At 37.4% G+C, this 59814-nt stretch overlaps 2 protein-coding genes across 2 annotated transcripts; both read left to right on the top strand.

The window, feature by feature from the left end:
- The first annotated feature begins 25755 nt into the window (after positions 1 to 25755).
- LOC145798295 (uncharacterized) lies at positions 25756 to 27109 on the top strand. The gene is made up of 4 exons (XM_082885804.1): positions 25756 to 25780; positions 25864 to 25914; positions 26035 to 26254; positions 26545 to 27109. Exons 1-4 carry the CDS (start codon positions 25756 to 25758, stop codon positions 27107 to 27109), a joined length of 861 nt encoding a protein of 286 aa, XP_082741930.1.
- A 12910-nt stretch (positions 27110 to 40019) lies between these two features.
- Positions 40020 to 43480, top strand: LOC145798294 (uncharacterized). Its single transcript, XM_082885803.1, has 6 exons — positions 40020 to 40083; positions 40192 to 40506; positions 40724 to 40838; positions 41014 to 41301; positions 42798 to 42908; positions 43426 to 43480. Exons 1-6 carry the CDS (start codon positions 40020 to 40022, stop codon positions 43478 to 43480), a joined length of 948 nt encoding a protein of 315 aa, XP_082741929.1.
- Positions 43481 to 59814: the final 16334 nt, after the last annotated feature.

The raw sequence follows: 59814 nt of genomic DNA, 5'->3' as shown, positions 1-59814 counted from the left end.
TTATGCCGAGGTCATCTCGGTTAGGCCGAGGTTATCTCTGAAAACATCGAAATCCGAGATAAGCGGATAAGGGATAAGGGACAAGAGTCCTAGAATAAAGAGGAGACTTAGCCCAGATAAGGATAAAGCTCTTAGAAAGTTGATCTTTATCTCTTGAGGAGTCCAAAGTAAGTACTGAACAGGAATCCATAGAAGTCAGGCTTCTATTGAGATTAGGATTGAGGTAACTATAAAAGAGAGGCACCCCCATAGGTCTAAGGTACGCAATTTATATTCTGTCTAGTGAGTTAAACACTATTGATTATCTTTGAGAGATATACTGACTTGATCGTCGGAGTGCCCCCGGGTGGACGAACCACCGCCGGAATCTTCTCTTTCTATTACAGGTTAGCCATGTGTCATCTATTCTGCCGGTGCTCTCTAGCTGGTTACTAAGCGGGCAGTGTAGTCAGAAAATCACCTACACAGAAAACAACATTGGGGATGAGATGAAAAATGAAGCAAAACCCAGATCAAATTGGAGAGAGAGAGAGAGAGAGAGAGAGAGAGAGAATAAAAAAAAAAAACCCTACATTCCAATGTTTGATTTTTTGTAAGAAAAACCCAATTACAAATACGATTCACATAAACAACTCCAAAACAGAGGAAGGCTGAGAGGAGAGGAGGAAAAAAACCTAGATTGGGATTTCTGCAACAGAAGAAGGAAGCAATTTTGTGCATTGTGTTTAATTTTTTGTATTTTGGTTTTGTCCTCATTGGTTCATGGTAGGCATTAGACAAAACATCAAATTAAAAAATTCAAGAAAAAAAGCTTTTTAGTTACCTAATCGCAGACTCTTCACAAGATTGGAGGGTATTTTGATCGATGTCCCAATACCAATTTGATGCCCTCTTGTGCAAATGTGGCGGTGGGCGGTGGTGGTGGCGGCGGCGGCGGCGGTGGCGATGGCGGTGCAGAGGTGGAGCTTCTGGTTGTCGTCTCTCACTCTCGCTCTCTCTCTTTTACATGCTTTTTGATGAACCCTTTTATTTTCCTTTTGATTAGAAGAAGTCAGGAGAGGCTAAAAGTTGTTTTGATATATGTATTTTTTTTAATGCGTTTTGGCATTTGGCGCCTCAATTTTTTTAATTTTGGCGCTATTTTTTTTTTGCCATAGTTTTCACGACAGAAATTGAGTATCGTGTAAAGAAAAATATTTTTAACGACTTACTTTTTGTGCGTCGTAGAAAGTATAATTTTTAACGGTTGACTTTTTATACGCCATAAAATATTTAATATTTTTAACAGCTAGTGTACGCGTATCGTGTATAGTTGATGTATTAACGGCATGCCGTATGCACGTCATAGAAAGTTTTATTATTTACGACTAACATTGCAAGCCGTAAAAAAAATCATTGCTATTAGCATTCATGACTTACGTAACAGACACGTCGTGATTGAGAAATTATTTACGACATGCAAAAAAAATAAGTCGTAAAAGTGAGAAACCACGGCTTGCATTTACTGTATGTCGTTGATGTGAAGCCGTAAAAACCCAATTTTGTTGTATATCTGCTCTTCACTTACATAGCGTTGGTTGATCAGTTAGAGCTCAACTCAGGATAAGTCTTAGAATCTAGGTCCATAGCCTTGCCCACTTCAAAGTGGGGAAAGGGCTAAGGCTTAACCGGTAGCTTGGTCCACTTCAGAGTAGAGAAGGGTGCTAGGGCTAGCCTCATGGCCTTGTCCACTTTGGAGTGAAGCAAGAGCCAAGGCTTAACCCAGGGCTCGGCCCACTTCGAAGTGGGAAAGATTGCTAGGACTTAATCCCTAGCTCGACTCAATTCAGAGTGGGGAAGGGTGCATGGGTTTAGCCCACTTTGGAGTGGAGCAAGGGCCAAGGCTTAAGCTAGAGCTAAGCCCACTTCAGAGTAAGGAAGGGTGCTAGGGCTTAACTCTGAGCTCGAAACCCTTGCTAGGTTAGGTCGTACACAAGTGGGCATGAGTAAATATGTCCTCTTCAGCTCTATTTGGGAATTTAATTATTATTTTAATTGATTTTTTAATTTTTTACGAAAAAAACATATAGAAAAAAAAATGATGTGATAACTTATAATGATTTTTTAACTTTTTAATTGAAAATCAAAGTTATGTGATAACTTATAATGATTTTTTAACTTTTTAATTGAAAATCAAAGTTTGCAAATCTCTCCCTACTCCATTTTCAACCTTTCTCTTCAGTCACCTATTCTTAAAACCATATCACTGCCCATTCACTCATGCACCCACCATTACCACGGCTATTCACCACCGTTCTACTATTCTATCTTTTCCTCTACAGCCCAACAACCAGAAGAATGAAGGACCTAAATTACAAAATCATCAACTAAAGAACAAGAACAATTTTTTATGCTCTCTCTAAAAAATTGACTCCCTCTCTTCTGTGTAAGAGAAAGAACATAATCCAGATCATAAAATATTAAAATTTAGGAATCCAATAAAAAGGAGAATTCAATACTCTGTATTTGTGGTTCAGGTTTCATTCGCTGGAGGGTAAAAATGTCAAATAAATTAAACATGCGTGGCATCATAAAAAACGCTCGTGGCATTAGCGGCCTCCCGATATTATATTGCTATATATTGACGATTGATATAGCTCTCTAAATATTACATTGTCATATATTGATGATTTATACAACATGTATGCAATATATTATTTATAACATATATCTCTTCATCAAAATTTGCAACATTTTTATAGTATATTATTTTTAATTTACAAAAAAATATTACACATTTATATTTATTTTTGATAAAACAAAAATAAAAAACAAATTTAATACATACGTGTTAACGGTTGAAAATAGTAGTCAAAGTTGATTATCAGGCACCTAAACTGATAGGAGGTGGCTGGCGGTGGCTTTTGGTTGAAGATAAGATAATATTTTGGTGGGGGTTCCCAACCTAACACAATCTCTCATGGTGGTCGGAACAGGGGATCTGAAGTCAAAAAAAAATACAAACAAACAAACAAGCAGTAATACTACAAACATCCATAATTTACTTTCACATTAGGTTGTCTTCTTCGTCTCACTTTCTTGCATATACAAGGATATGCATTTACTTTCACATTCTAGATTAGTTTAGATTCACAGTTCATGATTTAATCCTCTTTTTCATTTTTGAGAAGCTCATAATGATTTGATTTTCTTAATTGGGTTGTTTTGTCTTTTAATCGTGCGATTGATTGTAGCTTCAAGGAATGGAATAAGTTGGATGATTAAGTTTCAAGTTTCTGGATCACACACTGTAATCTAGCAACCTTTCAAGTAATCCCCACATGAAGTGATTCTTAAATCAGGTATATATATTCGTGGTTTTAGTAAAAACTCACTGTTTAATTGTTCAACACTGAAACCCCCTTCATTTCTTTCTTCTTCTTCTTTTTTTTTTTTTTTTGATAAATTTCTCATTTAAATTTTCCTCTAGTGATAATAATGGTGATTATGGTAGTGAAAATTTTCTACCATTAACAAATAAATTTAGGGTGGTTCATATTTGAATAGTTCCATAAATTTGCGCATGCTCGGGCAAAATTATTAACATGGTATTAGCATATATGATGTAATGGAATTCATTTATTTATTTGAATAGATATATTGATTACATGAGATATTATAGAAACAACAATATTTCAGACAAGAAAAAAACATAAAAAACTGCTACTGATCCATGACAATTCATCGCTTGTGAAATTTTGTGAATTCACTTCAATTGAGACCGGCCCAAATCAATGTTACCAAAGCCGAGATCATTGAAACAATTGAAGTGAATCCACAAAATCTCACAAGCGATGATTCGTCATGGATCCAGAGCGCACTGAGCGAACCAGTGAACGAGAAGAGGACAGAAACTACGAAACAACGGAAGATTGAAGGGAGGCCTTTGAAGATGATGGTTGGGACTGGGCTTCCGTCGATATACTCACATGGTACTATGATGAAAATTGTTGCAATTGTGAAGGAGATCACCAAAATGGACTCCAAGATTATGGGATGAATTGGTAGCAACAGAAAAGCCTTTAGAGGGTTGCTGTAGAGTCCCCGAAACGATGAGGCGAATGGAAATCTTGCCATTTCTGTAGAAAAACTTGAGGGTGCAATGGTGGCTAAACATTGTCACATCTATATATAGAGAGGGACGGAGGCGAATGCTATTACGGCTTCGTTTGGGAAGAAGGGTTGGGGTTATTTTACCCAAAAAAAAAAAATAAAATATGTTTTTTAGTCTAATCAGATAAAATATTATATTTAATTCATAATCATTACATTTTTTCTCTCACAAAAGTCAAAAAAGTCAAAAAGTGATTTTCAAATGAAATTTTTTAGCCCCAAGCTAAAATAACCAAAAAACTAAAAAGTTAAAAAGTCAATCCGCTTCCCAAATGAACCCTAAAGATTGTCGAGAAAATGAGGTGAATGATATAGATTTAAAATTAGTGAAATGTGATGACCCCTAAAATGATCCTGGTTCATAATGTACTATTTTGTTTTTTGTTGTTTTTTTTGGAGTATGTAGTGTTGTTATATGGGACAAATTGTCTCTAGAAGAGCGTTGTCCATCACGGGTTTCATTTTAATCATTTGATGAACTATTTGTTTTATAGGACCTTCTATGTATATCTTTCCTACGAAAAAAAATTAAGTTAATCCAATAATCATAATATGTTCAATTTATCACATTTGTTTTTGAAAAAATGGATAGTTTATTTTTTAAAACACATTTGTCATACATTTATTTGAACATGTTACAATTATTAAATCGGCTTAATTTTTTCATGAATGATATACAAAAAAAACAAACTTACAAAATTAATGGTTCAAATAATTAAAACAAGATACGTGATGGGCCTCACAGACCTGGACACCACCCAAACTGGAGTGAAAAGAAGCCCAACCCTTCTTATATATATAACCGCTTTAAAGACAAACAAATGAAATTATGTAGTTATAATTATTTGATCACTCTATTATTTATTTATTTTTCTTTTTTTAGGAAGATTTAGAGCTTATTTGGGGTGTGTTATATAAGCATACTTTTTTATTTTTTATTTTTATCTTTTTTGATCATATCACCTCTTTATTTTTCTGTATATTTTTTTATAAAAATTTAAAAAATACATTTATTTATATCATTTAATCAAAAATATGATCAAATAAAATCATGAAAGCAAAAATCCGTGGTGAGTTCACTTTTTCACTATCTTGTAATTTTCTCTTTCTCAAAAAGACAGTAATTTCGAGGTTAAAATCTAATAATAATGAAGAAAGAAATGGGAAGTGAACGGGAAGGAAATTGTACAAGCAATTCTTTGAACCAGAAAAGAGTTTTAGTGCTCAAGTCATGACTAGGGGTGTGCGCGGTGCGGGTCGGTGCGGTTTGAGAGAAAAATAGAAACCGTATGGCGGGTGGCGGATTGATTAAAGTGTCACTAGAATTTGCCATTTTCCTTATCAAAAACCGGCGGTTCGGTTGGCAAATAATGACGGATTTGCCTTGGCGGTTCGGGCGGATTGGCGGTTTATAAAAAATATAATTCAAATTACAAAACTTAAATCAAAGAGTAAAAAAAAGACGAGAGATACCGTGATGTTAAGCATCTTGCGAAGTTTTCTTCTGATGCAGCAAGTGTAGCAACAACATGATAATATCAACGACTATACCATCAGTTCATTACAAGCATCTGTGGAAGCTACAATGATCAAATACAATACATAAAATTCCCCTTGAGCAGTAATGTAATACTATATTCTAAGGTATAGAACAACAAGCAAATTTAAGTAAAAAAGAATTTTTAGAATCTTATAAAACATGATTTAATAGCGGTGCGGGTCGGTGCGGTTTGGAAGAAAAATAGAAACCGGCGGATTGATAAAAGTGTCACTAAAATTTGCCATTTTTCTTACCAAAAACCGGCAGTTCGATTGACAAATAATAACGAATTTGCCTTGGCGGTGCGGTTCGGTGCGATTTTGACGGTTTCAACGGTTTCGGCGGTATTATGCACACCCCTAGTCATGACAATAATTTATTAGGGACTGTTATATATCCCATGCTTTTTTTTTTAATTATATTATTGAGTATATAATATTATATTATTTTTTTCTATGATTGTTTTTCAATAAAGAATCAATCATAAGAATCCACATAAGTAATGACACAAAAAAATAACAAATAAAAATAAAAATAAAAAATAAAAATAAGAGAGGTGATATATAACGTATCTTTACTTTATTAGGATAAAAAAAGTGATTTGAGATCATCCTAGAAGGATATGACTTTGATGCTAATTGAAGGGTTAATTATTGGCAGTGAGTTCCCTCCGATCTCAGATCGGATTGGAGGGTATTGTTTGATTCGTGGAGGTCCACCACAAGTCCCGTATCGATAATCTGAACCGTTTAATGTGTAGAATTCGTCGAGTACTATACATATGTTAAACATCACGTTAATCAGATATCGATAGCTATATCACCGGGTCAGTTTTTTATCAATCGTTTATTTTTTCACCGTATATTTTTTTTATACAAAATTAATTTAATCACATAACTATCGATATCCGATCAATATAATTTATTACAAAAATATAATACTTAACGAGTTCTAACTATTAACGATTCAAATTATTAAAATAAGAGTCATAGTAAATCCCCACAACTCTAACAATACCTTCCAACCTGATCCGGAGGCAAGCCAGACACAATTATGTATTTGTGTAAGTTACTTTCCTTGCAAGCAAAGGGTCAGTGGGGCCGCACAAAATTTTGACTCTAAGGTCAACACGGAGGGGACAGGCTTATTTGGCTCAATATATTAATACATTTTTTAGATTTTGATCGGTTAATGAGTTGGTATACATCGGATTTATTTTAAAAAATTAAAATCATATTTTACTTGTAAACTCAAATTTTATGGAGCAAAATTAAACTTAGGTCAAGTTTGGCATGATTAAAAAAAGATAAAAAGTCAAAAAGTCACTATCTTATTTAAGTCACATCATCTTATTTAAGTCACATCACCTCTCTAACACATCACTTCAAACCTAACCCAAACCCAACTCATATTTCATAAAAAGTCAAAAAGTACACTTATTTAGTCTTCCCAAACTAGGCCTAAATCGGAATATATTTTTTTTTATTAAACTCATGTTATTAAGTTATACACATTTCTTTTTTTTAAAAAAAAAAAAATTCATATGATCAAATTAATTAATACTATGAAAATAATCAAATTAAAGTATAAATTCACCAAATTAATAAATAATGACAATATTATATGTAAAAAGTTGAGAGTTAAGAAGATATCACTGGTCACTATCAAATTCATTTTTAATAAATTATATTTTGTATATTTTTTTTAAGTATAATTTACAAGGATAATAGGAACTGCCAATTTTTTTATTATTATTTATAGATGGAACAGTATTGACTTTAATATATTAAGTAAATTTTGGAAATACTTCTCCTGTCTAGTCAGATCTGTAGGATCCTTGTAATGTCACCTGAAATAAATAGCAAACACTCCAATTTGTAATGCCGGAATTAACACTCCGACGAGCAAGTCAATACTTTTGCTTTTCTCAAGCTCGTTCTTTTCTCCCAAGCTTCTAGTCTTGTTCTTTTCTTACCCCCTTCTTCTGAGTCAACCTCCTCTTTTTACACTGCCTCCCCACCACGTCCTTCTTGTCTCTTCAGGGTCCACTTCCCCATAATTGAACAACTTGGCTTCAATTCGAGTCTCGCCGTTTACTGTAGCTTATTCAGCATCTATTGGGATTGTCACCACTAAAAAAAGTAGTTTTTGTGACTGTTACAAGCCGTCGCAAATAATAAAAATATAGTCTCTAAAGCCCTTTTGCGACGGCAAATGGGGGGCGCGAATGTAAGGATGGCAAATACTTTTTGCAACGGCAAAGCAACGGTCTCAAATTATTTACGACCATCTAAACTACTTATGGCGACCGCTATTACGCCATCACAAAAAACAAAGAAAAATGCTAACATGTTTTTTGGTGACCATCTTGTTACCGTTGCCCCAAAAAAAAAAAAAATGTAACATTGAGCACTCAAAATTGAAGCCATTGCATTTGAGTTTCAAAATTGAAACCATATGTGAAAGTTATTACAACTAGAAATCAAGAAAAAAAATTCTTTTAGACACCATTATTGGCATGTCAAAATTAGGAAAACATAGGAGGCCACATACCACCCCTTCAATATCTAAGATTGTTGTACGTGAATCTATATGCCTTTTTGCAGCAATAGTACAAGCGGGAAACTTAATTGCAAAGCTTTTCTCAAATTCCCTGACATGGTATTTTATATACCGATCTATTGTGGTAACTTGCTTAAGTTTGTTTGGATCAATTTTTCCCAATCTTTCAATATAGATAGGTTTTCCCTCCCTATCTACACCTTGATTACCATGTGGGTAATACTTCAAAACTTTATTCAACTCTTTAAATTCAAAATCTTGATGAAAAAAGTCAGCAAGTAGAGCATAGATTAATTCAAATCCACGGCAGAAAACAATATGAAGAGCCCACACAACAAACCCAAGGCAAAATGTCCAATGTAATTACCTCCATAATAGTGTCAACACCAAAATCTTTTCTCCATTGGGCATTTCAGCCCACATGTGCTTTGCTTTTCCAATATCAAACTTCCTTGCATTCAAAAACCTGCAGTTTGAACTCATTTATGAATATCATAAACCCAAACACAACAATCTAAATTTTCAGATAAAATCTTTCTCAGATAACACAGTTACAAGATACCCCAACAAATTAAAGAAACTAGTGCAGAAAAGGAAACCGAAAGCAAATAGAATTGTGGAGAAACATGCACATATACATATTCATTGTCACCACTAACAAATTTGCATAAGCAATTTTTTTTGTGTGTGTATGTAAACAACACTAAATTTCAGAACAAGAGCAATCCACAGTGTGTGCAAAATGACATTCCATGGGCTTCAATAAAATTTTAGTGGTGATATTGGCTGATGATTAAACTGCAGGCTGGTTGAAGATTTCCAAGCAGATGAGCACATGTAACTTACAAGTGAACGATACCTTCCTTGCTGCCTCTTGTGTGCTTGGACTGTGATTATAGTGGGCACCAGTTGAAAATATTAAATAGGCTTTTTAAAGAGAAGTGCCTAAATCTCCAGCCAAATAGGCTTCATGCTTGAGCACCTGTTAGTGAGGATACTTGGCACAAAGCTTTGCAACTGCTTTCCCTAGAAATAGATGGACTTAATGTGATCGTGGTGGTAGATTAACACACACAAAATAAATAAATAAAGGAACCCAGCAAGGAGAAAGAGACAATATATGTAAATCAAGAGCATAGATAAATCTCAGGTGGAATGCAAACATTTCCTAACAGTAGATAAACAAGCCTCAACTATCATTATTGGGTAGCCAAATAGTTACTCAAGTTATACGAGAAAAATTGTTTCTTTATTGTGACCTAATAAACTTAAGTTTGAAAAGATAAAATTCACTCTTAAGACTGAGTACAACAACCACTAAACAGCAAAGTCGAAATAATTCAAAAGTATTATTGAAGTTTTTTTTGGGTGGGTAAAAAGTATTATTGAAGTAACTAAGCAGTAATATAAACATCAAAAGGTTTCCAACAGACTGAGTACAACAACTACTAAACAACAAAGTTGAAACAATTCAAAAGTATTATTCAAGTACTTAAGCAGTAATATGAACATCAAAAGGTTTTCAACCCTGAACAATATAATGTTTCAACTGAAAAACTCATACACATACACAAAATCTATCATTATTGACTAATATATAGGTCATCTAACCTGAGGACAGAGGTAGTTGCTGAGAATCTCAATTTTTCAACCTACATATTTCAGAAACACTTGCGAATGAATCGCCGTTGGTTTCTTACTATTCTAATTTCTTGATCAAGAGAAATACTTGAGATTAGGTAGGTGAACAATGTATACCCAAAAGAAAAGGGCTAGATAAAATGAATATGTATTCAAGACCAAATAGGTAAACAGGTAACAAAACTAGTTAATTGTTGTTTCCTTTTCCTTAAAAAAATAAATAAAAAGCTAATTAGCTTGTGGGTTAAACAGATTGATTATTTTTTTCTCGACCCAACAAAATTTCTTTGCTACTAAGGAAACTTTACAAATACATCTTCTTTTGAAGCTTGTTGGAACAATTTCATCAATTCAAGTTCTAGAATAGTAAAATACCTATTCATCTTCTTTTGAAGCTTGCTACCCACTAGATGCATCTGACACCTACAATATGTTAGTATAATATATTAATTTCTATATGTATATATACAACTTGGTAAAACGTAAAATTCATCAATTTGAAAGTATTGCACCTCTCTCAAGCTCGTACTCCCAGCTACACCTTGTGACTCTAAGAACAAAACAAGTGCCGTCACGTTCTTGATCGTTGTAGTGAACCTAGACTCAACATCTTATGTCACACGCTGTTGTAGACGTCCCCGAATGCCCTGGGAGGGAGAGTCCCCCCCCCCGGTTCCGTTCGTATTGGGCTCACTACAGTTCGGACTCTCAAATTGTCACGGTTCTAAATCTGAACCAAAGAGTCCAAATCCGGCAAATCGTTTTGAAAAAACAGATTTTTTTTTAAAGAAGTGCCAAACATGGACTGCTTTGCCAGATACAAAGTCGCCACCTAAATGTTTTATTTTGGAAAAATTTAGGAAACCCTGACTCGTTGCCTAAGGCCACGTGTCCGTCATCACCAAAGTTACCTCAGCTCGGGAACTTAGGTACGATTGGGAAAGGTCACTTCGTGAGCACCCCCGCTCGCCCGATCAAAGATCGGCCTCTACTAACCATGATACCTATTTTTGAAAACTTTATGCATTCTTATTCCGGTTATTAGCCTAGATTTACTATGTGATGCGCATAGCATACAAGTATAGACTAGGTCGCCTGAATAGGAACAAAACATTTCATGTTTGTTTATTTGAAAATGGTTTGATGGTGCTACCCGCAAGTAGGCTAAGACGTGGATTTGCCACCCTCGGGTGGGCTTAGAAAAACATGATTTTGCCACTATCTAGCGGGCTTAAAACTCACAGTGAATGAATTGTTCCAATCCAAATAACCCAACCTTCACCCACAGGCATTCAAGCAGTTATATCACATAAGCACATAGCCTCATGGTAAGCATGCTATCATGACAGTCACTCACACACATGCAAGGATGCTAAAGCATAAAACTTACCGAGTACTCCAAGCCAAAACAGAAGCTAATTAGAAATCCATGCATGATCCTAACTATACAGAAATGCCTAATGCAACACATGCAAAAATGCAACTAAGATAGGCTCGGCTATTCTAAACATGGCATATGAAATGCTACAGCTAACATGTATTCAACTTTGGAATTGAAATACAATGCAGTTAATATGATGCGTCGAGCCTGGTGCATGCATGATAGATGAAATGAATGCAAACATGCTATCATACTGTATGCTAATTGAAACATGCCCTAATCTAACCATCATAATCTGGTAAATAAAAGGGAGAAAGACGTGGGGTTGGAAGACATACATCACACACACGCACACTTATTACAACATTGCCCTCGCGCAGAGGGTCTGAATAAATAATATATAGTCCCAAATGAATAATTACAGTCCAAATATGTACAAAACCCTAATTAATTAACAAATTAAATTGGAAAAGCAATAAATTGGCATGCAAACTAGGGACTGCCTCAAATCTGCTCCGGATGATGAATGATGCATGCTCGGGTTGCCTTGTGCGGAGAATCCCTCGCGATGCCCTGGTTTGCCTCTGTTTGCAATTGTTCTTGGAATGCGTGTCAAGCTCCGGAAGGCTGTCAATTTCTGATTTGCTGCAATAAAAAGCAACAAAGGGGCATGGCAAAGTATTTTCACATATGTATGTATGACTACTCTTCAGGGAGTGTAGTCCTCGATCCTCGTGCCACCAATTACGCATCTCGATACATGATGACCGAGGAGTCGAATTGCGTGACTCAATATGAAATGAATGCACACGAAAACACAACAGGGCCTAGACTCCATCATGGATAATCCGGAGTGTCGGCGACCAGGAATTGAGACACGTTCCGTCACTCGGAGTACGAAACGTTCCTCGTTTCCCGTGCTCGGGCTAACTCCTATCCCAAACGCAATGCAATATGCATGACATGCATGAATGCAATTCTAACATGCAACCTAGCATACACAATGCTATAAAATGGCATACACAATGCACGATATACCAAGGCATACACAATGCTCTAACATACAACCTAGCATATGCAATGCTATGAAATGAAATGGCATACACAATGCACAATGGACTTACACCAACATGAGTGGACCTCATCCACACTCACATCAGTAGCCATTAGATGAAAATGAGACTCTCGAAACGCGTGCACGCATGCACGCAAATCGAGGACCGAACCTAAGGCATAGTATGCAACTCTAACAAGGCATGGCAAGGCATGAAATGTGGCATATAAGAATGTAATTCCAGCACTGAAATATGATGCAAAACAGCCACGAAACATGGAAACATGGCACCCGATGCATGGAATGAACCCCGAAACTCGAAACTAGGCACACGGAATGACTTACAGCTATACAAAGCATGCATTATTTGATCATGAAGCATGAAGACAGATGCAAGAAAGTCCAAAAAAATGCATATTTCCATTTTATAACAAGTCTAAAAAATGAACACAAATAGGGCTAATCTATCATGCAAAAATGGCCCTAAAAGAGAGATTAAACATAAAGGGACAGCAGCTGGACCCAAATGGCAAAGAGACCTTCAACAAAGTTGAAGAGGGGCTCAAAACAAGGCACTTTAAAGTTTATATCAAGCCACGAAAATAATCACAAATAAGGCCAAACTATCATGCAAGAAAAGGCCTAAAAGAGGGGTAAAGAGACAAGTGGCAGCTTCTGTTCTCAAACAGAGGAGAGCCCTTCAACAATGTTGAATAGGGGCTCAAAACAAGATATTTCACAGTTTATGAAAAAGTCCAAAACAGCTCACAAATAAGCCTAAAATACTTATGCAAAAATTGGCCTAAAAGAGAGATAAAGAAGCAAGTGATAGTAGGAGACCTCAAACAGAGGAGAGCCCTTCAATAATGTTGAAGAGAGGCTCAAAAAACGTTATTTTACAGTTTATGACCAAGTCCAAAACAACTCACAAATAAGCCTAAAATACTATGCAAAAATTGGCCTAAAAGAGAGATAAAGAAGCAAGTGATAGTAGGAGACCTCAAACAGCAGGAGGTCCTTGATCAAACATGAAAAGGGGCTCAAAATATGACTATTTACAGTTTGGGTCGGAGCCCAAAAAATCTAGCAAGTATGGCTTAGATAGCATGAAAAACAAGGCAAGAAAGAGGGAAAATGGGACTCACCCTTGTAGAACTAAGCTTCAACAACTTTTGGGCCAAGTTTGGGAGCTCTTCACCTCTGGAAAGAAGCCTCAAGTTTCTAAAATGGAGGATGGAGGCCTTGTGCTATGAGGTATAGGGTAAATGGTGTAGAACTTAAGGGGTTTTGGTGCTTGGAGTAGAGAGAGAGAGAGAGAGATTGAATGCAAGAGCTCCAAACAAGTTTTTGTAACCCTCAAACAAGGAGCTGAGGGGCTGGTTTTATAGAGGAGAGGAGAGGAGAAAAGGGGGGAAAATGAAATTCAAATTTCCCCCCCAAAAGACCCCCCCTCGGATACAGGATCTGGGGGGGAAACAGATGGGGCAGCTGTAAGGAACCAGGTGAGAGGGTCATGGCCGGCCAGGTTCAGAAGGTTCAGGGGGCCGGCCGGCCACCCCCCATGGCCGGTCGACCAAGGGTCAAAAGGGTCAATGACAATTGCTGGTCGGCCACCTCAAAAAGGTGGCCTCCCATGTGTGCACAACACAACTATATAGTCAAAATCCAGAAAAAAGTGAACCAGGAGAGAGAAAAGCCAACTTTTTAGAGGGGTTCAAAAGGGTCAATGACAATTTCTGGTCGGCCACCAAATATTGGTGGCCTTCTAGGTGTGTACAACACAAATATGGGGTTTAGGATTCAAGAAAGTGGCCCTGGGGTGGTCAACATTGGTTTTTTAGTGAGGAAAACGGGCGACGGAGAGCGATGAAGAAATAAAGGTGGCTTTTCAGAAAAATTGCTGGCCTCCCACCCTCCTACAGGCTTCCTAACTATGAAAATAAGGTCTCCACCAAAAATGAACCAAAACGGATACAAAACGGAGGTTCGGGGACCGAAACGCGCGGCCTGGGGCCCCGAAAATGGGCTGTTAAGCACCGGAGGTGGCGTTTGACCATGAAGTTGGTCTCTCGGGCCACAGTGTTCCTCAAAAGGGAGTAAATAAGGTGTGTGCCAAAAACCGGAGCAAACAGCGGTGGTTAGGCGGTCCCGAACCGAGGCACACGGCCGTCGGCTCCGAAAAATCAGAAACCGGGCTCCAAAATGGGAAAAATGGCCTACGACCACGAAACGTAGCCTACGGCCACTGAGAGATGATCTAGGAGGCCTCTCTCTCCCTTCGGGAAGAGAAAGTAAAGAAAACAGAGCTTGGTTCGCAAACTGAGGCAAGGCTTGCAGCCGGGACTCTGAAACTTCTGAACGAGCACAATATGCAATATCACCGAGCTCTCAACTGGTGACGTCTGAGTCTTAAGGTCGGTCAAAAATGGGGTGTGTACAGCTGTGTAATCTTATCAATAAATAAAGGGGCTGCTAATGATTAGGATGTGCTGCTGCCTCGCACATACAACACACTTCAGAGCACTCATCTCCCATAGGTCTTGCAATACCCATGTCCATCATTTCCAATGATTTTATGGTAAATCCCATCGCAATACTCAATGTTATGTTGCTCCTTAGGAACTTTCCAAAGATGCACATTGTATTCCTCCTACATATTGAAAATATAAGGACAATGTTTGGTAAAAAGCAGAATACGTGTAAAAACTTTTAAACCATAGGCATGCCACAAATGCCACCACATCGGGATTGTTCAGGTTGTGTGCCCTTTTCTAGAGACTTATCTTATCTATCCGCTCTCCTTTATGTGTCACCTGTAATTTTTTTCAAGTTAGGAGCTTAAGTCTTCACAACATAATAAGTCATAAGTGCAGCACTAGGTGCAGCTACAGCTGCAGCCACAAGTGTCACACTAAGTGCACTAGATGCGGTTGCAGCTACAGCACCAAATACAGTCTCAAATAATGCCTTAGGTGCAGCCACAAGATCAATACATTGAAATGAATATCTGAGAAAGATGTCTTTCAAGTCGTATGTGGAGGCCCATGAAATCCCCAATTATAAGAAGAAACCTTTTAATTGGGTACATCCATTGAAACTGTATTGCTCCAACGATCAAAACTTCATCAGCAAGATGTATAGGCAAGTGTTCCATTATGCCAAAGAAAGATGATGGAATTTTTTTTTCAAGATGACAAAGAGTTACTGCGATACGATCCCGAATATATTCCAAATCACTTGCAGGATTCACTTTGGAGCACAATTGTCTAAAAAAGTGCTCAATTCAATTAATGGTTCAATCACATTCTTAGGCAAGGACCTCCGTCTAGCTAAAGGAATAAGTTGTTGCATCAAAATATGACTATCATGGTTCTTAAGACCCCAAATACTTCTATCTTGTAAGCGCACGTGTCACAAGATATTGGATGCATAACCGTCCGGTACTCTTACTTCCTTGAGTACTTTGAGAAACATATCTTTCTCATCATTTCTCATTGCTCATTATGCGGGATGCACATAAATTTTATTAGACCCTCTTAACTGCAAGTGCAATGGTTTTCTGATATTCATTTCTTGCAAGTCACGTCGAGCATTCACATTATGTTTGGATTTTCCTCCAACTCCTAGTATTGTCCACAATATATTATCCTAGTATTTCAAAGTTTCGTCATTTGTCCCTATCCGAATTGGATCATCTTCCTCTATATGCCTTGGATCACTTGCCCCTGCTTGGGCTAGATCACTTGCAGTTGGTTCATCATTCTCAACACACATATATGGAATTCCCAGGGCCTCTTGTACCATCCCAACCATATCATCTCTAGTCACTGAATCCACCATTAATGTTTGGTTTTCTTGGTTACCATGTATTGAACATATGATTCCCCATGATGAATCTAATTTTTGTACTTTTTAATGAACCCATTGGAAATAAGATGCTCCCTACAACCTCTCATGAAAAATTGTATCGATTACTACAAAATCGACACGAATAACTAATCGATGAACTTTTATCTCTATTGTTGTATGCAAATCTCAAGAAGTTATCAATCCCATTCACATAATCAAGTGACATCCGATTTGGCAAATCAATTCAATTCTTGTTCATCTTTTTATTTCTTTAACTGTTTTTGTACACATCAATAAAAAGAATGAGTTTGCAAAGTATCATAATGACAAGTGCATATTATAGTTCAAAAAGTACACCAAATAAAACCAATGGCCTATGAACAGTTTTAGTTCAATGCAACCCAACAAGTGTTATTCTATAGCAACCCAGCATTTCTTACTATAAAATATTTTTAGTTCAAAGCCTTCGTAATACTTACTAGTCACATGAAACTTGAAAGAGTAAAAACACAATAATAATCCATTCAAATAAAATACAAATGTGAAAGCACATAGAAAAAACAAAGACTGAAACCTCAATTTAGCTAGTGGTCCAACTTAACCTAACTATTCGTCTTGCTTAGCCTTCGCTTTTGTGTCCACGCATCACCATGCTACTGTTGGGCTTGTAATACACGTGCTCTAACATGCATTAATACTTCAAGAATATATCTGCTTAAAACTATTAGTGACTTAGGCCTTATTTGGCAAGTGACTTTTTTAGCCAAAAAGTCACTACAAAAACTAAAAAGCCAACAACCCATACCAAAAAGTCAAAGATTCTCTTTTCTCTTTACTTTTTACACGTCTTTTCGTAAAAAGTCATCCTAAACATACTAATTTTTTTACATCACATTTCAGCCAAAAAGTCAAAAAATTACTAAAAAAGTCTATTCCCAAACGAGACCTTAATTATTTCTACTTTTGTGCCGAACTAAATTCACCCTGCCCAGTATACTGTCTCCAAAATGTGTTTGTGCTGGTTTTAGGAAAATGTGTTTGATAATTTCCAGAGTCATGGAATATCATTCTTTGGTATCGGTTCCTAGTTTGTTATGGTTGTACTCAGAAAAACGTATGTATGCTATGAATAACATAAATATGGTAGTTCATGGGGGTATTGGACTTCTAGGATGGAGGTTTCTTTTTCTTTATGGTGGTGCCTTTGGAAAGGAATTAATAAAATGTCCTTTGTTTCCCATCAAAAAAGAAAAAAGAAAAAAAAGAATCAATTAACCATCTCCTTATTCACTATTGTGTTGCTAGAGATGTGTGGACTATACACTTGTTTTATTTGGTGTGGAGTGGGTTTTCCTTTTAGTATTGGAGACCTTCTTTGTTAGAAGATGGCTATTGTAAAAGGAATTAGGTAGCATGGTTTTGTGCAATGATGTGCAATAGCCTTTTTGTAGCTTGCTTTTATTATGCGAAGAGATAGCTACTTCTAGAACATGCAAAGTCTTCGGATTCAGAGCCCCATCGACGCATGACGTCCTTGGGCTGATAAAGCCTCCGGATTCGGAGCGTTCTTCGTGGATATCACGATTGGCCAAATAAGTCTCCGGATTCGGAGCCCCATCGGCGCATGACGTGCTTGGGCTGATAAAGCCTCTGGATTTGGAGCGCCCTTCGTGGATATCATGATTGGCCAAATAAAGTCTCTGAATTCGAAGCCCCATCAGCGAATGACGTCCTTGGGCCAATAAAGCCTGCGGATTCAGAGCGCCCTTCATGGATTTCACGATTGTCCACATGAAGTCCCCGGATTCGGAACCTCATCGGCGCATGATGTCCTTGGGCCGAAAAAGCCTCCGGATTCGGAGCGCCCTTCATGGATATCACGATTGGCCAATCTCCGGATTCGGAGCCCCTTCGGCGCATGACGTCTTTGGGCCGAAAAAGCCTCCGGATTCGGAGTGCCCTTCGTGGATATCACGATTGGCCAGTCTCCGGATTTGGAGCTCCTTCGGCGCATGACGTCTTTGGGCCGAAAAAGCCTCCGAATTCAGAGCGCCCTTCATGGGATCACGATTGGCCAGTCTCCGAATTCGGAGCCCCATCGACGCATGACGCCTTTGGGTCAAAAAAACCACCGGATTCGGCACACCATCGGCGCATGACGTCTTTGGGCCATGTGTGCACATTCAAATTAAATTACAACGTGCGCCGAATAAAAATTACAACGAAACAAACAGTTGAAATAGACGATGTACTATTATCCAAATTAAAGCCTCCGTAAACAAAGGTCGAGAAATGCAAATATTCAAATAAGATTGTTCAAGCCGCATAAACGTAATCTAAAACATGCGCACATTCGGAATAAAATGTGTACTAATATAAATAACAAGTACGCTACAAATTGAGAACTAAGCATTTTATTAAAATCAGCCAATAAATACATAATTTCACTTTCAATCTACGTGATCATTACAAGGTTTTCTTCGGTTTGGCGGCTTCTTCATCGTCACTCTTCTTAATTTCGAAAGCAGAGAAGGGGAAATCATTCTGTTGGTACAACGGAAATGCCGAATCCAACCCTGCTGCCTGGAGACTCTCGGCCCTTGATCCAACCGTGCCTAAATCCACGATTTTCACATCGGCAAACTTCTTCGGCAAGTTTCTCCTTGGTCTTCTGAATTCTGACCTTTTGGCCATCGTGGAAGCCTTTTTCATAGGCTGCAGCCCTTGCAGTCTCGATCGCGAACATGCTGGCCGTGTTCCGATCGGCGATCGCATCGCTAATCATCCTTTGAGTAACCCTCTCTTCCACAACTGGGTTTGGGTGGCTGGCCGATTGAGGCTCGGTGGACTTGATTTTCCTAAGCTCACGCTCGGCCTTCTCGGCGCGGGCTTCTAGCTTCCGAATGCGTTCATCCCTCTGTTCTATATTGTGACGAGCGGCTCGGAGACGTATGTCGATCTCATAAGCAGTGTACAGTCCCCTCACCGCCCCGTGAACCTTCACGAAACCTTAGAAGTCCGGCTGACCTACCATCGATTGCTAAACTTCGGGTGGAAAGATTTGTCGAGCAAACTCGACTGCCATGTTTGAATCTCGAACGATCAAATCCACCTCTGTCATTGGTCTATTGCCCACGAAGACCACAAAACTTAACAGGCGAGGAGTCACGTCGGATTCCCTTCCAGGACGAGGTTAAGGAGACTTGCGCTATGGCTACTTGTCCCTACTGGGCAACCTATTTCGATGACGGGGAGATTGGTGTCTCTCCGGATCTCTCGAAGTCCTACCGCCCATGCATGAAGGTTCACCACTACGATTCATGTTTCCTCCTAGGTCAGCTAACGTCTTCGCTTCACCTCTGCTGTTGAAGAAAAGTCTATTCGACATTCGCACTTGTTTAAGTTTCCACTAAAAATTGGACTGAGTTGCTGTCAAAACATATAAATAAGACCTTCGTTTACGAAGTACACACCCATTTACTCCATACGAAGGCAATACCTCCGAGGCAATCTCATTAATATCGAAACCTCAACAGCCCGGCGCCGATCGAGTCACGTGCCCCAATCGCCCCCTCCGTTATTTGGCGTTCTATGTTTATGAACTAGCTGGAGCAAGGGTAGATTCATCAATCTATTCGGCTCGAGTACCCCAGCCGCCCCATGAATCAATTCATCAGTACTTCATGAGTGCGTGTTATTCAGCATCTAATGTTCATGAACCAACTGGGGTAAGGGCAGATTCATCAATCTATTCGGCTGGTGTGCCCCAGCCACCCCATGGATCAATTCATTAGTACTTCATGAGTGCGTGTTATTCGGCGTCTAATGTTCATGAACCAACAGGGGCAAGGGGAGATTCATCAATCTATTCGGCTTGTGTGCCCCAGCCACCCCATGAATCAATTCATCAGTACTTCATGAGTGCGTTTTATTCGGTGTCTAATGTTCATGAACCAGCCAGGGCAAGGGCAAATTCATCAATCTATTCGGCTTGAGTGCCCCAGCCGCTCCATGAATCAATTCATCAGTACTTCATGAGTGCGTGTTATTCGGCGACTAATGTTCATAAACTAACTGGGGCAAGGGCAGATTCATCAATCTATTCGGCTTGTGTGCCCCAGCCGCCCCATGAATCATGATCTAATCTTATTCGGCACCAAGAGCTCACGACGCCGAATGGATTTACACCGTTATATAATTGGCAACTATGCAATGGGTTATTTAATTTTCTCATCTCATGATCCTACTTCCTATCAGATCGATAATTAGCAAGCACAACATACAGTGATCATTTTATCCAAAGTAGTGAAAAGCAAAAGCAAAACTCTTCGTTAATATCAAAAACGGTGTACAATGAATTATGAAAGGAAAAGGAAATTTTCATTAATAAATTAAGCGCAGGTAGTAACTAATTTATACATGAAAATTACCTTGAACTAACAAAAATCTACTAAACAAAAACATACATTGAAATTGAGAAAAACCTAACAAAACTAGAACGTCTCCCAAATCAAGTCTCAGGGTCAGATTCAAGCGGCTTAATGTCCACTTGCTTGTATGGAATTGGCGTGGCCAATATAACTCCAGCGGCAGCAAGGGCTTTGAGCCAGCCGTGTTTGAATCCCTGATTCTCGAATTTGGGGACTTCTTCTACATAGTCATTAAGGGCGGAGCTCTTCCCAGCCTCAAACGCTGCCGAAGCCTCAGAGTCGGCATTCTCCTTAGCCTGCTTCAACTCTCCTAACTTGGCCTCCAGCTTGGCAAGCCCCTCCTTGGCTAACTTGAGCGATTCCTCGCTCGCGTTTGCCTTCTCCTCGGCATTAGCTCTGAGTTGATTAGCAGTCCTGGCCCGTTCCTTCTCAGCCTCGGCCCGCGCACTTTCCATCGCGGCTCTCATTGCCTCAAACTCCGCCTTGCTTCGTTGACCCTCAACTTCAAATTGCAAATGGCCAATCCTTTCAACAGCATCATGCTGGCGGCGGCCCAATTCGGCGATCCTTCCAACCGTCTGTAAAACAAAGGATCGTCATATGCCAAAAAACATCGAATGCAAACCAAACCAAAGAGTTAGTCACGTACCAGAAAAGTCGACTGGGCGGCTAATGCTATTGTTACCAAATCCGGCTCAGCACGAAAGGTTGCCTTGTCAGCCGGCAAGGAGACCGAGGCAGCTAAGCTTAGTGCCACAGCTGCATCTTTCAAAGCTGACGCTTCGGAAGAGATCGGCATGTTTTTGATCTTTGGCTCAATAACAAAAGGAGCAACCATAGCCGACTCCTCTAAGCGTGGTCATTTTTCAATAGGGCCCTCTTCGGAGCCGTCCTCGCCCTCAGCGCTTCGTTTTTTCGCCCCCATCCTCCGAAATTGGCCGCCCTTCTGTAATCGGGCACTTGACCTCTTTTTTCGTCTCGGCCACGACAACGTGAACCGTTTCTTCAACAACAGTAGGGGCAACAGATTCAGTCGGGACAAGTTCGGAACGGATGGCCATGGCCTTTTGTCAGGCGACCATGCGTTCAGCGTTTCTTTTTCGTGCCATCTACGTAAGATTTTTCCCAGCCATATCCTCAGAAAAATTGCCTGGAAGGTCTCCCAAGTTTGTAAAAATATCTTCGAAGGCGTCCCATTGGCCTGATGTAGACGAAGGGTCAGAAGAATTCAATCCGGCTTCCTCGAAGGCCGAATTAATAGCTTCGTCAACTTTCGCGGCCAATCGGTCCTGGTCCTCGACGATTGGTTTGGCCGCTTGTTCTTCCACATGTTCAGAATCGGATGATTCTAAGCCAATCTGTCTCAAGTTTTTGAAGCTAGGGAAGATAAGGGCTGTAAGGCAGTTGTCGCCTCGCGCGATCGGAATATTGTCTGCCGCTGAGAACGTCGTGTAAGTTAGCTCGCACCGTAGGAGAATGTGGGCTGTCCTCCCTTGTTTTTGACGGTCTGGACGGCCGACGAACTGTAACGCGGTTTTAATTTTTGCGAGCACAATGTCGTCGTCTGAAACCAACACTCTCTTCAAGTCGCTGCCTGCATAAACAAAACGATTAAATGAGCTTAGTGCCGAATACATACTTATGTAAATAACAGAAACAAGGTAATCTGATCGGCCACCTGATTCACCTTTTTGCCTTGGCACAGGGTCTAGGCGATCTTCACCTTTGCCGAATTTCCAATTGCCACGGACAATGACCATCACGTCGTCGACACGCTTGCCAGAACTGGAAAGCATGGTTACTAAGTGATGATCAGTATCCTTGGCTCTAAGAAAGTAGCATCCTAGCCAGACGGTAGATTTGGCTAGGACATAACAGTGCCGAATGGTGAGAATACCTAAATTAATTCTAAGATGCCGATTTATCTCTACAATCCCCATTATGATGCGAAAGAAGTTCACATTGGGCTGGGAAGGGATGAGACTCCAGTACCGAAGAACGGCCCTCAAAAGTGAGTGAAGAGGAAAACGGACACCGCCCTCAGCAATTGATAGGAGAGGAAAGACGATTGTGCTCTCATCTTCCCTCACCATATCAGTGGTGCTGTCTGCCAAAAGTGATAGATGGACGTCGTCGGGGATGGAGAAATGGCGTCGAAAGCCAAAGATTTGATCCGTAGAAAGGAGCTCCTTCAGATCTTTTGACATTTTGGCCAACCCAAGGATTAAGGAAAACTAAAAGCAGATAAAGCCGGGGGATCAAAAATGAAGGAGAAGAAAACTTACAGGAGACGAAGGAAAGAACGAGAAACAAGGGGTTGCAGAAGCCACGGAATGTAGGAGTTGCATTAGAAAGCGAGCCAAATATCTTTGAGTATTCAGAACATACATTCAAAGAGACAAATTCAAATCGCATTAAATGGAGGCAGTGTACGAAGGGGCGGGAAAGCGTTATAATGACTAAAAAGCATATACGTGTTCTGACACGCATCGGGAAGATGAGTAACTGTCGAATTTTTAACCTCTAGACTAAAAGCCAAACACGCCGACTAACTGATGCTAGTGGGGTGTTTGGGAGGCAATTGTGAGAGTCGAATAATTTTGGATCAATAGGAGGACCAGTACGGTCTAGAACATAACCTCTATTCGGCATTGACCCTATTAAATTGAAGGGCCGAATAAAGTAGCCGGCATTCCTACCAGTGCAACAAGGGCCGAGTAGAAGTACATGCAAAGGACTAGGGTTGGGCCGGGCCCCAAGGCCCAAAGAGAATACTATAAATACAAGATCTTCAGTTCTAGAAAGGTATGTGAGAACTATTAAGCTTAACTTAGAATACAAGTAATCTTGAGTGTAGAGTCTAACTTGCTCGTCGGAGTGCTAATTCTGGCACCCCCGACCGGAGTGTTTGTTCATTTTCAGGTGACTAGCAGAGGATCACGAGCGTCCCCCAGGATCAGAAGAGTATTTCCAAACCACATCCCCACACTAAACTATAAGGGTAAACTATATTTTAAGTAAATCTCAAGAGGTATATTTGTAATTTATCCAAATTACTAACTACTCTTAGTTTTAAATTAAAATGTCATTTTTAATGTTTTTGTTATCTAACAAATGTATGTCAATGTATTTCATCTATAATGTTTCTTTTATTATTTACATTTTTCGAGGTTATTGAATAATTACCCATTCTACAATTATATAAGTAGAACTTGGAAGATTAAAATATAGGAAAGCTACCAAAAAAAAGTATATATATAATAGGGAAGGAAAACATGAATCAAAAAATATTTAACACGATTTTGTAAAAGTACATTTCACCAACAAATCTTTGTAAAATTATGCTCTTTTTTTTTTTTTTTTTTTTAATTCGTTGAAAGAAAATAGGCAATGAAGAAGTATCATAACACATCAAATAAGATTTGAATCACAGTGGTAGCTCAAAACAATTTAGGACCTAGGATCCATTTGGGAAGTGATTTTTTAATTAAAATATGAGGTGAACAAAATAATATGTTTGAGAAAGATTTTTTAAAATTTTTTAGGGAAAAACATGTAAAAAGTAGTGTGAATGAAAAAAAAAAAAAAAAAAAAAAAAAAAAAAAAAAAAAGAGTCTTTTGACTTTATAGAGTGAATGAGAATGAATTTTTGAATTTTTTTTGTATAAGTTGAAAACATCTAACTTTTTGACTTTTAAGTGACTTTTTTATTTTTTTAAGGGAAATTTATTGAAAAGTCCCAAATTGCCAACTCTTGTACCATTTAATCCCGTGTTTGATATGTTTGATTGCATAGTCCTCGTTATGTGGAACATCTTACCACGAAATCCTTTTTCAAATTATGATGGCCATTGGTTGGACATATGTACCCTCAGTAGTTATTTAGGGTAGGTATTGTATATTTTGGAATAGGCGTTCAGACGTTTGCGTGGAGCCGTCGGATTCAATTTGCGAAGGGGTTTGAGGGAGAATAGGGTTTTGGGTTTTGCTGTGTGTGAGGTAGGAGTGGGATTTCTACAGTCGACGTGACCAGCTTCCACGGTGTTCAGGTATGGCACGCTGTTTCTCTGTCCCATGTAATGTATCATTTCATGTTGACGGGATTCTGGTCGTTTTGGTTTTCTTTGCACTGAACCTTCCAGTTCATTTCATGTCAATACAGTAATCATTGTTGTAAATAATTCTATTTATGTTACAGATGGACTCCTTTTTCATGCTTTTATGTTGTTACCAATCCATCAATGTTGCATACGAACTGCAACCGCCATATAACTTTGCCAAACTTGTCGATTTCGTATGTACCAAATACGATGGCCTGTCATCGGGGAAAGTGTTGTTCTACAAGATTTCGGGGTATAACAATTTTGCCTTGCAGAACGACATTGACATGTAGAACATGGTATGCCTTGCCCCGTCATTCCGATTACAACTTGTTGATGTGGTTATTGAATACCACTGGGGTGAGGGAGACGGTCCTCGTGCTGCTGAACATCCCTACGTTGCAGCTAACTCCCCTGACCGGGTAACGGTACAAAGCGACATGGACGTTGATGACGAGGTGGATTTGTTGCCAACATTTTGTCCAAACAATAACAAGGTCTTCCTATCACACTCATGGGCAACTGAATTCACTCACATAGGGCAGGGGTTTAAGGGTGGAGCTTTAGAGTTTCGTAATGTATTGCTGAAATATGCAGTCGAATGTGGGTTTTAGTTCAAATACAAGAAAAAAGATTCTGTCCGTGTGACCGCTGTTTGTGCAATGCTTGAGACTAATGGATGTACATGGTCTGTTCATGCTCGCAAATTAGAGGCAAACGAATTTTTTTACCTTCAAAAATGGAATAGTGAACACGTTTGTGGCATAGCCGTCCGTACTTCTAAAAATCCGTTGGTGGGGTCTGAGTTAGTATCTGACATTATTTCACAACGGGTACATGACCGACCACTCACATGCCCCACCGAGGTCATCCTAGATTTGAAACAAGATTATGGACTGGACATTAGCTACCGCATCGCATGGCTGGGGGTCGAAAAAGCAAAGGGCAAACTATTCGGTGCTCATAACATTTCTTTCGATCAGTACGATGGTACAGTGATGTTGTGATCGCACACAACCAAGGTAGTTACATCAAATTCGAGTACGATGACCAAACCCACCGTTTCACCTGGTACTTCATATCATTTAAAGCATGCATTGATAGTTTTAATTATTGTCGTCTGTTACTTTTCCTGGACGCTACTGTTCTGAAAGGATGTTTCAAAGGATTCCTAGTTGCCGCCACTGCAAAGGATGGCAACCAAGGTTAGTACATCCCACTGCCTGAAAATTAATGAACTATTTCATCCAACCAATTTTGTTATGAACAAATATGTCATATTAACCCACAAAGTCCTCAACATTTGGTTTCGCATTCCGTGTCAGGTTTATTCCCCCTTGCATACGCAGTCGTGGACTCTGAGAACACATCGAACTGGTCCTGGTTCTTTCAACAACTTGCACAAGTGGTTAATGTGGACAGGCAACTGACGTTTATTTCTGACAGAAATGTTGGTTTGCTTGAAGCGATGCCAACCGTTTTCCCAAACGCGGAACATGCTTTCTGTCTCCAACATCTGCAGAGAAACCTGAAGGACAGGTTACGGTATTCAAATAGTATGCATCGTGCTGGGTTGGTTACCAAACTACAACATTTGCTTACGCACCAACGGTCACCGCATTTAATCAGAAAGTCAAGCAATTCCATAAATCAGGACGTGACATTGTTGCCGAATTCATAGCAAACGCACATCCACAACATTGGGCAAATGCCTTCTTCAAGTAAGCCTCTTATGTTTTCTTACCAAATTGCATTTGGCATATGTAAAGAACCCAATCACAATACTGTGTAATGACTAGTACATTAATATTGTCTCCTCATTTAACAATTTTCAGGGCAACCGTTATGGGAGAGATGTGTTCTAATGCTGCCGAATCATTCAACTCATGGATAAAGGAGTCACGTAACCTTTCAATAACCTGCATGGTTAACAGTATTAGAACCAACCTAATACGGCAAATGGCCAAACGTCGTGTGGCATCCCAAACTTGGACCGGCGCAATTTGTCCCAAAATGGAGGTCCGCTTGGATACAGCTTTCAACACATGCAGGTCGTGGAATGTCAGCCAGTCAAATGCAGACGTATACGAAGTACACTCATTCCCCTCAATCACTGTTGACGTTGGAAGGCGTAAATGTTCATGCTTCCAATGGCAACTCAAAGGTTTCCCATGTGCACATGATGTGGTCGCCGTTCGAAGGAATGGTAGGGATTTGAACGAGCTTGTACAACTGTACTTCCATGTGTCTGAGTACCATTCCACATATGCACCAACCATATACCCAATACCCACAGTGGAACAACCTCTGTTTAGTCCAAATGATTACTTCATTCAACCCCCTATCGTGAAACGTCCACCAGGCAGGCCAAAAAAGAAGTGGATACTTTCAAGGGGGTAGCATGTACAACAAATCCATTGTGGCCATTGCGGCCGTATGGGCAACCATAACAGGAAGACATGCAACGCACCAATATAGTCCATTCACATCTTCAACAACTCTACTATCAAATATTTTTAAATAAGTCGTCATTATGTAACGGTACCATATGAATTTTTATTTTCCAGTATTAGTACGTTAAATTTTTGCAAACTTAATGGTTTACAACGTTCCAGCAAATAATTGATTTTACGAGCATCGTACTTTATGTTCATAATTCCCCACACCAATTACTGCATTTGGCGACCACCTTAACATATGTCCTACAACACTCCACATACCAAAGGATGCCGTTAACACCATATCGTAATCCAATCCAATTATCACACCAAGAACCAAACATCACAAATCCAACTTAACAAGAAATAACTTCCACAATGACCAAAATAACGTAACCCATTCACTGTTGCGGTACGTCATACATACATAATCAGCCAACTAACCTACCACATCGTCACAAAATTAAGTTAATGTAATAAGTACTTGCAAGTCTCTACCACCAAATTTATGCAACTTAACAACCATATCAAAACGCTCATCAACACAAATTGCAATTAAATCCAAACAACACCCAATAACAACCATTAGACCATATTATATTTCAATTAATAATCCAAAGCAACAACCATTCGTGTCAAACGAAAACAAAATGATAAACAATCAACAACTTATCCAAAAAAACATTAACCCATTAGCTGTACGAACACCCAATACCAACCCCATTGAAAATAAATCCGAATAACACGCACTGACAACCACATTCACATCAATGAACTACTCCAAATTTAACGTAACTAAGGATGTCCTTAACACCATATCAAAATTCAATCCAATTACCACAAAAACAACCAAACATCACAAATCCAAATGACCAAAAACTATCTATAACAATGACTAACATAACGTAACCCATTTCATTTTGGCGTCGGTCACAAACCTGTTGTCATTTTACTTACATGCCACGTCATTCAACTGAAGGAAAAAACCACTACCACAATGACCAACATAACATAACCCATTTAGGTTTGAGGTATGACACAAATGCATATCATATGCCATGACGTCGCACAAATCAGTTACCTTAGTGGGTAAATGCAAGTCCCTACCACCTACATTATGCAACATACCAACCACCTCAACACCCTCATTAACACACATCGAAACTCATTCCAAACAACGCCTAATAACAACCATACTAGCGTATTATATTTCAATTAATCCTGCATGGCAACAACCATGAGTCACAAACCAAAACAAAACAGTGAATGATCAATACTTTGTCCAAAAAACCATCGACCCATTAACTATACGAACAAACATAACATCCTAACCACATCTTGCGCACCAAAATGTTGTAACACCCTTAATACATAACATAATAAACACACTAACTATGTGAAAACCATTTAGTAAACCTAATTATGTGTCACGATGCAGTGAGTTCAACTTCCTCCTGCTCCGGGATTGCTCGCTAACCCACGATCAGGATCATTCACCAATAACTTCACCATGTTAGCTCTTAAAACGCTGCAGTTGCCGCCTTGCAAACACTGTCCCACTTCCACATGATGCACATGCTGCCTCATAACAGCACATACAATAATTGCACAATCAAGACTGCGCTCCACCAAACACAAACAAACAAAAAAACATTAACAAAACAGTATGGCTAACGACACAAACAAATCGGTAAATTCACGTGTTCACGTCTCACTTACGAGTCCGGACGTTGTTGCGGACATTTAACCACCGACTCAAGTGGAATCTCAAAATCCTGCGTCTCCACTACATCGCCCCTACCACACGCATCTAGCATCTGTCGCTGTATTTCGGTCACAATATTTTTCTATAGCAGAAAAAAACCATCACAGCAGGAATGATGCCAACATATACATACCATTCAACATTTTATTATATCCATCAAAAACTTGCCAAGTACAACGCTTCAGCATAGTGTACCCCCGCTAGACAGTTCCTATTACACATCGAATTAAAATGATTCCACTGGCCAGCGTCCGTATCATACACCACAAGTGTCCAGTGTGAAAGATGACAAATTGGGAAATGGATGTAACGAGCACCTTTAGCAACCACCAAGTTACGCGTTACATAATTATAACGTGCAGAGAGGTTTTCGTTTTTCATCATATCCTATACACACCATATTACATGTCACGCGATAAAAACTCAAACTCCACATCAAATCATAGCACACAAACTAAACATACTAACCAGGCATATGCTGTTGAAAAAATATGACGTTTCTGGGAATTCTTTCCTTGCATTCAACCTGGTTTGTTCATCAGATAGCATCTTCGTATATGCGTCAATAACCTATAACCATCCAAAAATTGACAGAAAATGCACCCACTTTACAAACACCATACACATAAATATAACATAGACATGAACTGAATATGTGGCCACTACCACTTACATTACCCCACAGACCAGCTTGGCGGACTATTGCTCTAACATCTGAGAAGTACACAGCATTACCGTCCACCTGCCCAACCCACATGATTGCCCTGACCACATAAATATAAAACAAACATTAACGTCAAATACCCGGACAATACTCACAACAACACCATGCTAGAATAATAAATTACAAAAAAAACCCGCCTATCGCCGCAACATTCGTACGCAGAACTAACAATGTCTTTCTCCTGCTGCGTCATCATCTTCCAAATGCCGGTTATTAATTCCAAACCCAGAGAATTTATTGTCACCGCCCCCAAGTGCGTCCACATCTATCACTTTGACACCCACAACATGCTTGCCAACCCATCCACTCTGTTTGCAGGTATGCTGCATCCCTCACCATTTACCAACCGTTGCCTAACTCGCAATTCCAGGTACTCAAACTCTACCAACTGCAAATTTTTCCTCACATTCCCCTTGATGTTATGCACAAACAAGTTCGGCCAATCATCACGCTTTCCACCCTCTGCCAATAGCGGACTGACAACAACCACATCACCCGCCACCCTCTCCACAACATCATCTACGCCATTACATTCAGTTTGTTCTGGCATAGCAGGTATGCACGATACTGGGGACGCATCTACCACAATTTCTGAATGGTTTGGTGTCTCACGACTAATTGCTCGACGTGCGTGACGTACATCGCCACTCATCCCACCATTAGTTGCCTCATTACCTTCTGATAACATGTTGAACCGTTGTGTGACATTGTGAACTGCTTGGTTTGCCAGTTGCTCTTCTAACACACTAACAGCCTTTTGCAACTCAGCATTTTCCTGCACCAATCTTATTTTCTCTTTCTCTTTCACCCTCAACACACTTTCAAACCCACCCACCAAATATACTGCTTACATCTCATTTTTTTTCTTCAAATCACTAATTTCGTCCTCCAATTTCGAAATAATTTCATCTTTGTCGTGGTTACGTGTTTCATTATCATTAACATCCGCCATAGCTCGGTCACTGATGACAGATTTGTCGCCTCGACCATCCGAATTTCTCGCAGTCTAAGGTTCAGCATCCACACGATCCCCATCACATATTTCGATTCTACGTCTAAGCATGTTTGGCGTTGAACGCACATCTGCACCATTGTCACAACTCCCCCCATCTGCGTGCACACCCTCTAACAAAATTTTCCCATTCAAGATCGCAAGTTCGTGCTCACCAGCAACTAGCTTCCCCGGTCGCACCTATAATTAACAACCACGAACAAATAAGAACATGCATATCCATACATCTACAACTTTGTTTAATATTTTCACAATCAAGACTACCGTAAAAATGCCACTGCCTGCCAACTTCACGCCATGTATACTCGTTGTCAACTCGCCCAAGTTCCACTTCAGGAACCTTGGAAACATGTGCACAGATTTTGCCCCAACTATAGACGTGTGTTCACATAACCAATACTATAACTCAAAAAGAAAATATCATTAAAACAATGTACATTACAATACCTCGTAGCGTACAACTACGACATAAACTTTGATTTAAAGAGGCAAACAACATATACATATGGTTCGTTACAACTTACCAGCAAAGAAACCACACACCCTGTCACTTTGTGTGGTGTCTGATGGAAATCACTAACCAAACACATCAACGTACTATGTATTGCACCAGTCCAATCATACATCTTTATTGCATCTAGGTTGTCCACATAACAAATAAAGGTCCAGCTTCCAGATTTTCTAGATATGGAAAAAAAAAAAAACTTGACACAAGCATACAGGCAAAGCTGTTTGGCAGTGTCCTCATAATCCGTGGCCGTACTTCCAACCGCTGTATCAAACAACAAGTCCCTTACAAGTTTCGTACTTATTCGACTAACACCACCACTCCTGCGTTGTATAAAATCCGATACAGGCCTAGGTCGTGCCGTCAAATCCAAGAATGCACCACCACATTATAACCCAAAAAGCAACCTCATGTCATTATCGATGAAGTCGATGCCACAATCACCAATAAAGAACTTCCTTTCGCGCACATTGTACGTTCGTATAATACTCACGACCACATCATCAACTTCTCGAAACTTGGTGTGGTCTAAATGATTAATCAGTATCGCCTCGAACAGTAGCCAGAAAGGCGTCTTCCGTAAATGAACAAGATGCATATCTGTCAACTTCACCACGTACACCATTTGCACAAGCCCGACGACGTTAAAACGGAAGTTCAGCCTCTGTTTCGGACATCTTGCAACACTACCCAAACAGGGTCCACTGCTCTGTTGCTTAAACAAATTGCGGTATCGTATAGCAGCCACAAAATTACTCGATGTCATCCCATCTTCCGCTTCTGTTCATATGACCAAGTCCATGGACTCGACGTCCTACTAACTTTTGCAACACAATACATGATGCCATGAATTATACAAACACTCAATAGCCAGACAAACATATACATCATCAAACACTAATGTGCATGCAGTTGCATGTTTGTAAAATTATCGATACTATGCCAAAATTATGCATACACTGAAAACAGGGAAACACAAACATCAGCCTACATAGAACAACTTGCACAGTGTGTAACATGCAGTTGGAGTAATAAATATGTCAAACATCATTCACCCACCCACACTGTCACATCTACACCAAACAGACAACAAATACCAGTTAACGTAACAACAAACCACACATTCATTACTCACATCCACCACCCCTCACATCAAACGGAACTTTCCTCACTACGACCGTATTCAAATATATCCCAATAGCAAACAAATACATAAAAAAAACTCTCACAAAAGTACATTTCACAACACGCTTACACCGCGTCCACACTCAATACATTCACACATCCAACCCCACACAACATACATACAAAACAACTTGACCATGTCTGCCTCACCCTCACCATAATACCACTCAAAATATTTCCATTAACCCCATACAGCACACCATGACACCACCAACACATATTTCAAAACTACTTACCCCACACTCCACAAAATTCCAACAGGACAAACCCTACCCCCCCAATGTGTAGTCCCCCATTGTCAGTACGTGGTGCACATATAGGACCTACAAACCCATCACACCCAACAACATCCACATCAAATACTCGACACATAAAATCAATAAATCACGATCTATGACCCAACGTAACACTTTTCACATAATTCATAACCCAACAACAAAAAACACCCTTCAACCCAACACCATATCACACACAAACATACAAACATAGACAACAACACAAAATACTTACTTTTGCCAGTCATTTTGTCAATCTTCAATGTCCTTGCTCTTGCTCTTCAAGTATGCACGGCGAATTTCACACAACACCACCTAGTTCACCACATTTAGGGCTTCACACACCGACAAACTCACCTCCTTCAATCAACCAACGTATTAACGCTCCACCCACAAAATTGCGAAATCCCTCCCGAATCTCGGAAGTGGGAATCAATCAGGGAGATTTTGAAATTTGAATTATAGTGAATTACAATGAAATTGAACTTAGGGTTCTTCTTGATGTGGCAACGTTTTAACTATCCAATTTGGGCACTTTCGACACACATAACACAACGATCCTTCCGTTGTGGGTCAGGTCGAAAAGCCCTTTCATCGAAGACGGTATTTTATTGGGTATGTGTGAACCATATATTCGCATCCAGATCCATGTGGAAACCACGTCATCAAGTCATGCACGATACATTTAGCTACAATTACATGACGTGAACTGTTCATACCCCCACCTTCAAACACAAACAATTCATAATAACAATAAAAGTAATATAGCACTTTTGTAGGTTGTGTGGACAACACACACCCTCATCTCCATATATACAAACAAAACTACAATTACCCAGTGGCAAATTGGTAAACAACAACACTAAAGTCCTTTTTGGTTAACAAGAAAACATTTAGGATCTAATGGATTACAAGATTAAAATTTGGGATTTATTGGTCAATCCCCCTTTTTTTAACTAAAATATTGTTTTTCTAAATAGACCCTTAAAATGACAAGGTTAAGTAATTACTTTTCATTTTTTGTATTATTTTAAAATTTATCTTTCTTAACTATTTAAAAAAAATTACTAATAATATTCCCATAATTAAATTTTGTGCTTTCTATAATTTTTTTTTTATAATTTCAAATAAATAAATAATTAATTAAACAAAATCCTGTAGACACCCCATTTTTGACCGTCCTCAAGACTTGGACGTCACCGCTTGAACACTCGGTGATCATCCATGTTCGTGTTTGTTTTGAGTTCCCAGAGGTCTTGGATACGCGCCTTGCCTCAGGATCTCTCGACTTGCTTGTTTTGTGCTTGGTTTTACACCAAGGACTTGTTTGTTTTTGCACTTAAGGGTAGAGAGTAGCTTGATAGCTGCCCCTGATACCCACCGGCCATGACTTGAGGCCACCGGTTGTGTTTTGAGGCTACCGGCCATTGGTGAAATATACCATTGGCCGGTTGGCACTTAGTGTGGTCGGCCGACCATCTGTTTGGCCGATGGCCTCCTTTTCTAGCCGGTGCCACATTTTTGCCTTTTTCAGGCATGGTGCAAGCCAGCAGCTGGAATGCACGGACCCTCCTCCCCATGCACGAGTGTGGCTGTTTTGCCCCTTTTGTACCTTTTTGGTCTAGCTTCTTGAGGAAGTTTGGACCTTTGGCTTAGCTTCCTCAAGAAGCTTGGACACCTGTCCCAGCTTCCTAAGCAAGCCTTGGCCCATTTGCCTTGGCTTCTTTAGGAAGCCTTGACCCCTTTGTTGGCTTCCCTTGGAAGCTTAGCCTTTTTCATTGTCTATATAAGGAGACCTCCCCTCTCCTTTGTAGAGGTTGGGCAAAAAACCAGAGCTTACATATATATTCTGATATATATCACCTTCTCTCTCTATATCTTCCTCTCTCTCCCCTTTTGTGTGTGTTAAAGGCCCCAAAAGTGTGTTTTGACCTTAGTTTTGCACTAAGTCACCTACTATTACACCATACTTCGACTTTTGAGGCTTTAAGAGTTTGTTCTTGAGGTTTTGGGGTGGTTTTGATCAGAAGAAGGGGCCTGAGCTTGCTGTTCTTGAGATGTTCTTCAAGGGTGACACTTTTGCTTTAGATTTCCCAATCTTGCACTAGTCTTTAACCTATCTTTCTTACAGATTTAGACTTTGTGTATAACTAAAAAAAGTCTTGTATTTGCATGCTGAAGATACTTCATTAAGGTTGTTTTGGTGTTGGGAGTCGACCTCCCCCTCTAAGGCCTTGTTTGGCCCTTTTTGTGCCTCAATTGTTAAGCTTTGGTTACTTTAGTGTATTGGCCTTCTCACCACTGAAATCCAATGGATTTTCAGTGGTGAAGAAGGGGGTTTGAAGTCTTGCATAGGGGAGGGACACCCCTCTTCCCTTTGTGTCCCATTTGTCCATATTTTTGACTCATAAGGGTAACATATGTGCTTGGGTGTTTTTGGCCCCATTTTAGAGGTTCTTGGATGTTATTTGGTCATATGTTGCCTCTGTCTTTGGTCAGATTTATGGCCCTTTGCATGCATATTGTACTTGCCTTACATTCCCCCATTTTGCCTAGAAATGTGCCTTGCATTTAAGCCATGATGCTTGCATGCTCTAGCTTAACTTTATGAAGGTTTTAGCATTATTTTGCCATGCTCAAGGACTGTTGGGTCCTGATTCGACCATGTTTTCCATGTTTGGTATAGTTTCTATGTGTTTTGGCTTGTGAGCCATGAGTGTGTAAGCCATAAGCATGCCTCATTTGGTCTATTTTCAGTGATTTGGAATCATTTTTCATGCCATTTCAGTGCACGTTTTATGCTTGCATGTTTGTATTTCGTTATCCTCTCAATGCTTTGGAGAGACATGATCCTATGCTCCATGAATGGTCTTTTGTGCATGCCTTTTGTTTTGTGTCTCTTAGCTGCCATATTAGGGGGTTTTAGGACTTATTTTGGTGCATTAAAACTCTGATTTTGGTTGTATAGCTCATGCCATGCTTGCTTGGGGTGGGTGTTGAGTAATGCTCCCATTTGTGGTCTTGAGTGCCTTTCATTTTGCATCTATTCCCTAGCATGATTTGGCATCATCATTCACATTTTTTTTTAGAAGTTAACATGAGTGTTTAATGTCCATGCTTACCACCTTTGAATGTTCTTGAAAGTAGCCTTCCATGCTCGGGTTTTTGGCTCATTGGTGTGCATGCTTGCATGAGCGCTTGTCCTCCATTTTTGGCACTTTTGGCCACTGTTTATGGCAAGGCTGAGGTCTGCCCTTTATGGTTTAAGTCCACCATTATACGTTTGCCATATGTTTGTTGCATATTTGGCTCATTATGTATTGCCACATGCTAGTCTCATTGCACATTTGTCCATGTTTACTACATTGCATGTTGCATGCTCTAGTACATTGCACATTGGTATGTTTAGTTTGCATTGCATTTGGCATGCCTTGCTTATTCAGCTTCATGTTGCATATTTGACCCATGTTGCATATGTGAGGTATATTGCATACTTGCATTACATTTTGCTTGGTTTGGGATGTCAAACCAAGCATGAGAATTGAGGAGCATTCGTACTTAAAGTGACGAAACACATCTCAATCCTCGGTCGCCGATGCCCTTGATCTCAACATGATAGGGTGTTAGTATTCATTTGTTTGTTGCATGCATTTACATTAAGTTGCTAACTTGGCTTCTTAGGCCATCATGCATCGAATTGCGTAGTTGATGGCCCGAGGGTCGAGGGCCATGCTCCCTTGAGTCCATTGCATGATAAGGAGTGTGGCCATGCTCACATTTGCTTAAAATTTCCATGTCATACACTGCTTACCCTCTGCTGCTGTCAACTGCAGGATTCTGCAAGAAGCAATGGTCGGCCGGCCACCTACAGTGCCGACCGACCATCAGTGGCTGGCCGGTGGTACAAAAGTTGGCCGATAATCCCATTACCATGGCTGGTAAACTTTAATTCTGGCCGGTGACATCCCAGAGCACTCAGAGGATGATTCAAAAGGGGTCTGGAGATTTTCAGAATTTTCAGAGGAGCAAGGCAGTGAAAACAGAGGCAGTAGTGCTACGGCAGCGAGTTTCCGGACGAGACGAGTCAAGCATGCATCATTCACACATTCCGAGGCAGGGCTGCGGCCACCTTCCTTTTGCATTTAATTTTTTAATTAGTTAGGAATTCTGTAATAATTAATTTAGCGGTATTCATTTGGTTGTGTAATAATTATTCAGACCCTCCGAGTGAGGGTAATTGTGTAATAAGTGTGCGTGAGTGTGTGTATGTCTCCCAACCCCACGTCTTTCTTCCCTTTTATTTACTAGCTTTCGATGGTCAGTCTAGGGCATGTTTCAATTAGCATACAGTATGATAACATGTTTACATCTATTCATTCATTTTGCATGCACCGGGCTCGGCACATCATGCTAACTGCATTTATATTTCAAATCCAAATTGAATACGTGTTAATTGTAGTATTTCACATGTTATTGTAGATTAGCCGAGCCTATCTTAGTTGCATCTTACATGTGTTGCATTAGCCATCTTAACATGAACTAGGATCATGCATATGATTACTAACTAGTTTCTGTTTTGGCTCGGAGTACTCGGTAAGTTCTTATGCTTTAGCATCCTTGCATGCGTGTGAGTGTTGCCATGACAGCATGCTTACCATGAGGCTATTTGCTTATGTGATATAACTGCTTGAATGCCTGTGGATGGAGGTTGAATTACCTAAATTGGAATAATGCGTTAAAACTGTGAGTTTTAAGCCCACTAGACAGTGGCAAAATCATCTTTTCTAAAGCCCACTTGAGGGTGACAAAACCTGCATTTTAGCCTACTTGCGAGTAGCAAACCATTTTCAAAAGCAGTCCATGCTTGGCACTTCTTTTCTAAAAATCTGTTTTTCTCAAAACGATTTGCCGGATTTGGACTCTTTGGTTCAAATTAAGAACCGTGACAATTTGATAGTCCTGAATTGTAGTGAACCCAAAACGAACAGAACGGGACTCATCCTCCCGGGGCGTTCGGGGACGTCTACAAATCCCTATGTAAAATTTACAAATTAATTGAATGTAGGATCTTGTTCAAAATCATATTTCATAAATTAATATACAAAACAATCAATAAAAAAATACAAATATATATTTGAAGAAAATGAATTGTACGTGTCATTTTATTAAGGGATTTTTATTGATAAATCCATTTTAGAATTGTCATAACCCATTAGGTCCACAAATGATTATTATAACCTATTTAGTCCCATATACTTTTCTTTTTATTCCATGAGGTCCATTTTACTAATTTTATATTTTTATTTGGACTATTATGCCCTTATATATATATATATATATATTGTGTTAATACACACACCATGTTGCCTATTTTTTCGTTTATTCTATTTTGGTAGTTTCTATCTTCACGTTTTTTATCATCATTCTAATTCAAATGGATACGTTTCTATTTTGCATGCTCGTTTCAAGGCTTTAATGTGCTAGGGTTTCATTGTTACTGTTGCAGTATGGTTCAGTGATTTTCGAGTGAAGACGACAGATTAGACAGTGTTCGTTTGTGACATTTTCTGGAGTATAACTAGTTCAAATCAGTTGTTTTTGAGTTACAGGATGAGTGTAGGATTGCATGATTAAGGTTAGTATCATTTTGGTTATGAATACTTGTTCAGTTTATGTTTTGATTTGTATGATGGATGAGATGCTCTGTTTGTTCAATTATATGCATTTTACATTCTATGGAGGGAAGGTCATTCAGATTATGTGAAGAATGTGGATGTTCTCATTTTACTTTGATGTTTGCTTAATGAGGCTCTATGTGGGCGATATAATTCAGAGTATATGTAACAATGTGAATATTCACATCTTGTTAATATGAAGTTATGGAGTGTTGCTTGCATGTTGTGTACTGTCACCTTATTGTGGTGGTGTCATTTTGATATTGTAAAATGTTTTATGTTGTGTAAAGATGGTGGTGATAGTTTTCATTATGGATTTAGCACTTAAATTGTACACATATGCATTTAATTTTTCACAATGTGAATTTTCATATCGTTTAGATTATTGTTGACTGTTATATTGTTGTGTTTTTACAGGAGATAGATACCTTTATGATGTTGGTATGCACATATGCTTGCAGTACAACTATAATAAATATTGCTCGCGCATTGTGTTACTCGCGTTTGGTGAAGTATTTGTGTGAAAAAATGGGGTGAGTTGTCTGCTGGTTCTATTTCATTGTTCTGTCGGCTACCTGGGATTAATAGGTGTGATTTGGACAATGAGGAAGAATTTCAGAATATGTTATTGCTTGCTAAATCAATGAGGATACAACATGTAGAAGTTGTCATTGAGTTGAAAAGTGATATTGGTCAGACGAGTAGATCTGGGTGTGGGGAGTGAGGAAGAAATTGATGCACTACAGAGATTTTGCCACTGTAAAGAGAAAGTGTTGTTGTCAGCCTCTTGGGCAAATGGTATTACGCATGTGGGACAATGGTTTGTTGGAGATGCACAAGAATTTTGTGATGTTTTATGTAAGTATGCCATCCAATGTGGGTTTCAATTTACGTATGTCAAGAACAAGACAACAAGGGTTACTGCGGTGTGTGCGATGCGCGAGGAGAAAGGCTATTTGTGGGCTATACATTGTAGAGCACAACAAGCAAATGGTTTTTTTTGCATCAAGAGGTTCAATGATGTGCATAGTTGTGGTACGCATGTCTGAACATTGAAGAATCTGAGAGTTAGTTCTGATTTGGTATCGAGTACCATATCTAAAATTGTGAAGGACAAGTCGTTGACTCAGCCATGTGAGGTGGTGGCTATTTTGAAGAGGGATTATGGGTTAGATGTGAGTTACCACGTGGTATGGTTAGACGTGGAGAAAGCAAAGGATGTTATTCATGGAGATCACTCATTATCGTTTGACCAACTGCGGTGGTATTCGGATGCTGTGATACGTTACAATCCAGGGAGTTATGTCAATATTGACTATGATGCGAGTAGTCAATAGTTTTGTCGTTTCTTTGTATCATTCGCTGCATGTATTTCTGGGTTCAATTCTTGTCGACCTTTATTATTCCTGGATGGAACATTCCTCAAAGGAAAGTACAAAGGTCAGCTACTTGCGGCAACGGCGAAAGACGAAAACAATGGTTAGTATTTTTTTTAACTGTCTATTCATGTAAATATTCACATTGAGCGGCATAGTGTGGACATATGGCAGACGATTACACAGTGTGTTCCACATTTACACTGGTGTCAATGTTTACATCAGTACACATTGATATGAACAACAACGTAATATGGCTGATTGAGAAATTAACAATAATGTAAACATTCACATTATTATACACTAATGTAAATGTTTACACCAGTGTCTACTAATGTGAGTTTATCCATTAATGGACAATAATGTGAATGTTTACATCATTGATGTTTACGAAATCAAATCCAAAAACAACAATAGTAATAGGGCATTGTAAATATAAACATTCACATGACCTGTTTCCTTTATAGTGTTTTCTATTCACATTGGGATATTGTGAACAATTGTTTAATGATGTTGTGTTGTAGGTCTATTTCCTGTTGCATTTGCGATTGTTGATTCAGAGACCACGGCCAATTGGCCGTGGTTCTGCACGAACTTGGCAAGGTTGTTGATGGTAAGTGTCAAATTACTTAATCTTGGTCTGTTAGAAACGATGCCGAAGGTGTTCCCATCTGCTCACCACGGTTATTGCTTACAACACTTGAAGAACAACTTAAGAGACCAGATGAAAGGAATTGATAATGGATGTAGGGACCACCTCATTAGTAGTTTGGGTGGCTGTGCTTACAAGCCAACTGTGGTAGGGTTCTATGAAAAGCTTGAGAAATTAAAAGCGGAGGGTAAGCAACGAGCACATAATTTTTTCAAGGACTTGGCACATAAGCACTAGGCGAATTCATGCTTCAGGTAATAGTAGTTTCCTAATGTATTCCATTTGCCAAGTTTCGAATGGTAGCAATGTGAATTTTCTGTTATGTTTTGTGGCGATGTGAAATTTCATATTCAGTTTCGAAAAAATTAAATTCAGTATTGTACAATGTTTGTGATGTTGTGCAGGGGCATTCATAGAGATGACATCCAATGCGGTGAAGTCATTTAATAATTGGATTAAAGAAGCACGCAATCTTCTTATCACTCAAATAGTGGACACAATTCGTACTCAGTTGATGCGGTAAATGTCTGCACGGCGTGACCAAGCAAACAAGTGAAATGAGCTTATTTGTCCTACATTCGAAACAATGCTTCTTGATTCGTTCAACAACAGTAGGTCTTGGCAAGTTAGCAAAGCCAATGAGGATGTATTTGAAATTCATTTGATACCATCTGTTACAGTTGATATTGCAAAGCGTACGTTTTCTTGTTTCAAATGGCAAAATCAACGGATTGCCATACGACCATGCTGTTATTGCTATTCAGAAAAGTCGCTACAATCTCAATGATTGTGTGGAACATTACTTTCATGTAGAGACATATCGTGCAGCCTATTCAGGTGACATATTCCTTATAACATCGATGGAAAAGTCGCATTTTGATCCCACTGACTTCACTATATACCTACCAACTGTGAAAAGACCACCCGAAAGGCCGAAAAAGAATAAAATCCCATCAAGGGGTGAGAAACTGAAACAAATAAGGTGCAGGAGATGTGATAAGTTGGGATGCCACAATCGGAAATCATGCAAGGAGTAGATATAGGGTATACATTTTTTCATTTCAACATTGTGTTTTACATGGGATTCTTATATTGATTTTTGAAATAAGATTGTGTTATGTTGGCAAACATTGTATTGCAATAAGATTACGTTGCGTTGGCAAACCTAATAATGCATTAGTATTTGATTTGTGTTTTATTTATTTATTTTTTAGGTAGCAAACTGACATTTTTGTTGTTGTGTTAAGGATGAATACATGATGTTAATATTCACACTTGTGTAAGATAATCACATTATGTGAATAATTGCACATAGGTTGAACTTTTTAATATTACTGTGGTGTGAATATTCACATTCTTGTTACCGTTGACAGCATCAAAGTAAATGACATAAACATTTACATCAATGTAACCATTCACATCATCAACTCAGAAGATGTAAATATTTATATATGTATTACGAAATGTAATTGTGAGTGTTTGTTGCTAGCAAAAATAAAATGTTCTGGTGTATATTATGATGCATGCATGGGAGTGGTGTGAATATTGACATCGTTGCTGCCATTCACATCATCAAAAGTTACGATACAAATATTCACATCATCAAATGTTAGCTGTGAATATTGATTTATGTGTTAAGAAATATTATATTCACACCTGTCATATTGTGTTACAATAACACTTTAAGCAATATTCACATCCATGTAGTAGGGCTTTAAAACATAAGAATGTGTATGATCCTTTTGTGATGTGGAAATCCACATCATGTCGTGTGTCAAAAAAAAAAAAAATACAATCTCAATGTGAATGATCAACACGAAATAGGCTTCAAAATTCATATACATATATTGACTGAAAAATAGCAATATAAGTAGTGGTATTGTGAAACCCCGAGCTTTTCGAAGGCAATATGTAGTTAAATTTCGGGGACGAAATTTTTTTAAAGAGGATAGGTTGTGAAGCCCTGAAAAATGTTTTCTCTTTAAAAACAAAAAAAAAAAGTTTTAATTATTTGCTTAAAACCCCTCAGTTATGAGAATTATTTCGAATCTTGTTGATTAATATTGTTTTTGTTGTTTTATCAAAATAGGAATATCCTTAATAGTGGCCATTCATATTCCAACTAGTGTCCATTCATAGTCTAACTAGTGTTCATTTAATTCTAGTTAGTGTTCATTTAATATCAATTAGTTTTAGTGTTCATTTAATATTAATTAGTGTTCATTTAAATCTCAAAGTAGTGGTTCATTCATAACCTAACTAGTGGGCTAGGGTCCTTTCATTTTTCAAGTAGTGGTTCCTTCATATCCTAACTAGTAGGCTATAATGACAACCTTTCAATACCAACTGCACCAAGTTTGCCTATAAATGTAGCTCACCTCTCAACTTCTTTCTATGGTTCTTCCCATATCTCTCTCCATTTGTTATATGGAGTTTAGATTAAGAATGTTTAAAGTGAGAGTAAGCGTTTTCATGAAGGAGGAGAGTTGTAGATTTTGTGAAACCTTACATACCTTATGGCTTAGAATTTGGAGATTCATGGAGAAAGATTGAGATTCGAGTGTTGGCGATGAAGGAGATTGATTTGAGGTAATTTGGGTGGTATACAATATGCTTCCTCTAAATCTCTTTACAAAGAGTTTATGTTAATTACTTTCAATTTGTAATCCTCTTGATTATTGTGATCATTTGATAAATCCTGTGAATCATTGTCTGTTGACACGTTTGAGTACCCTGGTCATTTGATAAATTCTACGAAGTTGTTCTGTTTAGTTAATGTTGATTTGTCTGGCTAAATGACATGCAAATGCTCCGTACATGGATCGAGTAGACCTTGCCAATAGCTTGGACCAATAGCCCAGATAAGGGTTTGTGCTTGGGTGAGGTGGGTGAGGCCGGTCATTGGTCATGTATCGAGTAGGACCAGGTATTTGGTTCTGGATAAATTATCATATGTCGAGTTGACTTGTTTGTCCAATTTGGTAAATTGTTTGATTATCGAATCTAATCGGTTATGTAATTGCTGGATCTTTGTTAATTTATTTTTCTGTCTGAGCCTTGTTATTCCTGTTGCATTGTATACTTCCCGAATTAATTTATTTTTCAGGCATGGAGCAAATTTAGTGGCGGTTGAAGTTGAAGCATCTAAAGAGATTGTTTGAGTTGGAGATTCTTTTAGTCCACAACTATATATTATTTTTGGAGATTTGTATAATTTATGTTTTGGAGACATTTGAGTTAATTATTTGTGGAGATGATTTGTATATTTGGGATTATGAGTTATCTGCGATTATAAATTTGAGGTTGATTTGATTTATTAACGACCCGGAAGTCAGGGCGTTACAAATGGTATCAGAGCGTAGGGATTAGGTCTTACATGGGATCTGTTGGGTGATTTTAATTGGGTTCAGTAATTGAGGTAAAAAAAAAAAACATGATCGATATTTAAGATAAAAAAAATAGTTGTTTATATCAGAGTGCATAGCGAAAGCGTATTATCTGAAGAGGTTGTAGTTATTAAACTTTGGAGTATAAGAGATTGTTAATTTCGAGGACGAAATTTGTTTAAGGGGGATAGATTGTGAAACCCCGAGCTTTTCGAAGGCAGTACGTAGTTGAATTTCGGGGACGAAATTGTTTTAAGGGGGATAGGTTGTGAAGCCCTGAAAAATGTTTTCTCTTTAAAAACAAAAAAAAAAGGTTTTAATTATTTGCTTAAAACCCCTCAGTTATGAGAATTATTTTGAATCTTGTTGATTAATATTGTTTTTGTTGTTTTATCAAAATAGGAATATCCTTAATAGTGGCCATTCATATTCCAACTAGTGTCCATTCATAGTCTAACTAGTGTTCATTTAATTCTAGTTAGTGTTCATTTAATATTAATTAGTGTTTAGTGTTCATTTAATATTAATTAGTGTTCATTTAAATCTCAAAGTAGTGGTTCATTCATAACCTAACTAGTGGGCTAGGGTCCTTTCATTTTTCAAGTAGTGGTTCCTTCATATCCTAACTAGTAGGCTATAATGACAACCTTTCAATACCAACTGCACCAAGTTTGCCTATAAATGTAGCTCACCTCTCAACTTCTTTCTATGGTTCTTCCCATATCTCTCTCCATTTGTTATATGGAGTTTAGATTAAGAATGTTTAAAGTGAGAGTAAGCGTTTTCATGAAGGAGGAGAGTTGTAGATTTTGTGAAACCTTACATACCTTATGGCTTAGAATTTGGAGATTCATGGAGAAAGATTGAGATTCGAGTGTTGGCGACGAAGGAGATTGATTTGAGGTAATTTGGGTGATATACAATATGCTTCCTCTAAATCTTTTTACAAAGAGTTTATGTTAATTACTTTCAATTTGTAATCCTCTTGATTATTGTGATCATTTGATAAATCCTGTGAATCATTGTCTGTTGACACGTTTGAGTACTCTGGTCATTTGATAAATTCTACGAAGTTGTTCTGTGTAGTTAATGTTGATTTGTCTGGCTAAATGACATGCAAATGCTCCGTACATGGATCGAGTAGACCTTGCCAATAGCTTGGACCAATAGCCCAGATAAGTGTTTGTGCTTGGGTGAGGTGGGTGAGGTCGGTCATTGGTCATGTATCGAGTAGGTCCAAGTATTTGGTTCTGGATAAATTATCATATGTCGAGTTGACTTGGTTGTCCAATTTGGTAAATTGTTTGATTATCGAATCTAATCGGTTATGTAATTGCTGGATCTTTGTTAATTTATTTTTCTGTCTGAGCCTTGTTATTCCTGTTGTATTGTATACTTCTCGTATTAATTTATTTTTCAGGCGTGGAGCAAATTTAGTGGCGGTTGAAGTTGAAGCATCTAAAGAGATTGTTTGAGTTGGAGATTCTTTTAGTCCACAACTATATATTATTTTTGGAGATTTGTATAATTTATGTTTTGGAGACATTTGAGTTAATTATTTGTGGAGATGATTTGTATATTTGGGATTATGAGTTATATGCGATTATAAATTTGAGGTTGATTTGATTTATTAACGACAAGTCAGGGCGTTACAGATATAAAATTGATTTACAATTAAGCTCGTCTGCTCCAATATGTCAAATCTATTGACACTATATTGTCTCAAATGTGGATAACAGTTTCGGGTAACAGTGATAGGTGGACACCCCCCACCTAGAGGTTTTCACATTGCACTGTCTTTCTGTGATTCAGAAAAAATGTGTACTAATGAGTCTCTTATTTGACACCATTCAAAATGATTTAGGTTGTCAACAATTTTATCACGGTATACGTGCGCCCTTATGATGTAACACACTACGGGCCTGCAATCCACCTTGAAAATGCAAAGTTGTTGTTAGATTTTGAAATTTAGGTGTGTATAATGGTTGTGGAAGATGTGTACAAATTGATTTCAGGCTTACGAATCTGATGCTTGCTGAGGACAGATGTCTACTGATATGATTGGTTGCGATGGATTTTTGCCTGATGATTTGGTCCATAGTGGTGATGATGGTCCGATGTTACGCACCACAGCCTTGATGTAGTCCCTCTGCCATGGGGGAAACAATGAAATTTCATATTAGGCACAAAGCAACATAGTGCATACGTCCAAGTTCAAATATTACACATCATGACAAATATTATATGTGTCAGCCACTTACCACTATTTGTGCTTTGTCAATATATGGGTCATGTATGCTGGGTCTTGGTCGTAGCTAGTTACAATGCCTCCATAGATTGTCCTTGACGTCGTACACAACAATCATCCAATGGAAGTTGTAGTGTATTGGAAAGATGAAGTATCTCTGGCCTTGATAGTCATTGATATATACATCAATTAGTTTATTTCTCTTGTGGGGGATACTCTTGTATGACTTTCTGCACACAATGGACATACAATGATATACCAAGTATTTATATCAATGTTCATTGTGAATGATGTGAATGTTCACATCTGTTAATTTGTCAAATAGTCTTATAATGTATTACAGATGTGAATGTTCACACTTGTTAATTTCTCAAACTTCCCAATGCATGGATGTTCACTGTGAATGATATGAATGTTCACATCTGTCAATGTGAATGTTCACACCTGTCATATTATGTTGTTGTTAACATTCACATCTGTCTATTATTTAATTTAACAATATAAGCATATAATGTTGAGATGAACATTCACATCTATTGAACATGCAAATCAAATACTGTTCATGTGAACATTCTCATCAACATCAAACATAAACAAACTAAAAGTGTAGGGGTTACCAAACATGTACTTGTAAAGATGAATGTCAAATCCTCCAAACTTGGGTTGACCAGCCCTTGTGGTTCGAGTAGGAGTTCACCATATGCATCTATCACCTGCACAAACAGAGAGGTGGCAGTACATTATTTACAGTGTGTGTGTGTGTGTGTGTGTGTGTGTGTGTGTGTTTTGTACACATTTATGATTGCCATACGTTATTGTGTATTGATTCTTCCTTGATGATGTGTATGATGTCTTCAAAATGCACATATCTAGTCTTTGAGTCCCCTTGCCAGACAAGCAACCTGTGCATTGTGATTATAGAAAATGTGAATGTCAACATTGCACAATTATAAAATGATCTAAACTATTTAGTACATATGTGAAGCTTAACATCATCATAAAAATAAATTCAATCTGAATATGTATGATCACTTACTCATCACCACCATTCTTATGCAAATTTTGGACCTTCTGCTTGTTGAGTTTGCTCATGTTAGCCCAAACCTTCAGTTTGTTGGTCAATGTTAACTTCTTGTACTTTGTTGGGTGCTTTTTTTGTGGATGTTTGTCTAAATCTTGTACAATTTAGACTGCATAGGATTGCTCTTCAGCTCTCTCTTTCTTTTTCTTTTGACCAAGCAAGTCGGGATATTGAAACTCATCCAAGCAGTGCTCTTTCCTTACCTTCTGCTTAATGCGCTTTACCCTAGATGGTGGGCTGAGAATGTGTTCCAATGCTGCAATGGGATGCTTCTTAAGGCTGTCATGAGCCTTTTATGCTTCGACTTGCGTGATAATGTGGACGGACTGATCATCGTAAAGGTCTTGAAGAATTATTTTTTCACATTCCAAGTTGATGACCAATTTTGTCAATCGCTGAATTTCTGTATCTTTCCACTCCATGCTATTCTTGATGTCCATGTCCATATTGGATGGGCCCGATTGATCGAATAATTTGGCTTCAAGGGTAGCAATCACCCTTGCCCTCAACTCTCATGATTCTTCCAATTGTTTGTATTTTGCTTCCCATTGTCATACGAGACCCCAAGCTTTTTGTTTTTTTTTTATAAGTACATCCACAATGTCCGGTTCACCTGGTTGTGCTATGATGATACCACTCTCAGCATTGGGGTTGTTAAAACTGGTTTTGAGGTCATCTTTAACATCATTTAGGTCCATTGCATCGCCAGAAATTCCATCGTCGTTGTCACTGCCTTGATTGTCTTTGCTTTCATCGTCATTGCTTTCATCTTGTTTTGCTTGTGCACTCGACAAAACCTCATATTTGGGCTCCACATTCAATTTGGTATGATGCTATATCTTTGCTTCAATTTGGGAGGCCATCAGCTCACCGCTATATACTTAGAGTTGGAAACATTATGTTAGTTATATAGTTCTTTGTCTCACTATCTGAATGGGCACAACATTGTTAGTTATACTTTTATCTCATTTAAACCAAGCTTCGCCAAAGATATGGACTTCATGTTGGTATATAAGGCTGTAAGGTCCCACTTTACACATCGCGGAATGGCATTAGGTTTGTGGGATTGTAAGATGGTTGTGTGCTTACACAACCAATACTGAAACAAATAACAAACATCAGTAATGTGAATGTTCACATCAATAAACATTGATGTGAATGTTTACACCAGTGTCTAGTAATGTGTGTTTATCCATTATTGAACAGTAATGTGAATGTTCACATCATTGATGTCAACTTCCACACCATTGCCTAGTAATGTGTGTTCCGCATTTGTTTTGGTGCTAACATAAGCAAAACACTAGTGTCAATGTTTACATCAATACACATTGATGTGAACAACAACATAATATGACTGATTGAGAAATTAACAGTGATGTGAACATTCACATTATTATACACTGATGTGAATGTTTACACCAATGTCTACTAATGTGAGTTTATCCATTAATGAACAATATGTGAATGTTCACATCATTGATATCAACTTCCACACCATTGCCTAATAATGTGTGCTCCACATTTGTTTTGGTGCTAACATGAGCAAAAGACTGGTGTCAATGTTTATATCAATACGCATTGATGTGAATGTTCCTAACATTCCACACTGTTGTGAACATTCACATCAATGTGTACTTATGCCAACCTTGCCACCAGTGCGTACCGATGTGTATGTCACATTTGTTTTGTTGACAATATGAGTAGATAGACCCCGTGAATGTTCATATTAAATATAGAATAAGATTTATGAGATTTACCATTAACAACATAACACATCCGGTGACTTGTCCTGGTTTTCTCCATTTTTGGCCCACTGACCTCATCAGGGTTGCTCGGATGCTCTCAGCCCAATCATACTCGATCATGTTATCTAATGGGTCCATGTATGAATAGTATGTCCATCCAATTGTTTCTCCGGACGTGAAAAAGAACAGTTTGACACATGCATACATACTAACTAATCTTGCAACCTCTTCATTATCTTGTTTCTTTGTGCCTTTTAATGCTTCGTTCAGAATTTCACCTATTTTTACTACACTTAACCGACTAACATCCTTGCACATTCGGTGTATGATGTTGGCCGTTGGTTTTGCACCATAAGAGAGGTCCATTGGTTTGGTGCTGCAGTCCACCCCAAAAATAAGTGATACATCACTTTTAAAAATCTGAATGCTCTTGTCCCTGATGTAAAACCTCTCATTAGATCACTTAAATGTCTGCACTATACGTACAATGACATTATCGTATTTCATGCAATGGTTGAAGTCGACTTCATTACTAATCAAATAAAAGCCAAAATTGTGTTTTCTTAAGGCATTTCAATTGACCATTTGTAAATTTTGTAGCCTTCAATAGTTTCACCTATTTAGTGATATTTGACCGGTAGTTAACCTTTTTCATGTTCACTTGCTCGAGACTAGTTGTTTGATCGGGTTTGCTTTTGGCACGGGATTCCTCTCTCTTTCTTTTGCCATCAATGGGAAGACTTGTTTGTTCAAATACAAACAAATTTAATATTACTATTCACAAATGAATAGTGATAATAAGTGTAAATTATTATATGCCATGTGAACAATGGGATTGTGATGGTGAAATAGTATGAATAGCTGGTGCAAATGTTCACGTGAAGAGGTGATAACACATGACAAACCAAAATTCACATGATGAGGTGAGAACAATCACACATTACAACTATTAAACTAACACAATGTATACACGATGTTAATCTTCACATCATTACACTTATATGTTTGACTGTGAATGCTCACAGCCAAATATATGGTGTGAATATTCAATGTAAATGTGACAATGTAAATATGAACATTATATTCACAATATGAATATTAAAATTATGTTCAAAATGTTATGATGTGAATATTAACATTATATTCAGAATGTAATTATTGACATTATGTTCAGAATGTGCATATTGACATTGATGTTAATCAATAACAACTGAAACAATACGATATTATTATTTATAACATGCCTACAAGAATTCACATGTAACCAAAACAAGGTTGGCAACCATCTATAGTTTGGACAGTAATTAGTTCATGGCCATCAACACCAACAATACCAACAAGTCTGACATTGATGTCACAATTTGAATATTTACTCACTAACTGATCTAATGTGTGTTTATTCATTATTAAACAGTAATGTGAATGTTCACATCATTGATGTCAACTTCCACACCATTGCCTAGTAATGTGTGTTCCACATTTGTTTTAGTGCTAACAGGAGCAAACCACTGGTGTTAATGTTTACATCAATACACATTGATGTGAACAACAACATAATATGACTGATTGAGAAATTAACAGTAATGTGAACATTCACATTATTATACACTGATGTCAATGTTTATACCAGTGTCTACTATTGTGAGTTTATCCATTAATGAACAGTAATGTGAATGTTAACATCATTGATGCTTATAAAATCAAATCCAAAAACAACAATAGTAATAGGGTAATGTAAATATATACGTCGGTGATCACATTATGTTATCATTGGCTTAAAAACAGAGGATGGAACCGACAACACCAACAAGTCTGACGTTGATGTCACAATGTGAATATTTACTTCATATTCCATCACATTTTTGGGTGAAGATTGAGGGTTCTATGGACATCAACAATCAACAATACCAACAATGATAGTAATGTGAACATTTACATTATTATACACTGATGTCAATGTTTACACCAGTGTCTACTACTGTGAGTTTATCCATTAATGAACAATAATGTGAATGTTAACATCATTGATGTTTACAAAATCAAATCTAAAAATAACAACAGTAATATGGAAATGTAAATATATACATCGGTGATCACATTATGACCAAAAAATAGAAGGTGGAATGATGTTGCTTACTTTTGTTCCTCATTGTGGGTGGGTACGAAAATCGATAGACCACACTCAATCGACCGACGGGAAACACGGAACAACGAACCACCCTCCTTCTGATGTAAACCTTCGCAGTGGTGAGATGAAAGGAAATAGCAGTGGCCGACGACAGTGGACGGTAGACAACAACGGTGGCGAGGCAATGTGAATCTAGGGTTACGTTTTGACAGCTTTTTGGGATCGACGATGAGATTTTGTTTAGGAAATCAGTGTTTTGTGGATTGAATAGATCAAATGGGAATGGTTTGTTTTCAGAATGGAGTAGACGCGGGAGAAATTGAGGGAGGGTTATTTCGTCTTTTTACAATGAATGGACCTAATGGAATAATCAAAAATGATTTGGGTTTTATGGAATAAAACTATTAGGAATAGGATTTATGAAAAAAGAGCCCTTTTTATTAATGATAGCATTAATTAATTTTTTTTTTTGAAATTGTAAAAACAATTATAGTTATATTTGGTCATCGATATTCTTTCTTATTTTTGTGTTTTTAACCGGTTAAAACCATTATCTGAATTCTATTAAATATTCAACTAAGCAGCAAAAGATAGACACATGGAAAATTCTCAATCCACTTGATTAGTTGATGAGGCCCACGCAATTAGGCGCAGGCAAGTGTTTATCGAAAAAGACACGTCCATGAATGGGGCTGGACCTGATGAGAGGGGAGCCCCTAGTGAATTCAGGCCGAGTCTGAAATCGTACATTCGTTATTTGCCTACCAGTTAATCGAAATTGACCCAATCAAAATAATTTGAATTCTGAAATCTGTGAGATAGAGACGATGGAGGAACGAAAATGGTAAAACACTACTAAAAAACGTACTTTTTGCGTTTGCTATAAATCGTCGCAAATAATAAAAATACAGTCGCCTTTTGCGACGGTCCATGCTATAGTAAATGGGAGTCACGAATGTGGGGATGGCAAATACTTTATGCGACAGCAAAGCAACGGTTGCAAATTATTCATGACCGCCTAAACTACTTATGGCGACTGCTATTTTGTCATCGCAAAAAACAAAGAAAATGCTAACATGTTTTTTGGCGACCATCTTGTGACCGTCACAAAAAAAAAAAAAAAAAAAAAACCATAAAAGTGTAACGTTAAGCATTCTAGGAATAGCAATGACAAGAATTCAGACAGTATAATATTGTAGTTTAATTAAGCATTCCATTTAAGTCTCAAAATTGGAGCCATATATAAAATTATTACAACGAAAAACATGGAAAAAGTTCTTTTGTGACAAAAACACAATCTAGATAGAATTCTAGTAAAGCCAAAATCTACAATGCCGATGTTCACCATTGTACAAGGTACCGATCGAGTTCTAATTTGTTACCAACTTCATTGTTGGTCCTATGAGTCTTTCACACAATGATAGAAAACATGAGAATTGATGCATAACCCCAAACTTTGAAAAGAACAGCACAAAAGGTATAAAATTAGAAATTATTCAAAATACCAAGAAAAACTTATATCCTGTTTTAAGAAAGATAGTACATGTTTAGAACCATCTCCATACTAAAAGCCAGAACAAAAACTATTTATTTCCCACAATTTTAGACTTTAAAACAAATTTGGAACTACACAAGTTCATATTAAGATATATGAATCACTCACTAGAATCCAATGGCAGTTCAAATCTTTCAAATCAAATCATTATTGTTATTTTTCATTCCTATATGACATAGGAGATGTACAAAAAAACTCACCATGGAGATATATGTTCCTCAAATCCAAGCTTGCACCTGATCAATACACATTATGATGGGGAATAGATCAAAACACAAAGTACCCAATTTTTAGATCTTTCTTTAGATATAAAGCCTCAAGCAGAGCAGAGAAAATGCAAACATTACAAAGAAAAAATAAAAACTTAATAAACATTCTAATAAATTAATTGTAAAAACTTAAGATTGAACATTATGAAAATCAAAATAGACAGCCAGAAAGTTAATACATAATCCATCCTAAAGAAAACAAACACTAACATCTGAGTGTGCCATATTTGTATATACAGATATTTTTTCCTGTCCTAGAAGAGTGAAAAGATAGATAGAGAAACAAAAATTGAGAAAATGAAGCATGCAAAACCCAAAAGAAAAGTGAGTGGCCTGTTTCTGTATTTTAATGTAGAGACACACTAATGTTTTCTTGAAAAGATAGAAAACCACTGCTCTACTTAAATAAATGTCCAAACATGCTTTGGAAGTTCCAAGAAACACTTTCGTTTTCCCATGAACTTCAACCCCAAAAACACAGAATCAAAAAATAAAAAATAAAAACGAGAAAGATATCAGTAGCAAGCAATTCATCATTTAATTCAAAATCTAAATTACTTCTGAGCTTCATCAAACTAAAGTGACATTGAAAACTATAGAGAGAGCTTAAAATCAAAATTAAACAGAACAATATAGAAATCAATTACGACTAATGGAGCAGATAACAAATAGCAATACAAAAACAAACATAACACATAGAAATTCAAATCAGACTATCAATCATGAAATGCCTTTAACAGAAAACATAGCAAATTAGAATGTTTGAATTAATTTAGAAAACAAAGCATAAGAGAACAGTTTTGGTTACTAAAGTCCGATTTGTTTGATTTGTTTAAAATGCATTGCACCAGATCTGGTACATATATATGTACCAATTAGTTCAGTTTTAGGAGAATTTGATCAAATTATCATAAATCTAAAATAAATATAGTTTCTTTTTGCTAGCATGACCAATTCAAAAGTCCAAATCTTAGATTTAATATAACATAGCAAAAAAGTCGATCAAATTTTCAACAGGTATTAAAACAAACGAAAATTTTCAATAGGTATTAAAACAGAGCACATGACAATCCAATTTCTATACATGTAGAACCACAGAAATCCATCATCGATCATGACTATTGAACTTACAGTAAAGATATATAAATGAAAATTAAAAGCATATTAGAAAGATATGTGAATCTCGGTATAAATCAAAGTTACTCAGCGATGAATGAACACAGATATATATATATATATATATATATGAAAATATAGCAAAAGGATTGATTCGAACCAAAGCTTCGTAGGTGAGAGAGAGTTAGATTGACCAAGACAAAGTGAAAGGGAGATTTGGTATAAAAAATGATTTTTTGCGATGGACAAACAATCGGTCGCAAAAAAATAGATGCAAAAAGTCATATTTCTAGTAGTGAGAGTAAGTCTATGTACATAGAAATGAGAGACTCTATCCTTGTGAGAAGATTGTATCTCATTCTATGTTTAGTTTTTATGTTCCTAACATTACTAATTGATTTAAACAAAATTAACACAGATCTATATAAGAGAGAGAGAGAGAGAGAGGGGGAAGGGGGAGGGCAAAATGACCATGCCATCTCCACCACCACTTATCGTCACTACCATTGTTTACTATCACCGCTTCTCACCATCATTCGCCATGATAAAAAAATTGAAGATCAAAAAGGATTTACTGCATGATATCTATGAAAAAAAAAATTATTGTAACAATAATATCGCCAATATAGTATCATTAACACATATGTCCAATTTGGAAACTTGATTATTTTAGTTGACTTTTTAACTATTTGACAATTTTAAAAAGTTGTGTATAGGATGATAGTTGGCTTTTTTTGTATTTAATTTGATAATTATTAAAGAAAAAGTAAAATAATTATAATTTAGATATGAGATTTTGTTTTATTGACTACTTTAACTTATTATGTTTCTATTAACTATTTTAATTAAAAAAAATGAAAAAACATATCCTAAGCAGGGCCATGACAAAACCACATGGTAGAAGGTAAAATCTTGCTATGTTCGAATTGAGTGATTTGGGGAAAAAAGAAAAGAAATTGAGAGATATGTATTTCTCTTACTTGTTTGGATAACCTAAGTGTAGAGAAATAGGAATAAATGGAGAGAAATAGAAAGAAATTCATTTATTTTATAAGCCTCGTTGTCAATCTTCTCAAAAATTGAGAGATTGGGAGAGAAAAAAAATCACTATTTACCTAATACCAATTTTGTCCCTATAAAAATAAAAGAAATAAAATGATTGAAAATATAAAAAGGTTATTTTAGTAATATAACATAAAATAATTTCTTTTCTTTTCTCTTAATGAAATCTAACCAAACAAGAATGAGAAAAATCATAATCTTTTTTTTTTCTTTTATTTCTTCTTTATCCATACAAAAATGAGAGAAATCACAATTATTTTTTTTTTCTTTTCTCTTACAAGTAATATTTTCTTTTCTTATCTCTTCTCTCCTAAATTCTCAAACATAGTGTTAAAGAGAAGAGAGATAGGGTAAGGTGTAATCTCCTGGCAAATTGGAAAATGACATGTGCTAAAGGTCAGGTCAGTTTCAGCGGGTTCGAATTATCTAAACCCGTTATCCGAACCGAAATCTCAAAGCATGCAGCCTTAGAAACTGCAGCTGACCGAAATAGTCGAACAATTTTAGAATTGTTTCGTCAGTAAAGAGAGTACTATATACCGAGATTGTCTGTTGATGATGATTCTCTGGATGAAAGTGATAAGACTATCTCAGACTTTGACGACTAAAATCTTCACTTAGGGAGATGAAGAGTTAATTAAGGTTGTGTTTGGTTTATAAATTTGATAAGGGATTTGAGAAAGAATTTTAAAAAAAAAATAAAAAAATTATGTAAAATTAAGTAAAATATACATGTATTTTATTTATTTTATTTTTTTTAAAAATTCTCTCTAAATTTACGAACTAAATGTATAAACATGTCATCAAAGAAGACGGTGAGGTGACGGAAGATTGAAATAATTCAAAACTAATTACATATTTTAATGAAACTGAATGTATATAGTTATTTATTTATTAATATATTACAATGAATTTTATTTTGATATTTAATATATGTTGTCAGAAAAGAATGTGTCACAACTGCCATGGCCAAGGCCGGAGCGGGTGTGGTGTGGGTCAAGCTTTACGGCCTCACTAGTCAAAGAGATGATGAGGGGAAAGGAGACGGTGGTCTGTGAGCACTACAAATTAATTAATTAATAAGAAGTCATATTGATATATATATATATATATATATTTATATTATTATAAAGTGAACACCTTTTATGATGTCTTGAAATCTTTGTTTTTTATATTGTTTATTTTTTATTTGAAATAAAAAAAATTAGATAGATAAGAGAAGGGGATTTGAACCTTAAATATTATGTCAAATGAATAAGACTCTTACCACTTAATTAACACACAATATATGATAAATATTTTTGTTAACACCATAAATCTGCAATTTTTATTATTATTTATTATTTATATAATTGCAGGACACGTGACATCCTCTTATTCATTTGGAAGTTAAAAGAAATTATAGAGATAATGGAGAATATGAAGGACAAAGTGGATGAGTGGGAGGACAAAGTGGATGAGTGGAAGGACACATGGCAAGACAAGAATGAAGATGGAAGAAATGGGTAGTTACTAAGTAGTTATTGCTGTATTTTTTCTTCTATAAATAGCCATTAATGGCTACATTGTAAAAGATCCAGAACTTAAATCAAAGACAATTGATTTCAATATTTCTTGTCATTTTCCTTATCTTAGGAGTAGTTTAACATAGATTTATATTTCGAAGCATTTATTTTCAGCATTTCCATTTCGAAGCATTTTATGCACTTTCTTTTCGAAGCATAGGAATAGAGGTAAGTAATTATTACTTTGATTGTTCATTCAATCGTCTTTTTCCGTTCCCCATTCTTCTTTTAATTTTTCTTTTCTTTACACTTGGCAATTTTGAAGTCCTCTTCGTTGAGGCAAAAGAACCGTCAACACAATCGCTTGATAATTGGCAGGAATTTAATTTGTAAGGATTTTTCAATCCTTGTTGGCACACTCGCATTTATGATATTTTTCTTTATAGGAAAAATAAGGCAACATTTTTTGGCACGCCCGGTGGAACTCGAAGTGTAAGAAATGACAAACGATTTGGATTTCGCCATTCGAACTTGTCAATATGAAATATATTGGCGTGAAAGAGAAATTTTGGATCTTCAAGAAGAGATCCATTTTCTTGATGAAATAAACTTTCATCTCTTACAATATTATTTGGTGGAAGAAAAAAGACACCATTTAATTGGAGAAATTCATCAACTTGATATGGAAATTCACCAATGGAATGATGAGTTATCAACTCTCACTACCAAGTCTTTAACTGAGGCTTTAATGGTCGGAATTGTTGAATTTTTTCAGAATCTTTTCATGGTTAAAAATAGCAAAAGCAAAGAATTGATTTCATCAATGGCTCGGGGGGTTCAAGAGTTCGTTTTAAAAGAGCCAAATTATGAAATTAACACAACGAAAGAACATGTTCTTGAGCCAAATTTGGCTAAGAATGATGTTCCATGTATGACTTGAGGGGTCCAAAAACCAAATTTTATAGAGTCAAGTCATGAAAATAATATATCTATGGGTGATTTTCATAAGCCATTAATGGCTAACATGGAAAAACAACCCACTTTGCCAAATAATTATGAAAACCTATTCGGCAAAAGTCATGTTTTTAAAACAAACATGGTCAAGAATAATGAACAAGCCACTGTTCATGAATTCAAAATTTTTGACATTTTTCAAAATGTCAAAAAGTATAAATTTTCATGGTCACACTATACCATGACTTTTGGTGTTCAAAATCCTTTTTGGATTTGTGGTTCACATCAAAATATAATTATGATGATGCGGCTAATAAAATTAACAAATTGTTCTTATGAGTTCGAAGCACTAAGAACAAGGGATGACCATTTAAAATGCATGAACTTGGCTAGAAAAGCCTGTGCATTTAAATAAATGGTTGAGAATGGCTTATCTTTTCAAATTGATGGCCAATTGTTTGTATGTACACAATCAAAGCATCGAAAATACATTCGAAGCATCAAGAGTTGTTTCGAAGGTTGATTACTTCACATTCGAAGCTGTATAAAGCTTTGAAGATACATTCGAAACATCAAGAGTTGTTTCGAAGGTTGATTACTTCACCTTCGAAACTGTATAAAACTTTGAAAACTTTCGAAATGTGTACATCTCTTCAAATATATGTAAAATGACAATTAATTAGTTGTCGAATAATGCCTGTTTTTGGCATCATAAGTTGGCTCGAAGAACAACAGTTTTGGTGTCTTCGAAGAATTAATAATTGGTTCGAAGCACAAAATTAATATTTTCATTAATTATGTGTGAACCAGAACATATAAGTTTTGAATAACCACAATGTTGGCCAAAAACAGCTTCGAAAGCCGTTTTGCCATAAGTTGCTTCGAAAGCCGTTTTGCCATAATTTTGTAAGCTTCGAAGCACTCTATCTTGCATCAACAATAGCTTCGAAGAAATAATAATGGTGGTTGTGAACCTTCGAAGCTTTGTCAAGTATTTTTGAGGATGTAATTCGTCTTTTGTCGGTTCCATCGACCTTCGAAGAATGATTTTGGTCCTTTATATCACTTTCGAAGCTTGTTACTAGTAATAATTCGAGTCATCTAGTCATAATTTCATACTCATTCGAAGCGCTTTATTGGTGTTGTTACATCATTCGAAGCACTTTGCTGCTTAGGTTAGTCATGTGCTTGGTTCGGCCCTTCAAAAATTCAAATAAACATCATTTTTAAGGGCCGCGGGGGGTAATGTTAACACCATAAATCTGCAATTTTTATTATTATTTATTATTTATATAATTGCAGGACACGTGACATCCTCTTATTCATTTGGAAGTTAAAAGAAATTATAGAGATAATGGAGAATATGAAGGACAAAGTGGATGAGTGGGAGGACAAAGTGGATGAGTGGAAGGACACATGGCAAGACAAGAATGAAGATGGAAGAAATGGGTAGTTACTAAGTAGTTATTGCTGTATTTTTTCTTCTATAAATAGCCATTAATGGCTACATTGTAAAAGATCCAGAACTTAAATCAAAGACAATTGATTTCAATATTTCTTGTCATTTTCCTTATCTTAGGAGTAGTTTAATATAGATTTATATTTCGAAGCATTTATTTTCAGCATTTCCATTTCGAAGCATTTTATGCACTTTCTTTTCGAAGCATAGGAATAGAGGTAAGTAATTATTACTTTGATTGTTCATTCAATCGTCTTTTTCCGTTCCCCATTCTTCTTTTAATTTTTCTTTTCTTTACACTTGGCAATTTTGAAGTCCTCTTCGTTGAGGCAAAAGAACCGTCAACACAATCGCTTGATAATTGGCATGAATTTAATCTGTAAGGATTTTTCAATCCTTGCTGGCACGCTCGCATTTATGATATTTTTCTTCATAGGAAAAATAAGCCAACATTTTTTATATGTTGGCTTTTTTGGCTTTCGAAGGTTACTCTCGTAATTATGAGCGTGCCAGCAAGGATCAATCAGTCCTTACAGAATTGCCAAACAATTATTCAAACGATTGTGTTATGGTTCTTTCGACCTCAATAAAGAGGACTTTTACTGGTGGCTTACTGGTAATTAAACTTCAGAAAATCTGAACATAAGAACAGTTAACTAAACTGGAGTATTTCATTAGTATAAAAGAACTTACAATGATCTCAGTTCCGTAGAGAATTACAGCGGCAATATACTTGACAACTACTCCTACAAATGAAGTGCAGCGCAGAAACTAAAAATACAGGAATATAAAGGACAGGAAATAACACTGGAATATGTAAAGTGATTCTTTAGATTTTTCTCTCTCTTTTCTCTGAAGTCCTTCCTGCTATTTATACTCTCCGAAGATAACCATCGAATTGTACTTCAAACCGTCGAACTGCTCCTCCGTAGTTGCTGATCATGCTACCTTATAAGTAGTCCCACTACGCCTTCACTTGCAGTTAGG

This window comes from Camellia sinensis, chromosome 8 (assembly GCF_055761805.1).
Source record: "Camellia sinensis isolate YWXY chromosome 8, ASM5576180v1, whole genome shotgun sequence".
In the NCBI taxonomy this organism is placed as follows: domain Eukaryota; kingdom Viridiplantae; phylum Streptophyta; class Magnoliopsida; order Ericales; family Theaceae; genus Camellia; species Camellia sinensis.
Note: the sequence above shows the minus strand (reverse complement) of the source record. Positions and strands in the feature narration are given on the sequence as shown.

Coding starts and splice junctions, on each gene's coding strand:
- LOC145798295 (XM_082885804.1), top strand. CDS start 25,756: ATGACCAAACCCACCGTTTCACCTG. Junction 25,915..26,034: donor TGCAAAGGATGGCAACCAAG/GTTAGTACATCC, acceptor ATTCCGTGTCAG/GTTTATTCCCCCTTGCATAC. Junction 26,255..26,544: donor AACCTGAAGGACAGGTTACG/GTATTCAAATAG, acceptor AACAATTTTCAG/GGCAACCGTTATGGGAGAGA.
- LOC145798294 (XM_082885803.1), top strand. CDS start 40,020: ATGGACAATAATGTGAATGTTTACATCATTGATGTTTACGAAATCAAA. Junction 40,839..41,013: donor ATTCGTACTCAGTTGATGCG/GTAAATGTCTGC, acceptor GATATTGCAAAG/CGTACGTTTTCTTGTTTCAA. Junction 41,302..42,797: donor GAGAAACTGAAACAAATAAG/GTGCAGGAGATG, acceptor GTTTTCATGAAG/GAGGAGAGTTGTAGATTTTG.